The following is a 67,675-nucleotide window of genomic DNA, read 5'->3' on the forward strand; positions in this document are numbered from 1 at the left end:
CAATTTAAGACACAGATAAGTAGATTTGTAATAATCTAATTAAGAGAAGTCTCTCTCATCTCTTAAAATACTTCCCAGTTCTGTCTCTGTTACTGAGCTTTATTCCTCTATTACATGAAGGTAGTGTATCTTAACATATAGTCTTGATTTTCTTTTCCTTCCTTCTTCCCACACATTTTTTTATTAAGGAGGGAAGCAAATCCAGTTCTAGAGTGCATAGCAACATTTAGCACAGCTCTTTTTGCTACCATCCTACCTGTAGTCATCTTTCCCAGAAAACAGCAATGAGAATGATTAACATTTAGTACCATTTACATCCACATGGGAGTGCTAAGCACGTACCATAAAAATGTCAGTTTACACTGGTTTCATGTAGATGTTAATCATTCCTAGCATTGGAATTAAGCATCTGTAGCATGACCACATAGCAGCACATTTCTTTAAATGATCAAGTTAACCTTTTAAATCCAGGTTTAAATTTGTTAGGCATTTAAGAAGATTGTTTCATAAACGCAAAGCACCCAACAGCATTTACGTCATACTGATATGCCAGGTGTACAAGTGTAGTACCTTTTTTTAGTGTCTGGGAAGTTCAACATGTAAATGTTCTTCAGTAAGGAGAAGGAGAATTTTATTTATAGTCACAGTACAGGTGCAGCTCATGTGACATCTGTAATGATTATTGTAATAAAATTAAAAAGAATGTGACATACTGCAAAACACTGGGCATATAGAGCCCAAATAAGCCTACAATCAAGTGATCAGTACATTAAGTGAAATCTAATTTTCTCCTGTTCTTTCTACCCGTGGCAATCTTTTTTTTCTTCTTAAGATGAAATCATATTTTCAGCTTCATAATATTTATATACAATGATCACCAAGTTCTTAAAATTCCTGATTTCTATGTAACAGCTGTGGTTTGTATCAGATAAACTACTATTGCAGTAAGCACTAGCATATACCATTACTTACCCCTTTTCATCACCTTACATACAGGCCTAAAGAGCCTTTAAATACATCTAAACATCCAATTTTGCAAAAGCATTTAAAGCTATTGAGAGAGTAGAGAAGTGGGGTTTTTCTGCTAATTAAACACACACACTATTTTGAGGGCTTTGATACAATGGAGAAAATTTAAGCACTTAAGGGAGAGCCGAGCCAGAACAGGACTCAAATATTGTGAGCTAGGGCTGCTATATAAACTTTCCTTTTTTATTACAATAGAAGTTTCTATCAAATTCAGCAGTAGAATGAAAGCTGACGCTGCCCAACAAAAGCATAATCTTTACTTAATTCTATTTCATCACTTTCATATTCTTCCTTCTAGAAATAAGTGTAAAATCCCACAGCTCATCCTGCATGAAGAAATTTTACATTCCAGATATATTACAGAAATCCCACTGAGACATGGTGGTGGTTATACAGACAATTAGCTATCTAGGCTATCAAAGTACTTATTATTCAGCTACCACATTAAAACCACTGTTTAAGCTCCTTACTGGAATGCTTTTCATTATGTTATTTTCAAGGCATGGTCACCACTAATGAAATTCATTCATGATTTCCAGAAGATAGTATTACTACAAGCGGCTTAACATGACCAACATGGCCATATTTAAGATATCACAAAGCTTAGAATTCAGCTTTAAAAAAAAATACCAGTACTACTTCATAGAGCATAACAAGTATGTCAGTCTGTAAATCTCCTGACATCGAAGAGATTCATTTTTACGACACACAAAAAGGACTTTCATTTAAGTGTTTCGATACTGGCTTTTTTAGCTGCTCAAGGTCTGCCAGGAGCAAGTGAGTGAAAACATAGGTATGCCCATACACACAACTTCCAGGGGCATGTTATAAGAATCTAAGAAGCTTATGTTAAATAACAAAACCAAACACCGGCAGAATTTCTTTCTTCGCTAAGTTTCACCAAGGAGGTATTGTATGGAACATTGTTTATTGTATTACTTCAATAACGCACAAAAGTATTTGAAATGCACATTAATAATATTATGTACAACTCTTAGCAATTGATCCCCTTAACTGAAAAAAAATCATATTTGAATACTCTGTATTGCATTTTATAGCTTAAACTGGACTTTTTAAAAACAAGTTATTATTTAAACTGTGTTCACACTTGTCACTCAGGTCAAGACATTCTTAAAATAAGCAGCATTTCCTTTATATTAGTATCACTTCAACACTTAATGCAGTTTTATCTTTGCTATCAAGTTTTACTGAAGATTTGAAAAGAAAATTGGCTTAACTAGAAAAATTAACACAGAACAAACTGTTAAACATGGTACGCTAATTTTCTACTTTGCTTTCCCAACAATACAAAACAATGAAAACCAACAAGAACCAGGTAGCTGTTAATTTTTGGTTTTGTTACATGCTTCCCACATTCTCAGCCAACTTGCTTAAATAGCCATTTTAGTTGGACTGAAACCCCGGAAAAAAGGAACCTGCATGTGACATTTAATATGAAATGGTTTTAGGTAATAACTGAAGAAGTGCTACTGTTGTAGGTATTCACTTTGGCACATTTTTGGTTTTTTAAAGTAACTCACAGAAACATGCACCAATGGGTAAAAAAAGAAATTCAATGCAGAACCATGGCTCCCCCAAGCAAACTTGCTACATAGTTTCAGCAAGAGATAGTTACTAAAATTAAAAAAAGTAGTTTATTTTAAATATAGCCCCCATTTTGGACCTGGCCTTGCATTCCTCAAGCAGGTGAGATATGTAGGACTTTTGCCTGAATTAAGAAGAGTATGATCACTCTTTCCAGTAAGTAGCTTTAATACATGTTTAACTACACAGCAGTGTGTGGTGTATTTACATACATATACACACAAAAGCAATTAGGCACTGTATAGCTATATACACAAGGCCAAACTGAAATTAAAGATGTCAACTTTGAAACTGTGTCCTTTTTTAAAAATAAAATTTTAGGCTCCTTGAGCTCTGATGTTAGCAGCTATTCCTAATTTGCAAAGTCATCAAGTAGCACAACAGTTTAAATATAAAATTACTAATAAAAAAGTAAAAATTGATATATAGTAGAATATACGGAAGATAATGGTGGTTAAGTAGTATTTTAGGGTCATAAGATATTCATACCCACAGAGTGTAAAAGTCAAGACTCGCTTCCAGCTGTACCAGTCACACAAAGGCCTTACCTTCATTAGCAAGAATAATGCAATAAACCACTTCCCACAATTGTGTTATTTTTTTATATGCCTCAATATGCTGATATTGTGCCTTTACATTGTAGCATGTTTTTGCCCTTATGCACTCCAGAACTCTGAAGATGAGATTTTTGGGTGCTTCTGTGGATGAGTGATAGTTAGTAATGAGTGTGTTAATGTCATCTTTGGCACTTCTATCTCATTAGTAAAGCAAAGTCCTGCTCCATTTTTTCTGTAATAAAAAAATCCCATCAGTGGTGCATTCTGTTAGCACAGAAGAGCAGAATAGGTCTGTACAGCCTGATAATCAGAAAACATAGGAAAATGGCAATACGTTTCTCTACAATTGTCCTTCCAATCAATTGCACAGAAGTTTGGTCCACTTATTCAGTTACAGTGTAGTCCTCCTAAGAACTTTGGTTACAGCATTCATGTTTTGGTAAAAAAAAACAGAGCAGATGCTTTCCTTTTGTTCTTCAGGTAGATTTTTCATTGTCCTCTCCTGTCTTCTGAACCCGTGAATACTTTTTGCATGAAGATTTGAAGCAGCTGGGAGGCCAAGATATCGGCCAGGAAAAGCTGCAAGGAACAGAGCCTTGCACGTTCTTCTCAAAGAAATAAAATATTGGATACCACCACGCTCGAGAGAGAAAATTTGTCTGCGAAGAGACCTTTAAAGTCTGTACTGGCACAAGCAGGTAAAGAGGAAAAGGAAACAGACAATCAGTTTAAAGCATTATAACAAATTACATTGAGTCAAGACAACTACAAAAATGCAATAAATTTGCATGCCTTTCTGCAACGATAAGGTGCATTTAGCCTAGAAAAAACAGAGTCTTGAAATAGCATATACATCACAGTCCAAATGTACAGACTTTTTTAAAATTGAGCATCTTTAACAAAAAGGGATGCTTTGTTGCTGTACAAAGTTTAGGGAGACAAAGCACTCAAGTCTTTTTGAAGGCGAGTCCTTTCAGGCATGTCATGTTTCCCTTCATGACTAATAGTTGAAAACTAGATTAAAATGGCTTGAGAGCCATGCTCCTACTTGAAAGTGTTCTTGAAACAACTGCAGCAGATACTTTCTGAACAATGTACTTTTAGTGACATTTACAGAAGAAGTTTCACTAGAATTTTAGGATGCTCTAGGTAATTTAGGTTGGTCAGAAATGTTATTAATAAACTACTGTTTATTCATAAGCTTTGATAAGCAAGGGCTATTCTATACATCCACTACAGCAATAAAACCTTGACATTCAAAAATGTTTAAGCCCATATATCTGGAATTTTAAAAATAGCTTTCTAAAAAATAGACATAACTTGATAACAGGTGCAGATAAAAAAAGAACATCTTAATCCATTAAATATTTACTTAAATCACAGTAAAGTGAAAATCCTTGCCTGATTTGTTTAAGCTTCAATATAGAAGCTCTGTTTTTATTTCAAAATTAGGAACTAATTTTGACCTTTGAGCAGTACTAACAAATGCAGGCTATACTTTTATTCTAATTTGCCACTGACCTTTTCATTAGCCATTGAGTGGTACCACCAGAAAAGCCGTGTGGTGATATAGTAAGCAATGATGACGTCTACAGTATAGTGTTCATGAGCAACAAGGATACAAATTATGCCAGCAGCACTCATTAGCCAGCAGATTAAGTGATACCACCAGAAATGACGTGGTGAATCTGTGAAATAGGGAGAAAAACACACAAAGAAAAAAAGCCGTATACTTTATTATAGCAATCCACAAAAGGGAAAAGAAAAAGGATGATTTAATTAAGGCTACCAAATTTTGAAACATAGCTCATTTATACCACGCTGGTACAAGAACCCTGTTCTGACACACAAAACAAGATTAAAGAATTACGCAAGTTTGCTGAGGTGTTCTTACTTTGTAAAATGAACCCAAGATGAGCTTGCAGTTAGAGACAGACAGCACCATCACCCATTTTCTAGTCAAATTAAGTAAGTTTTCCAGTTAGATCACTTCTAGGGTACGGGGTGCAGGGGAAAAGACAGAATTGAGGCAAGACATGCACTTCGATTATTCTGCTTGGGTGCTTTGAATCTCTGCTCTTTTTACAGTTTATGCTCAAGTAAACTTACACACAAGTAAAGCATCTAGAATTGCTATAAACTGAGCAGAGATCACAGATTAAACAGGAAAAGACACCCTTTTTTTAATTCCTAGGTTTTAAGTGCTTGGCATAAGACCTCTTTTCTATGGAACGGAATAGACTGTACGGGGAAGTCCAGTATGTGAATTTATAACCTTTCATTAAAGATTAACAAATAGGAGTGAAGCTGTTCTTCAAAATGCATTTAAACCGTTTCAGTGGAAAAGTTCCCCTGCCCTTCTTTCCCCATTGAAAAGTGCCTTGGGTGTCACAGTGACCATTCGTAACTTCTGACAGGCTAAACAGGCTTCATTTTACTCGCAGTGGGAGGTTTTGGCACCCCTTGCCTTTCGGGGCAATGGTCAGCCTTTACTTTCACACAATAACAGCACCAGTGGAAAAGTTAGTGATCTCAACAAGTAGTTTGAGAAGCCTATGCAAAGCAGTTACTATAGGATGACTTAAATTTTGATGCAAGTGTCAAAAGGGTAAATTCTCTCAACTCTCCAAAAAACATTGCAGACAAATCTGTATCTACTGATTTAAAAAGAAAAAAAAAAAAAGGAGCCAAGTCATCTCAAGAAGCTGATGAAAATAGCCCCAAGCAAGAAAGACATACCAGGGCTAAAAATGTAAATCAACTATTCTGGGCAGAAAAGCTGGAGTGTGGGGGAACAAATGAAGAAGCAGCAGAAGATGAAAGGAAGAGAAAAGCCAAGCCAGAAATCCACTAAGCCAGAAGTAATAAAAAAATCTCAGAACACATCTTGTCCTGAAGACGTGTTATATCAAAAGAGCAGAAAAGAATACTGTAAGCCACCTCTAATTCAGAGCAATTATAGGGCTTAAGGCCTTGCTCAAGTAACATTTTGCTAATTATATGGGAGGCAGAAAAAGGACAGCTATGCACTTCTCATTTATATAGCACAACTCCACTGAAATACACATCTAACAATTCGGCAGCAGTCAGAGGCTTATTACAGGAATTTGTATGATAAAATTCCTCCAACCCCTTGTGATAGAAGTACATGAGTTACACTAGCCCCGAAAATATTGGGTTATCTGCATCCTTCCGGGTACTAAAGATACTGAAGAGAGTGTGACCAGCATTAAGCTGCAATAGCATACACAAAATAAAGCAAACAAATCTATTAGGCTATTTTCCCAATACTGTTCTAGTAATTTTGAAGGGTTACACATGCCATTCCCCCAGTAACATTCACTTTACAAGAAAGACCCAGACCTAAGAATCAGCAGACTATAATCAGCATCTTAAATCAATGTTTGAAGAATGTCTTGCATCCACAGGTTTGAAGTTTGTTATATAAGGCAGGTATTTTTATATTGTGTTTTTTGTTTAACGCAGAATTTAGCACCGCAACACTTCCTTCCCTCAACATTTTATTAAAAGGCAGGCATTCAGCTAATGCTGGCTAGTCTTATTTTTATTTCAGTGAGAATTACACATTCCCATGAGCCAAACTAGCATTTGCATAGTTTGGGGCACAACAGTAGGACAGAAGATTCCAATTCCGAACATGTAAACTGGAAAGGAAATTTCCCACTATGCATGCATGAGTGGCCAAATTCCCAGGGTAGAAGCATTGTTTACCATATATCAGATTTAGAAGTTGGTGCTCAGTTCTCCAAAACATCAGTTGATGCTGGGTACACAGCACAGATTTTTTTCCCCCCATGCCCCATAGCAATGTAAAGCACAGAGGGAAACCATAACCCCAACTATATCTTCTGTGTGCTTGCCAAATTCTTATAAACTCTAAGAGGCATAAGTAGGAGACTCTAGCAGAAGACATCCAAGGAGCAATCAATCAACTTTTCATTGTTTGTAGTAACTGATGCACAGCACAATTCAAAAAAAAATAACTTTACTTCTGGATGTAGTATAAGTGTGCAATGGTGCTGAGCTCAAGCCACAAAAATTCCTTAAAATCTAAGGTATATCAGCCAACCTGCACATAGGTAATTTGCATAATTAAATACAGTAAGTTTTATTCCAAATTTGAATAGCCTGTCAACGAATACTGAAAAGCTACCTTGCTTCAACCAACCAGTAAACATGCTACATAAAGATAGAAGTGACATGTCTAGTCACATTAAGCCAACACCATTTTTACTACACCCACATTCAATTTTTGCTCAGAGTCATGATTTGTATTTCAAACCCATACGCGTACAGTCTGCGTACAGCTGACTAGTAACTTTGAGTGCAGTAGTTTTACATGCACTTTTATCATGCGTTTTCCCAGTACAATGGATTTGAACAAAAAGAGTGCATTGAAATACCATCACTTACACTCTTTGATGAACAGGTAGATCAGCGTTAATACCACAGTGTGACCACTAAACAGAAAGTCTCCACACAGGATGTGTGATCCAGTTATGGACAGACCACCACCAGAAATCAGTCGCAGGATCCTCTGAACCTTTGCCTGAGAATCTCCATTCAACTAGAACACCAGAAAAAAGTACAAAAAAGTTTAAGACATACCATAAGTGACTTTAGTAAACTTCTTCCCCATACATATGTGGAGTCAGGGAGAAAAGAACACAAGTTATCTTCATTTTCTTTGGCTTTCTTTCACATTCTTAAGCAAATAAGCATGCATATCAAAATTGACAGATGCTAAAGATCAACTTGATAACACTAGTGTTTTGTCTATGCTTTCCCAGGCTATTTTAAAATATGTGCATTGTATGAGGAGATACAGAACACACTGGAAAGGTAAACACTAAAAATTGGAGAAGTCAGGTGTCTCATGATAGCCATTCACAAAATGGCTAAAACCCGTTCCAAATTGGTTCCAACACACTACAACATTCTGTACCTCTTCCGTCATTCTGTTGAGAGCTGAGCTATGTTTCTACAGTACAAAACCTCAAACTCACTTAATTTTAGATTTGATTACAAACTCCATCTCCATCAGGACTTACTCAGATTTAGAGGATTTATTTTTTTGAAACATGCATTAGGATCAGCTTTTGATTGCTCATAGATACTAGGCAAACACTCAGTTTCACCTAGCTGCTTAAAGATTAACTAAGGAGGAAAAAAATAAACAAGATAAAAGGATAACTGAGTTTTCCGTAATCAGAAAAATATTTGCTGGGGGCAGGGAGAAGAAATCCAGAAGAGCAATCAAGCTTTTCAGAGTTCAAGTAATTAATCGTGTTTTAATGCTAGCAAAATGCACTTTCAGCAGAGACATTTAATTTTTCTTTTGATTACCTCTTCCCACTCCGATACACAGTCTACTACAGAAAGTCATTCCCCAAGCTAGTAGAACAAAGCAGTTGAGTCTTTACAATAGTGGTACATTAATAAAGCTTTTTCAAATAGATACTGGTTCACAAGAAAAGTAAAAAAGTTCATCCACTATATTCCTAATTTGTGTGAAAGAATAAGAGTGAACAGACACGATGCTGTACCTTAAGACTGATGAGATCTTACCCAAGAAGTAACAAATTTATCCCCCAAGAAAACTAGCAACATTTCTAGGTTTCAAAATGCTTATCTTCTCAGTGCACAGCCAAACTGTTTCTTATTCAAGTGCACTGTTCTTTCAGTACAGTGAACATGATGCAGTTTGTTCCAAGACAATTATATGTCTACAACTTTTTATTAGTAATGTAAAATGGCAGTAACAGGGTTCCTTTGTGTCACCGTTTAACTATACTGACATAATTTTTTTAAACATTCCTGTAGAAATATTAGCATGTACGTGTTTCTATATGTATCTGCTCATCTAAGTAGCTGAACTTGTTTTAGTCACGTTTATATACACTTTGCAGGTTGTAAGCAGGGACAGGCACCTGACTTCAGGTATTGCAATAGTTCTTGACAAAACAGTGTAAGAAACAGGACAGAACATATGATAACATTGTGTTTTATTAAAAGGATACTGCAACAGAAGCTTGCATATCAGCCTATGAACCACAATATTGACCTTAAGTATCCCACCACGTAAGAAAATATATTGCTGCAGTATTAGAATGATTAGCTTGAGCCTCAGAAACAAGTTTACCAATTTCATAGCAGTACTATTTCAACATAGGTACTCTCCTTTAAAGCATCTTACCTGCAGCAACAACTTGAGGCTCTTTCTGTATCACACAACTTTTGGTTTATCACTGTGTCTGAAGGCATCAGCTGGAAGTAATTTCTGTTTTTTAACAACACCTGGAATGTTACCTTCTATTTGCTCTAATAAGCCATAAGGACTCAGGCAGAGACTAAGGCAAGAATTAGGAAGCAAAGGCTCTTACCTTTGGTGCACACTGAAAATGCATTCCAGGCACAGGTAAAGTGGTAACGTACATAGTAATACAGCGGTACAGATACAAAGTTCCTATTATAAAAAAGAACCTGCGTCCCACTATTGATCTGAAAGTAAGGGAAGGGGGGAAAAAAAAAGATTGAGTATGAAGATCACATGCAGGATATACATACAACAGTTACAGAGCTCTAGGTTTATTAGATAGCTAATTACACAGCAGCTCCACCCACGGCTCTTCACCACACACTTTCCTAAATCAAATACTAAAAATTCTTTCTTCATGTTTTAGTCTTGCTAGCTCACACACACAGTACATAACTACCACAAAGCTCCCACCAAAGTTAGCTAACCTATTTAACATGGCTCCAGTCTAAACTTAAGTGTGCAGTCAGGCATAGTTTTCCTCGACTCAGTGACCTCCCATATTATAGCCACGTACCTGACTTAAATACGTCTAGTTTAAGCAAGTGAAGATAAAGGAAAAACATTCTAGTCTAGCTGTAAAGGAGAGTGGGTTCCTGCTCAAATTTGGAGCAGATCATCATGATTTCCCCTGTTTAAACATCGCCGTGTCAGTAAACACTTTGAAAAGTCCAATCCTCAAATAGATTTAACCAGTACAATGTAGGTGCCAAATTCAGATTTAAAAACATTATTCAATAATCAGGAGAAACCCGTGTTTCTCTATCCAACATGGACACTGAAACATCTTCTAAAGTAGTTACCCCTTTGTCATTTTCCTGCCAGCCCTATTCTACAATATTGCTACAGATTCTACCGCAAGATTTCTTCTACCCAAAGTGAAGAAGGGAAGCCAATGTTCTGAAAACATACAGCACAGAAAAACATATAGCTACTTACTTGTATCTAAGAAACAACCACTGGAATATCCATAACCCAACTAGTATCATTCCATTTATTTCTGATACAGAAAAAGCCCATTTCACACGATCAATGTAATCAAAAAATTTGTCAGGCAAGGGAGGGCTTAGCTCCTTTGGTGGTACTCTCTCATGGACCACAGTGATCATGACAGTTGTTAGAATCAAGTTGAAGAGAGCATAGACAAAGGCGATGCCTGTTTTCCACCATTCCAGAGGAAATTTGTTCCTGGACTCAACAGGCATAGCAATCTGGATGTAATCAGGATATTTCTTTGTTGTTTTTCGCAAGCCATTAGACAAGCCCTTTGGTTTGCTAGTTCCATTTTTGTTCTCTTCTGAGACTGAGAGAGTAGGTCGCGAGTAGCTGTTAGAAGTGTCATTGTTTTGACCCTCCATATGCTGTTCAAGCTTTGCTGTCTCAATGGTATCCATTCCCAAGCTGTATAGCCAAATCAGGTTTATCGGTGACCAATTTCTGGGCTCTTTAAAGTCTTGTTATTCCTCGAAGTCCAATGTTCGTGTTCCTATTTTTTATTGCTGTAAAAATCTAAAAAGTGTCCATTGTGCTTTCACTATTCAGATACTGTAATGGAAGTTGTGAAGACAAATCTTTCTTTCCTCTAGAGCTGTATCATCTGCAAAAAAACACACCCAACACCAAAACAGAGACTGAGGACCTTCAGAACTAGTAATGTAACACTGAACAAATTTCTTAAAAATGCTTATTCTAAGTTCCATCCAAGTCTACTTACATACACAGTCAAAAGGCAAACTACAGAGAGGTGGTTACCATGAAATAATTCAAGCCAGTTCCTACTGAGTAATTTGATAAATCTCCAATCGCTTTAGGAACTAGTACAAATTTAGGCTTTTTGTTTGTTTTTTGAAAGGACAAGATCTACAGACTTCAATGATCATGACAGCACAGTTGTCAGAATTAAGACTAATCCATGTTTGCAGCAATATTGAATTTCATTGCTTAGAGGCATTCCATACAAAGTATCTCCTTTTTGACCTTAGGGTTGCTACAGGTATTAACGTTGTTTGTCCATATAGATGAGGCAATCTTGTTAGCCCAGGAGATAGGACAGAAAACAGAAGGGCACTATAGGATTTGATTTTGTAAGGTATAGAGTAATCTAGATTAATCTAGAAAAATCTACTGAATGGATAGCTCCATTAAATTTTCTTGGATCTAAATGAATATCTCAACCAAAAAAGTAAAAATGCATCTACATAGCTACTGTAGTACCCACTAAATAATGTCTGAAATTTCAGAGAACTGAGAAATGTAACTCTGGATTAGATTCTTAGTTATGGTAACCTATATGTAGAACAAACTACAAATGGATCTGTGTTTGTCCTTTAGTTCCTTAAAAGTATGTCTAAATAGATTTTTTTTAAACAGGAACAAAAAGCAATATTCATTATTGCACAGGATTTCTTTCAGGCTGCATTTGTCAATTCAGTAAAATCTCATTAGATTAAAAAGTAGATAAGTGCATATGTTTTATAACAACATTTTCTACAAAGAGACAAAGAATGCAGTTCACCTCTACAGAATTGACATTGCTCTAGTCAAAACATAGGCCATTTTTACAACTCCCCTCCCGCCTTAAAGTTCTGTGAAACCGCTTACTTATCATAGTTGCGATGTACCTATTTTTATTACTCTGCTCAGCTCATGGCAAACATAGTATTATCATATAGAAAGCATTCACTATCTACCAGCAAATTATAATTCTCTCTTTTTAATTGTTCCTCAGTGTTCAACCCTACCACCACACCTCAAGCCTCTGCATGCCAATACAGGCTGCCACAGTTGCCATGCTGTATGTACAGTTAAGTCATCATGATGGAAACCAGAGCTGCCAGCCTCCCCAACTGTACATCACAGAACTTGGTTTAAGAGAAAGCCACTTGCTTCGGAAAAGCCTGTCCAGTAACTGAGCTCTTGGTAGTAAGAACAATCTAAAAACCAAACCAGCCTGGAAAGTCAGGTGTTTGTGTTTCGGTCCCTTCCCCCTCATCCCCTCAAACAAGACAGGGAGAAGACATTAAATATGGTCAGCATGTAAATCCCACTGATATCCTAGCTGCTGCTCTTGCTGCTGAAAGAGAGAAGGGGTAAACGTTCAGATCCCAAATACGTGAGATTCATACAAACAATACTGAAATAGTCAATAGGCATTTCCAAATTAATCTCTCAGCAGTGTTTCTGAAATCCACTATCATTGGTTGACCTTTTCGAAATCCCTAATCAACAAGCGTATGAAAGCTAACACACACATACAAGACACCCAAACAACAACGTTCCACCACCCAAAAAAACCCAACACCCAAGAAAACAAGTGATTTCACATGCTTTTTCTCCCTCTTACTACCCATCCTGTAAACTCTGCTTCTGTATGAGAAGAGGATGTTTAAACCAGCAGCCAGGCAACAACCACTTTGATACTTCCTACAACTAAATATTCTTTTAGAACAGCTGCAAAAGCAACAGTCATACTTAAAACTGTAGTAGAACAACATTTCAACTTTCACAAGTCCTTTTCTTAACACACGTTCTTCTATTCCCTCTGTCCACTAAAGATAAGCATACAATAGAATGCTTAAGTATAGAAAAAATACGAAGCTGTCTAATTGTTCAAGTTCTGGAACACAAGTTTATCTACCATTCACCTACTAAGTCAAGATCCTTCTTCTCAGCATGACATTATACACAGCAGTGACTGATGTAGAGATCAGCAAAACTTATTGTATATCCTGTGCAGTTGAAACATTTTTATAACTATGCATTTACTGAAAAACAGAGGACATCACAGTAAGTAGTAACCTTAGTTATTTCCTTCTCTTCCCCACAAATACCTAACACCACTAGTAACATAAGTAAAAGGAAGATTTTATTTTCAGATATTTAATGACATCCAAGCAAGCCTTAAAGATCAAAGGACATCTGAACTACAGATGAACAGTAACCTAACAACCTAAAATTAGAGGGGCACTCAGGTTTTTATATTAACTTATTAAGTAAAGCAATTATACCTACAGCTCATAGGGAAAAAAAAAGAGCTGTGCTCCTTCCTGGTACTTTTTAAATGGATTGTAAGGCGTATTGATCTACCATTTCTGATGGTTCATCAAGATTATTTCAAGCAGAGTGCATGCTGTGGTCAAACCTTTGTTTACATGGTAGTTCAAGGAGCTACATATCATCTGATCAGTGATCTTTAAGAACATAAAGGCTTGCCTTTAGTACCTTTTCAACCTGTTTCTCCCACATTCTAAAAGAAAGCAGAAACTCTATTGATAAAAAAAAGACAAAAAACACTCTGTTTGAAGCCTTCAGTCCCTTGCTGCCAATCTGACTGGCCAGAGAAGTGACAGATACAGAGCACCAGCAGTCTAATCATGCTCTGCTACAGGCTGCAAAAGGGACTCCCCAAAAGTACAGACTTTTTTTTTCCTGCCAATTTCCTGTCCCCAGTTCACATATCCATCTGAGTCACCGTGCGGGATGTGCTCCTTTTAGCTTCCATGTTGTCCTTATGTTAATTTAGGTAAAATATCCTATTGCTCCTTTTGTCAAACCTGGAATGTCCCCATATCAAAAACAGGAGATGCCCATAAACTGACTAGTAGTAAGCCTTCATCAGTAACCAGGCAGCAGTGCTCAGACCTGGCCATCTTGCCAACATATAGGGTTTCAAAAAAATCAAACCCCATTGCTCTAAGCTATGGAACATCTACCCAGCGAGTCTCAAAGACTCACACAAAATTGGCCAAGTAACCCAAAGGGATAAATAAAATTCCTGTAAGGGATACACCCAGGTTTTGGGAACAAGTTTTCTTTTTGGAACCAGTTCAACACTGTCTAAAAACAGACACATACCCTCATCAAGGAACAGAGCTTCTTAACCAGCAATATTACAGCAGAAGTTGGGATTGCCACAAGGAACAACATATTTCAAGGAAAATCTTAAAGAGTGAAAGAGATGCACGAAAAGATGGGGTCCTAACTGTTTATCCTGAGCTTCTACTTGCTCCCATGCAAACAGCTCCTTTAGTTTCCTGCATCCCCATTTGACTGTCATTCAAAAGAAAATAGTTGACTGGGAGGTACAGCTTTGAGACAAATGTAAGAAAGCACGTCTACATTTGGTTCTTTGTGCAAAACTTAAGAATAACAAGTAGTTTTATTTAGCTTTTTAGTCATCCAATTTTCACATGAAGGTCATTTTCACAAAGTTAGCTCATAATTGGTGTTTCTCATCCAGTATCTGGAACTTCTGTAACATTTCTCAAAATATTTTAACTTCTGTAATTTATCAAGGACTAAACAGCCACAATTTGCACAGGCCTTCCAAATAAGTAGTTCTTGACCTGCTGTTCCAAATATAACAATACTATTGGAACAAGAGCATCCAAAACAGCAAAGTCGGAGTAGATCAGCCTTAAGTACAGTTACATATATCATATACAAGATGGAAAAGGTTTCTAGGCAGTAGTATTTTTAAACCTCATTAACTTTTGTTAAGCTTGGCTCAAACATTTGATACAGCTGTAATATAGTCTTGTATATGGTAGTTGCAGAAAAAGGGTCTGTAAATAAAGTACTGCAGAAAGAAATTACACAATGGGAGATAACATTAGAGAAATTTATAGTGTCATACTGTTATCTATATCACAATGAGCAGGAAACAACTGTTAGCTAGTTTGTATTTTCTTCAGTCAAATTTTTAGGACCACCTATGGGACCACAACTAGAAAAGATGCTGGACAGTCTCTGCTGCCTTGACATCAATGAATAAAAACTGGCTTTCTGGAGTTTTTATTTTTTATTTTTAAAAGCATTCTAGGTCTTGATTAGTTTTTATAGTATCCCTTCTTCCAGGCTATATGTATGCCTCACAGCATATAAGCCACTGGGGGGAAAAAAACCCAAAAAACAACACACAAGAAACCAACTGCTAAGCCAGATCTAAGCAAAGTATGTTTAGGTATGCAGAAACAGGACTGACTTTAATAGGTTTATCACTTCCATTTCCCTACAGTAAAAATATTCTCAGAGTTGTGTCCATCTTTCAGCTGTACAATGTTTATGCTTACAACATAAAAATCTATGTGCAAAGTGAATTGCACTGTATCTAAAAGTTTCAAGTTTGCCTACATTCTCTAACAGGCTGCCAACACACTTCTTGCTCATGTGATGCTAAAGTGCAAGTAAGATAAAGCTGTATTACAGGAGTTCATTCAAATGCTCTCAGAACCAAGATAATCATCATATTGTCACTTGCAATAAATTTCAACTTTTATAAAAAGCAGTAGCTACTTACCCTGTATAAAATTCTTTTCAGTAGTAGAAATAGAGCAGATACTCCCTCTACCTCTCAAGAGCAGGATTTTGCAGTTCTCCCATTTAGGATTACTAATGTAACAACAGAAGCCGTCTTTTAAGGACTAAATCGCTATACTTACCCAGATAGAGAGGAAAAGCTTCAAGGTTACTGGTTTCTATTTGTACAATCCAAATTTTACCAGTTCTACGGAATTCTGTTTTGTCACAGCTCTCAATATTAAGAAGGATATTAGTTTCCATTTTCCTGGCATTTAATATTCACTGTGTTCCACCGCCATGCCAGATTTCTGAAGTAATATGTCCCAAAAAGCACAAAAGAAATCTATAGCCACATATGTGTACAAATGTAGATTATAAATAAAATTTACATACATTTTTCCTTAAGAGCGCTCACCAGGGCCACAGTGACTACCTAAGCAACAACAACAACAAAAAAAATCTTTAAGCTCTTTTATCATTCTGAACACTGCTAAATACATTTGCCTTAACCATGTGAAGGCAAACTCTTCAACTATTTGGTCCCCAGACTCCAGAGGATCATATTTGGTGACTAAGAGTTTGATGCCCTTTAAAGGTGCTTCCTATCCTGACACCATGACAGGTTTAGATTTTCCTCCCGGTTATTTACCCTTTTCTTTTAAGAACTAAGGTCACGATATCTGTTAAACAGCAATTATTTCTTAAGTTTTAGTGCTAGAATAACTCATTCTGGCAATAATCCACATGTATATGGCACAAATGAAGACAGTTTTATTTACGTGTTAACAGTCTTTCCTAAAACAAAGGTTTTGAGCATGGTCAGTCATACCTGTAGAATCAGAAGTGCCAACAGAGTAATTCAGATTAGAGGAAGCCGCAGGTCTTTAGGCCTCTGGCCAGCATCAGCTATGGCATCAAAACAGGCTGCTCAGTGCTTCATCCAGCTGTACCTTTAACATCTCCAAAGAGGCACAACCATTCCAGACAGCCTGTTCCACTGTGAGGTTGTTCTCACAGTGAAAGTTTGGTTTTTCGTTTGGTTTTGTGTGGTGTGGTCTTTTTTTAATCTACTTTTTTTTTTATATCTACGTCTTATTACAAATTATGCCCCTTGTGTGAAGGGCCTGGCTCCGATGCTCCTGATGACCTCCTTGTAGGTACAAAGGGGCTACCATTAGGTCCCCCTGCACCTTCTTTTCTTCAGGCTGAAGCTACCCAGCTCCCCCAGCCTTCCCTCACAGGGCCCATGCTCCAGCCTCCTGACCACCCTGACGGTCCCTCTGCTGGGCTTGCTTCCAGTTTATGTTTTTCCTGGATCAAAGACCCAAAACCAGACACTATACTCTAGATGCAGCTAACAAGTACTGACCAGAGAGGAATAATCACTTCCCTATAAATACTGGCTACGCTCCTATTAAATATAGCTCAGGATAGCATTGTCTGTCTTCACTGCCAATGCACGTTGCTAAATCCCTTTTCAACAGAGCCAAAAGAAATACTGACCTTTTTTCCAAGAGGCTAAAGACTCCCTCACAACTTTTGCACTCCAGAAAAATGAGATTAAGTCTTCTTCCTACCTAAGCCACCCTCTCCAAAATGAGCCTGTTTCAGAATTTCAGATCTGGACAGAAAAGTCTAACCTGAATTGACACTTAAGCTCTGAACCAGCTGCTTTTGAATAAAGGCAGAAAAGGTGCTCTATCACTGCCTATTTTGTAACACTGCAAATAAATGTTTGGGCTTACATGCTTTTTTCCAGTGATTAAAAATGACTATTCTAAACACTCTACAAAGAGTGGAAGTCACTGTACTACTTCAGTCCTATCAGGCAAAATAATTCCAAATGAGTGCCAAAAGAAACCTCTGGATTGCCAGGCTTTCATGTAGTTTGCTGTCTGAGCGCCTCTGGCTTCTCACTGCTAATTACTTTCATTCTGCTATGGCTTTGCAGACGCTGTTGAAGAACCACTATCCAAAGCAAGATTCTTCTCAAAGAGACAGCAAAGCATAAAGATTTGCTGTCCTAGCAGCACATCTGACGCCCCATGTCCTTTCTAGCTCACGCAAAAGTTGCTGACCCCTGGCTGTGGGGTGGGGGGCCCGGCACAGAAGGCAGGGATGTTTTAGACTGTTTTGTGAAACCCTCCACCTAGTTACCGAGGGTAAGGGTTGCGCTTCATAATGGCAAGTCAGACCCAGGGATTAGTCACCACTTTCAGTACAGGGTGGTGAGGAGTCAGAGTGACTAATGTGTGCTTTACAGTGACTCTGCTACAACTTATCAGCCGTCAGACAGCTAGAAGAGGAAGTCACATACTTAAGAGTAAATTTATCAGTGATACACCCTAAAAATATTTCAGTAATTATTAAGAAGATAAAGCCCGTTGAATTGTTCCCCTGTGCTACTCCCAAAAAGCAGCAGTGCCAACTCCAAAATAAGCGGTCACATTTATGAGAATATTCTCAAATCTTTCCTGCAGCAACAAGAACCCTCTTCTTTCAACTTTTAAGTGAAAGGACAATAACTGCTTAAATCTGCAGAGTATTCTACAACATTAGCAGGCAATAAGGAATACATGCACAAGCTGCACAACCCAGACAAAAGCTATTTTAGCACTGAGGTATATGCAGAGGTTCATACCTCGTAACTGACATTTAACAAAAAGCTAATCCAGACATCAGTCCTTGCAAAGCATGTGCCGTTAAAGAGACATTAACTGTAATCCTCGTCTAGTGATAGCAGAAAGACACCACATGAATTCTTAAGACAGGGCAAATTTAAAAACGATTAGTATCATACTATAAGACAATTTCACATATCCCTCAGTTCAACTGGCACACTACAAATTATGGATCTCCACACAGGAGTAATACTTGCTGTGTTCAGAGGCTCAAGCAATGAAAACAGGCCTCTTCAGAAACACTAGTATCTCCTTCCCCCCAACCCCTTCTCTTAGGGTCTATGTATCCTGATCAATGTTTTACCCTCTGTGCCAACACTAACAATCTAGTACACTAAACACTGTGAAACAAATCAGGAAAAGTCACTGAATACCTTCTCCTCTCTCCCCTCCAGCAACACCTAGATAGCCTTCAGCTTGCTCAACTCTGACACTTTAGTTAAGAGGGATGATGCAGACACAACACATCCTCTGTCATTGCTGGTAAACACACAGGCACTGATAGTGAAACATGATCTGCTCCCTGTTTTGGTCTTCCCCTCTACCTTCTTGCCACAACTACCAGCTCCTAACCCCACCTACCACCAAGCAGCAACAACATAAGGTTCCCACATCACAACCAACACCCCCAGTAGAGATGGGAATACTCAGACCTCTTTTTCAAGCTGTTATTCACAAGCTCAGACACCCAGATCTACACCCAGTTCACACACTGAATGTTTGTTTCCCTCTCACTGTTTTTTTGCAGCTTTTCATGCCACTTTCAGAAGTAAAACCAGGTAAGTTTAATTCTGACTACTGAGCAATTTCAGTGACTACCATGATCAACCCACACAGATGTTTACATAGGGGATCAAAAGAGCAGCATAGAATCCTTTCATAATATATTATTTGAGCTTCCAGTTGGCAAAAGCCAAAACTATGTCAAGTTTCCTACATGTAACTGGGTTTTCCACTGAAATTCTACCCATCAAGTTTAAGCACTACACCGTTCAAAAACTGTTCCAAAAAAGTAATCACAACCTAAGCTTCCAATGCAGTCCCATGGTCTTCCTTAAAGTTTAAGCGTTCCATTAGCTCAAGATTTTCTATTAATAGAAGAAAATACTTTCCACATTATGCTGACAAGAAAAAAAGCATTTCCTTTTTATATTATTTAGTCAGGGAAGACAACACTGTTTAGCTTTAAATACTAAACACTAAGCACTATGTACTTCAACACTTCCTTCTTCATTTTTGTTTCTGCCAGAGATTGATGAACAGAACATACATTTCCTTAGAATTCTCTCTTCTCCTGCCTGGCATGCTATCTCCACACAACAATGAGTATAATGAAATAAGTGTCAAGTGGATGGTAACAGTGGGACAGCCGTAGAAAATAATTACAAATATCACCCAAATTCTTTCTGTAATACCTTTCCCAGACATTTTGCTATCTCTACTTGAGCCTCACCCTACAGGTCAGAAGAGGCAGAGAATACTATTGATGTATTTTTACTGCCCCTCACAGAGCTACTATTTAACTCAGTACCTAACTAAACATCTCCAAAATAATGAAAACCTCTCTTCATTATCCCCTGCCATTGGTAAGAAATATTTTCTATCCTCTAGCATTTAACAACCCTGCATTGAACATGACCGCAATAACGAAATCTTTTTATGCCAAGCCTCTCACGAGGCTCAGCACAAAGGCTTTTGCCATTCACAACAATCCTTTGATTTATTTTCCTTCCCCTTCTCACCTAATGCATTGAGAAGTTTATTGGGGGGGTTTAAGCTTTTAAAAAGGATTTAAAGAACCAAGTTAGTCAGAAAAGATTTAAAGAGAGTTGGTGATGCTCGGAAAAGAATGTGTGATCAAACAAAGATGTTTCAGAAAGGACATTTGGAAAAAAGTTACTTCCAAATATATTTCTAGTTCTTGGTCACATTTTTGTGTGAGGTCCTAGCGCTCTAAAATGTCTTCCTAAATAGAAAGCATTTTGTAAAAGTTATTCAAAAAGCATTTTAAATCCTTATCCCATGCCCAGCCAGACATCTACATATACACACTGATTTGGGAAAGGGACGACATAAAGACATGTCATGTACACTAGCTGAAATGTGGAAAGATTGAACTATAAAGTGAAAAACACATTCTATAAACTGTTCCCCCCAAACACACTGCAGCAGCCAGAACTGCAGACAAAAAACTCTTTTGAGAGAAAAAAGAATAAGGTTAGTCTCATCTCTAGACTCACCAAGATCAGTGATGTCGTGAACGTGTGCTAAGTAACCATGGTGTACAGTAAATAAATGGTGAATTAACTAATTCCATGTGATGAGTTACAAAAGTCTAAGGAAAGAACTAAGTGTTAAACTGGAAATAAAAATCCATTGTAAAAGAAAAGAACACAAACTCGGCAAAATTAGGGCACAGTAAAAACAATTATTCTGGTCTACCAACTGGTGTTTTCTCACAAAGGAGGACATCTGATTACATATTGCTATTTCTGCTGTGCTCCTGCATTCTCAAAGTGCTCCTGCATATTCCTCAAAAATACCAGTTATGCCAAAAGAAATTTGCATGTATCAGCAAGGACAGTTGACGTACTGGCTTCAGAGGTGATGTTCTAACTTTAGGGCAAATTGATGTAATCTGACAGAATTATTGTCTAGAGCAGAATTTGAAAGCTAGACACCAGAGTGGCTTGGATTTCAAGAGCTTTCATCACTACAGCAATCCAGGCCACTTTTCAGGTACCTATCTAGCCAAACACAGGCCAGCACAAGGGCTTGCAGCATCTAGCCTCTGCTAAAATCAGCTGTTCCAGGAACTGCTGCTGCATGGCCATTTGGCAGCTAGAGCCACTGCACATGCCTCTGCTCTTCACCACTGTCCTCTACCTGCCAGGAGTAGGACAGTGGCTCCAACTACCAGTGGCACCAATACTACACTAAGAACTCATACCCACTCTAGAGAGACAGCAAAGGGCTTGAAGGGAAGTTTCACCGGGACTTAATTTAGAAGGTCAACCACACCGATCTCACTGGATAGTCACTACGTTTGAGACAACTTCACGATTTCACAGCTGCATAACTCAAGCACAGAACGTAATACTTTACCTCACAACATGACAAGGACAATATTAAATATGTGAATACCAACTACCTTTCACAACAGACATTGTATAATAACATACACCTCCATAGCAGCAGTTACAGGACTGCAAAGGAGAGAGACAAAAGCCCTCCAGACTCATGCAAACCAATTAGGAAGAAAACAAAAGACTCATGTACATTAGGCTACAACCCTAACATCTGAGTCATATTGAGACATTAATGACAGCTGGGGCAGCCCCAGAAGATGGCCTGAAACATTCTACGCTAATCCCAGCTCATGTGATCTCTTAAAACTGCTTTATCAAGATAAGGTACAAACATCGGGCTGGTTCAGGACTTGCCATACAAGCTGCCACCCAGAAGGGCATCTTTTATTTAGCTGGAAGCAGAAGTCAGACTGGAATACTAGCAAATTCTACCCCATGTTAGGCCGCTCTACTCCACTCAGTGCAGCAGTAATAGTTAGTTAGTTCATGCAGTCATGCATTTTAACTCATATTACAGGTCAATGTTAATTTTATTTAACTGCATGAAGCACAGTTATCTCTATTGTATAAACAAAGATAGTGGATCACAAGTTACACATGTATTGGGTGGATTTTGGTTTTTTTTTGGGTGGGGTTTTTCAGTTTTGTTTGGTTTTTTAAAGAATGGAAGGAATTTATCTGAAGTCCCGGAGCCAATCTACTTTTCCCCTTCCTAACACTTTGACTTTTTAAAAGTCAAAGTGTCTATTCCTGTTGGATTTTTTTAAAATAACCAAAAGGTCTTTTAATAACATGCACATATGAAAAAAGTTTAAATAAAGCATCTAAAAAAAAAGTCTCTACACCACAAGGAATGCAAAAAGCTGCTCTGGCATAAGACACAGAGTTAGAATTTTGTAGTTGAAGGCCTTCAGAAAGCAGGATCTATGCCCTTCAGCAGATAAATAATCCCTTCCTGAAACATCCCAGATGAGTTCCCACCATTCAATATCTCAAGACAAAAAGCACACAAGAAACAGGTTTTCTACACAGTAGTACTAGTGTTCCAGCAAAGACTGGGAAAGAATTCAGCCCAAAAATCACGTCCAGCCTCTGAGCAAGTCTGATTTTCTTTTATTTAAGATAATGCACATTGTGAGCTGCCTTAAGTATTGAATATTTATATGTGTGGGTCATAAGCAGAAAAGGAGTGTTGCATCTTTTGAGTAAAGACAACTTCCACAGCCAAAAATGTTTCTTCCTACACTCCCAGGATAGCCATACTAAAGTATACAGTCAAAAAAGTTGTATCCTCTTCAACTCTGAAATAGTTCAATTCCAACAGAGTAATTAACTATCCTAGTCTAAAAAGGACTATTCCGAGAAAGCTCTCAGCTTCACAAAGTTTCCTCATGTCTGACAGTAAGATTTATGAAACAAATTTGAGACCTATTCAACTCTGCTTCTATGAGGCAACAGCACAAGCCCTGTAACAGCACAAGCTGGGATCTCTTACTCTGCAAGGATTCAGTAAGGGCAGTCGCTTTGAGTGTCAGGGATCAGACTTCACAGTGAAGTTTCTTAAGCATGTTCAGACACCAGAACACTGAATATTGATACACATGTACTAAGACACTTTCCAGCAAGAACGTGAGTTTCTACTAACCCTCAACATTTGAGCTGAAGTGCAGACTTCACAGCAGGCAATTAACAAAAAACACACCACAAACCAACACCCCCCCCCAAAAAAAAAACTAGGGAACAAGTTACTGTTCAGTTTAACTACACAAACCATTTTCATCACACATACAGGAGGCAGAATAATGCAAGACAAGAGGGTGCTCACACACCTACATACACTTTCTCTGAAGTAGTATGAGAACTCCATTCTGAACTGTTAGGTAAGAGGCTGAATGTTGTTTGACACGTACCAGCGTGAAGATCTATTTGAAATATGGCTTGATTATCTGCAAACATACCTCATGGGCAATAACTCTATAGGTGCTGCCTGGCTAAGAGGTAAACACAGACAAAAAGGTTCCCTCAGTCAAGGCTAGACTTAAAAATCAGGCTGTACATTAAACATTAGGCCAAGACTGATTAATCAGTTTTGAGGCCTTGATCTCCTCAGGAAGAAGGTCCTGTTGAGCTAAGGTACAGATCAATTCATGAGTACATCTGGCCTACATGCCTTCAACTCCCCAGACAGACTTGCTTTGGGTGAAGCATTTCAATCTATTCCCTCAGACTAAGTCTGACATTTTGCTTGTAATGAGTTTGTGTCAAAGATGGTGAGATTTAGCAGAGAAACAAGCAGCAGCAGCCACTTCATAGTTCAGACAATGCCCAAGAAATTCTAAACTAAGAAAGTTGGAGAGGTTTTCTAGATGTACATTATTTCCAATTCACATACCTGGACTTATGAAGTAACACAGCACTGGCAAAAAAAACCAAACAGTAACAAATGGAAGCAGAGGCTGCCTTTGCTCTTTAACTCAATCCACAAACTGTGGTAGACCTACAGGACTCATGAAAAGAGGACATGAGAACTGTGGAAACAGAGTGTTTTGAAACAGTCATAATAGCAACAAAAGAAAAAAGTCATCCTGAATAGCAATACATTTTCTATCCATTAAGACTGTCTTTTACTCCATTGAATCATACCATTACAAATACACAACAAAAACAGTGTCCTGCAGTTTATAAGCCTTTTGATGAAAGAAAAAAAGGCTTGTAACCTGATTCTAATTGAACACACTACAGAATATAGCTATAAAAGTAGATTTTTCATGTTCCATTCTCAGTAATGCATGACCAAATCATAAACTATGTAGCATCAGTCTAACACTTGCCAAGTAATACAAACCACTAAAACCAGAGTAAGTATTTTCATACTAAGTGTTATGGAAGATTAATCAAGATAGTAATTCTTTGAGCAAATTATGTGAGGCTTAAGTACAATATTCCTCTTCTAAGCTGTCCTTATAATTGCAATATAGACTTTGATAACCAACAGCCTCTTTTGCATATTACATGCATCACAGTCAAATTTTGACTGAACTGTGTTGCCTTAAACACATGTTCTAGAAAGGCTTGCAGTGCTAAAAGCTTTGTGTCTGATTTCACTATAACAGGATGCAGGGGGAGAATAGGAAGAAAGCGCACATGCATGCACACACACAAAAAACTTATGGGTAGGGTAAAAGAACATAGTTCTAGTGTTTGCCGTTAATACAGCACAATAGAACAGAGAGCTCCCGCTTTCCTGCGACTCCTCTGCACTCCAGGCCTTTGAGAGGGAATAGTGCCCCATTTTAACTTCAGTCATACAGTACTGAGCTCCCCATATATGAGAGCTAAAGACTTTAGTCCAAACTCTATGATGTTTAAGAGTTGATTTTAAACTTTCTCGAAGTCCAAATTAAGGAAAAAGAACAACCACCGAAACACACAGAAGCTGTTTATGAGAATATTTGTCCTGCAGAGTAAAATTAAGCTAGGCAACCACTTATCTTGTTGAGATTGTCCAAGGACTAGAACGCAATGTACACAGGAAAGCATAAACTGCCTGTAATCTGTGAATTATGCTTTTAAAGAAAAAAACACATATCAATGAAAAATACTTTTAGAGCAAGAAGTACAATTATTTAGATTTTTGTTAGAGCTGAAAATTTCTTCAGACCAACTACTTAGCTTTGATATTTGACAGGTACTGCACCTTGTCCCATAGTTGGTCAGCTGAGGTGTATTTCATCCATCCTTCTGCTCAGGCTTTTACCAGTCAGACTTTTACTGTCAGACACATTAATCCACCCTACTTTACATAGGCTAGTTGTTCTACACAGAAGAAATTACTACTTCTAATACTTACACCTGTTTGTACCTATGAAAATAGCTTAGCCAGTTTTTAAAGAACTGCATAGAGGAAGCTAATGACTATGGTTACCACACAAAAAAACTATCCTCAGTGGAGAGAGCTTGCCATTCAACTATATAGCATGTGTATTATTCCATTTAATGGTGGTAAATACTGCTAAGATGATGAATTTTAAATACTGTCTGCAAATTCAGGATACAATCACTGCAGCAGACAGAAGTTTAAACCCGTTAACACTCAACTCTTCAGTAAGTTGTCTTCATATTAACTTCCCAGCTAACTATGGCACCTTAGAAGGAGCAATGCCTTTAATGCCTCTTGCTTCACAGCCAAACAGGATGCCACAGCCTTTCCTCTCAAGATTCAAGTCCATCATGGAAGTTAACATATTTCTAGGAAAACAAAAACACTGAAAAGAGTTGTTCTTCTATTTTAGTGCATGATCACTTTTAACAGTCAACAGAGAATTCAGACCATTTCAGGCAATCCTCTTTCTCACAGGATGGAAAGAAACATAACTTCACTTTGGAGGACCACCTTTAGCTTCCTGGCATATCTTCCAAATCAAGTACATTTGGTTTTTTGGTTTTGTTTTGGTTTGGGGTTTTTTTTTTTTTATAAATTCAAAATCACTCCCTATAGTTGCATGCGAGTTACACATATGCAGTGAAACAAAATAATTCTGTGAAAACACAGCAAACTCAGCATCTGCGCTTCTTCAGTAACTGCAGCCGAGCAAGTGCCTTAAGCTGACCTTGTTACTTATTAAGTAGAGGCAAATTTTGTGCTCATAATGAGTCTCTGCAATACCAAGGTGGTATGCCAGAAGACAGGAATGAGCTCTTGTCAAGTGACACTCAACGTGGTATATAAAATCAGAGTGAAATCAAATGCAGACCAGTTCAGGCTTCTGGGAATGGCACTGTGAAGAACTCTTACAGATAGCATCCTTACAGATTAGTACAATATTATGAAAATAGGAAAACACACAAGCTTTGGTAGAAACATTGTCAGGCTCCTAATATACAGGAACTAAAAGCAACACAAGTTCACTTTTTAAGCTACAATATATTGATAGTTTCTATACACTCCTGAAATTGGTAAGTTATCAGAAAAACCAGTACGTACGAACTAACCCAAAGTAGACACATAACAATTACTTAATAACAAAAATAATAAATAAATAATCTTTCAAAATGTCAGCTTAAATGCTTCTGGTTTTATATTAAAATTGTAATATATAAATTTGAACCAGAATAACTGGCAGAGGATGAAATGACAGAATTCTACATTAAACATGTTTTTAGTACTGTTAGGACAGTAACACAGTATTCCTGTTTTTAAAATGTCCTTTTGAGGCAGCAGCAGTGATGGGAACAGTTTGCTTCAATACAGCCTGTGTTCAGTCTCAAACCAAGACACGGGTAGTGGTATTTGGCACCCTTATAAAGCCTTTACAAACAGCAGGTGCTATTTCCCCATTTGTGTGGGGGAATTAAAAAAAAAAAAATCAGATGAGCTGTCATTGCTGTAGGAAATGTATCAGAACTGTCAGCGAGCTACAGGATTAAATTGTGCCCTCCATATGAAAGACAGAATTAACGATGAAGGCATGACCTTCTCTGCTGCTGTTTCTCTTTAGAAAATTATGGTCTGCTCCACTAACCAACTGTCCAGCAGTAGAGTGAACATAAGCAGGAACTTGGGTGTGTAAGTAAACATTTTGTCACTGTTATGTACATTTCACAGAACTGAAACTAATTGTGAGGAGTCATCCAGCACTCATCACACAACAGTGTACGATCGTGGGAGACTAAGCGGAGTTCTTCTCTTTTTAGAGCTTTTACTAAGAAATGCAAACATATTTTAACAGGAAAAAAAAGAGATATCAGTGAGAGCAGGAGACGTCTTAATAAAGGACTTATACAGACACAAGTGTTCTGTTAAAGATACATGGGGAGGGTAACATATGCCAGAAAACTTGTAAAAGTGCTAAGCAAAAGGTAATGATTTTCCTTAAGCTAGGTCTTACAAGACCCAGGTTCTAGACAGGCTCTGCCAGAGGCTTGTTCTTTGAGGCTGCAGAGATTCCTGCACTGATAAGGTTACAAGTTCCCACTTACTTTGCAGTTAACCAAGACTTTAAAAATAAAACCAACCAACCAGATTTAACTTCTAGTATTAAGAGGCATGAACATCAGAGATCTGCGATTAAACACAAAAAACCCCACCCTCCTGTAAATTGCACTCTACAAATGCAAACTCCAGTCAGTTTTGCTAGTTCACAGTGACACTTTACCACCAGAACTTCCATAAAGGTGTAAACTGAATAAACATACCAGTATGAATCTACCCATATTAGTACTTACGACTTTACTCCTGGAACATTTGAGTTTACAATAATGACAAGACTGACCCGAGGCTTAAAATACCAACAGAGATACTAGGCAAGTAGATCTTCTCTCCCAAATGAATAAAAGTTACATAACTTTACATGGGACATACTGATTTATGACAAGTAACAGGTAAACCTGCCTCTGAAACAACATATTTCTCCAAGAACATTACCAACTGCCTGAGGAGTTTCTAAAAACCAGTGATTACAAACTGCTGTAGGCAGTCTGTAAATTCTCAGATGGGGGATTAGAATGAACAGCTTAAATATATTTAGCTTCCAATACTTCGAAAGTATTTAGCTTCCTGGTTTTGTTTTGCTCACTTTGATTTCCTTCATGATGTCCATCTCTTTCACCATCAAAGAAACACTACTGTAATTGAAGATACACATTTAATCATTTTTTTGTACTCCAGACTTTTCTATTTAGTTTCAGCCATGATATGCTTACATCTTATCTAAGAGACCAAATTCAACTCTACATGTTCCATTTAAGATTCCAGATTACTGCCAAACCAAAAATAATCCTGAATGACCTTATTTTAGATTTAGCCATTCTTAAGCAAAAATGTCCATAAATCCTCTGCATCAGTTCAGCTTAAATCACCCAAGTTAAGCTGATGCAACTTTCCAAAACGCTCAGTGCTGCACCCAAGAGGCTCAGCTTCTTTTCCTCAAGGAAGTACAGGTGTACAACCCTAGTCTGCTTTGCATCAGTAACCACAGACACATAGAAACACTGCAAAACTTAGTGCAAAGCTTGCTGCATTGCACAGGATTCTAGGAAGACTCAGCCTAAGGAAATCTGAACATATAAAGAAGATTAAATAGAAGACTACAGTAGGGAGGACCAAGAAATTAACTCTAAAAGCCAGGAACAGTAAGACATTGCTTTGTGCGGCAGCGGCACTCACCCTTTGAAATCCTCACAGTTCCACTGATAGCAGCAGCTTACTCTTTATAAACTTCATAAGCAAAACGTTAAGTGGGGCATCTTTGAAACTTAAACATAGCAGTTGCAAGTTAAAGGATGTTCTCCTTTTCTAGGGTTACACATTTAAGAAAAAGTATTTTATCTTGAGAATTAAATAGATATTGAATAGGTGCTTTTTTACTGTAACACTATCTTGTCAGAGTGAATATAATGAAGTTTTCCTGAGTAATCATGCTCAAGAATTATTTTCTTTAAGGATTTAGACCTGAACACTGTTTTATTAAGAACCGTTCTATTTGCAATGACTAACTCAGCTTCAGAGACTCTGACAAACTATTTTAAATTTTTCATCCACACAATAGACTAAACTTCAATATTTTTAATGCCATCAGACTGCAAACAAGAGGACCCACACGTGACATTGCATATTTTGAAATGGGCTTAACACACAGTAAAGCAGGAAGTTTTACTCAGCAATCACAAACATGACCTCAAGGCACAGTAGTCCCCTTGTATTACAGATACCATATATATGTTAGCTAGAGGGTAAGTAACAGGTTTTCCTGAAGCTGATTTAGTTTTAGTATACAATTTAGTCCTGTTAAAATTCATATCAACAGCGATAAAGTAGACTTCCAAAACCAACTATACCAGTAAGAAGTACGTTATTCTTTTTATTCCACGTACCTCCACACAAGAGCTATTCTGGGGAAGAGAAGCAGTGAGAACACAGGCAAATGTCCTCATACAGGAGACACGTGTGGTTATTAAAGTTCTGGAGCCTCACTAAAACAGTTGGATTCCGTATAGTTAAAAAATAACTTTCAAACAGGTGCAGAACGGACAAGACAGAGCTATCTGTGTGACATAAAACTTTCCCATCAGCAACTCTTAAGGTCTTCAGCATCTGCTGGGACAGTGGTGCCTGGATGCCTGACATTCTTAGTGTCCGCAGCATCTTTGGGGACAGTGGTGTCCATGGTACAAACAATTCTCCCAGCAGACTGAGATGTCTGAAGACAGTGGATCTAGTGTTACATTAATCTTCCCAACATCTGTTTGGACTACTGCAATACCATATCCATACTAAAGAAAATATCACAGCATCTGTATTGTCCACTCTCCACAAATAGTATCAAAGAACTTTGTAGGCCAACAGCCCACCAAAATCGGAAAAAAAAATCCAAACAGAAGATGTATGCAATTTTCTTACAAAGATCTGCATCTTCAGAGTCCATTTCTATACTAGGAGACTTAACTGTAATGAGCCATTTCTTCAAAAGCCTTATTTATATTGCCTGGTCCTTAAGAAAAGCTACTCTTTTTTTTTTTTAAATCCAGCATTCGTTTCAATTTTTCTTTTTAATTTTGTTAATCTTTAAAAATCAATACACTAGTTTCCAGTCTTCGTATTTTATTTGGTATACTAAAGCACTGTAAATAAAGGATTCTGTGTTTTTTAGAATGAAAAATACTTGAGATGAAGTCTCTTATTCAGTTCTCCCAGAGACAGGGAGGTATGTATGGGGGGGTTGTTTTGGTTTGTTGGGGTTTTTTTAATTGATAAGGAAATACAAAGTTTTTCACAATCCTGCATCCATGATATAACACTTCTGGTATCTATTTAGAACAGTAAGTTTTGAATTCAGAAAAAAATATTTTATGAAAACAGGATTGCTAAGCCCTATTGTTTTTGTGTCTTACAATATTACAATCACAAGATGCTTTTAAGATCTGGAAAAATAGATGCTTATCAACATGCCAACCATGGCTCAATATTTAAAATTTAGGGGGGGGGAAATAATTTTTTCTTTCTTCAAGTTCTCATTTCTCCATTGTATAAGTCCACTTCAAGGACAGTACAGAAATCAGTCTCGTTAGAGGCCTTTATCTACCTACTATTGTCATCACCTTACAATTTCACCTAAAGCTCCCCCCCCACACCACTTTGATTTGTCCAAATATCCCTTGTGACTGCAAGTACTACACAGGGTACACTTGAGGAACATTTTTCTGAAAGACAGAGAAACAAGTATATGTTTCTCTAAAATCAGAGAGGCATTGTAAATTCTTATTGAAAAGCAATGTAAAACATATCCAAAGCAGGGGGGGGGAAGCAAGCACATTGACCCTTCTAGTAAATTAAGCTGTAGATCATTTATGTTGGGTTAAAATAAAGAATAAGTTATTGGTTTCATAGAGAAAAAGTATCTAAGGCTATACAGTCTCCAAAAACCTGCCCTGTCAAATAGTAATACACATAAGCAACTACATGAAATGTAATTTAAAAAGTAGTTAGTTTAAGGCAAACCATTTAATAAAAGCAACTTAATGTGAAGCTTGACAAAACTTCTGTAAGGCCCGTGCACCTGGCTCAGTTTATGCTAATACCTTTATGGAACCATCCACACATATAATTAACTGTATAAATTAATAGCTGTTAAGTGGTTTGAGGACAGAGAGATATTTGATTTTCTAAGGTCTTTTAAAAAATCAAATAAAAACATTAGAAATGGATTAAAGTGTACAACAGCTATTCTATGTTGTATTCTAGGAGTTCTATTAACTTGCCATAAAATTAAGCATTAACTGCTTTTCACAAGGATTTTGAGCAAACTTTAACCCAGAAGCCATGCAATGTTAATACAAATGTACTCAGTCACTAAGTCAAGAAGTTTAGTTTAGCTGCACTTCAGGAAGTTTAAGACTGGCTTCAAGAGAGCAGATACACAGCAACAAAACCCCAAACAAAGCCTACAGCAACGCACCTTTATGATCCTTACAACAGTCCTTTATGTTCCTGAGCTGGAATCGGGCATTTTGAAGTCCCGTCCTGTTCAACTAGGTAGGTGGTACTGCTCTAAGTGTGCATACCACATCAAGAACACACAATTTTAGTAGCAAATTAAGTATGTTCCAAGCATTACATATTCGCAAGAGAAATCAAAACAGCAGGTGCCCTCCCTAATTAGAGAGGCCTCTTCGAGAGTAAAATTAAGACTACTCTACAGGTAAAACACACACACTCTAGCAATGGAAGAGTCCGCAAGTGTAGGACTGCTCCTCCCAGCCTCTGTCCAGTTCACACGCAGAGGTCTTCTGCGAAAGAGGTTCTCCGAGCGCGTATCCGTGGTATATGCCACGCTTTAAATCCACCTGTTCCCAACTTACCTACTCAGCTGCAAGTGCACAAGCTCGCAGTTCCTTCTCTAAAGGCAGCTGGGAGTCTTTCGTGGAGCCTCAGGGCTCTCTGGTTGGGGCTTTGCAGTTCCTTACGGCCAGACACTCCCACCACTGAGGCAGCGGCCGGCAGAAGCCGCTAGAAAGTTTGCCACAATCTCTACCTTCCCCCGCGAGCTGCTCCTCTCGCAGCCTCAAGGCTCTTCTCCTCCCCGGCGAAAGGCATTGGCTCTACGGGCGGCAGCGCGGCGACACTCCTCAGAGCGGCTCCCCGCCCGCAGCGCCGCCTCAGCGCCGCCGCAGCTGGAGGCGGCTCCGGGGCGGGGGGCGCCGGGGGCAGCGCTCGCTCGGGGCTGCCGCCGTGTTTACCGCGAGTCTCATGCTCGCTGCGAGAGCCAGAGTCCTCCCTGACATCATTCATTCCCTTGCACGCACACACGCCCGCCCACTCCATTTCCAAACAGTGACTCACCCCGGCGCTGCTGCTATTCAGGGGCAGGGCTAGAAAAACCGGCAGGACCTCTGCCGAGGCCCCGCCCGCCGATAAAGGTGGCGGCGCGGCCCCCCCCGCGCCGCTGCGCGCGCGCTGCCCGCCGCCCCGCGCGCGCTGCCCGCCGCCCCGCGCGGGGGGGAGCCTCCTCCCGGCCCTGCCACGCCGCCGTAACCGCGCCTCCTCCGGGGCACGCCGGGCCGCGGCTGAGGCGGAGGTGCCGGTGCCCTTCCGCGGCTCCCCCCGGCCTCCCCTGCCTGCCGCCTTTGCCCGGATCCCAGCTGCCATGCCCGCAGCCGCCTCCTCGCCAAACCACATACGTCTCTCCCGGGTGAGGGGGGGGCGCGGCTCAGCCCCCCTGCAGAGGGTAAGGGTTATATTAGCTCGCAGAACGGGACACCGACATCTCTCCTGCACCCAAAAAACCCACTTAAGAGATAAGCATTGTCCTCCCCGGCAGCCAGCTCAGTGGCAGCGGCCGGTGGGCCCGGCGCCGCGGCCCCACAGCCAGGCCGGAGCCGGGCGCCATGGCCTCGAGCAGGGAAAAGCCTCCCGGTGTTGCCGGGGGATTTAATTTCCCGAACTCTGTTCTCAAATGAAGGATGACTGTCGCTGAAACCCGCTGCTTCTCATGGGTTCCACCCCTGTCTTCAGGCCTGGGTTTGCTGGGGGGTGGAAGGGAAGGGGTGTGGGTTTTTTTTTTCCCTCCCTCTTGTTTTTAAGAGAGTTGCCCATCACCATGGAGCAGCCAGATTTTGTCGGGACTCTTCCAGTGTAACAAACAAGGGACTGGCAGGAGAGAGAGAAGGTGTCAAACGGGCTTTGGCTGATACGCACCTGTCTCACCTCAAAGTCCCAGGGCTGCAGCGTTGAGCGCAGTCCCATGAAAAGCAGGGAATCCTGGTTCACAGCCCTGGTTTCAAGGAAGGTACCTGACCCTGTATTTGTTACATCCCTGGAAAGCCCCTTCACCCAGCTATTGGCTATTCTGCTGGGGTTGCTCACACTTTGTTTTTTTTCCACAAAAGCTTGGGGGAAGGGAAGGGGCAATCTGCTTTATTCCAGCACAGTGTGGAAACATTTTCTGCACTCTCAGAGTTCTGTGGGACACAAAACTCCACCCCGACCTACCAGTTGACATGCAGATCGCTGGTACAGAAAGAATGCCAGGATTTTAAGTTTTCCCTCCTGCAGGCTTAGCACAAATAGTATAGTGCAACCGGATGAAACAATTCAGCCAAACTACTGCTGTTCCCGTTGCTAGGTGACAGCACATACACACCTGTAGTGCTGAATCAAAGAAACCCATTGGAACCTCACAGCATTCTTCACTGCCTGCTCTGATTCCCCCCCTCCTCCCCCAGTTCTCCAACTGCCCCCATCCCTCCCCAATACCTGTAACTGGGTAATGCATCCCTTAACAGGAATCTGAAAAGCCAATAGAGGTACCATGGGAGGGACAGGGCATTTACTTTTAACAGGTTACAAACACATATACATATGTTTAATTGCACATGCTTAATTATATGCAAGTCTTTGCCGAATTGGGTTTTACTTGAAGTTGTCATACAAAGAGGATAATGACTGACAGAGTAACAGTTCAAGAATAGAAATAGTAATGAGAGTAAAGAAGTGTTTCTAGAGGTGAACATATATAGATATAGCAAATGCTAGACAGAGGGCCCCCCTCTTTTCAATTAAAGCCATTTAAGGAAGGAAGATTAAAAGGAAAGAAGGGAAAAGTTACTGGCATTTTTCTATATTATTTAGCTACAGTCATCTGAAACAGTCCTTTCTTTAGTTTTAAATATTATTCTTTGAAGCACTGCATTTGAGAGAGAAAAAAAGACAACAGTACATTAGCTCACTGTTCAAGGCTACACTTCACATCCAACCCTACAAGCCCATCCTCGCAGGTGACCTGTTCAAGAAGTGTAGAACTTTGTCATGGAGCTCCCATTGAGCTGAGAGGTGCCTCTATGAAGAGCTGTTTGCGGGAGATGGTCTGTAACTAATTTGGTAACTACTGTTTGCAAGTCTTGCATAGCAACAAACTTTTGAGAGCAAGTGGCATGTTTGTGAAGTCACAAAACTTGGCAAAGGAATTGGCAGCACATCTCTTGATCATTATTTTAAAGTAGATTAACTTCACAAGGTCCTTTTCAGACAAGAATTATGAGGGAGAGAACTTAAGAACTTGCAGAATGACGACTTATTTTGTGAGGAAAAAGAAACCTCTCACACACATACAACATTCCATGGGAAGACCAACACACAAGTTACATTCCCTCTCACCTCCCAGGGAAGCAGATGGGAGGGAGGGAGGAGAGAAGAGTTTTGAGGAAAAAAAATTGCTGTTTCTTTCAGCTGGAACAAACACAGCATCTTTTTCATTACTGTTTTTTTTTCCCCCCGCCCCTTTCATGAGATCAGCAGGGATATTATTGGAAACAGCAATTCTATAAACGAACACAGCCAGCCTGTGCATTAAAATTCTATTTCCAAAGAGACACCCAGGCAGTTTTCAAAGGCAGCTACCACCAGAATCCTGCTTAGTTCTGCCATGGGACAGAACTAAAGTTGCAAGATGGGGTTTGTGTGTGGGGGAAGCAAGAACCATATAGGAATTTCTAGTTCAAGCTGACTTCACAGTTTATAGACAGAGTAAACAGTAGTACAAAAAAAATAGCCTACTTGTATAGCCAAGCCATAACAGACATTTATGCAGAAATTTTATAGGGAAGAACTAATAATAATGTGTTCTAATGAGTTCACACATATTTGCAGCCTTTATTACAGCTATGTTAAGAGCAGATGAAACAATATATAGGTATCTTACACTGAAGTGCCCTGTATCCCCCCACATAGGTATAGTCCCTCATAATTCTTCCTTGCTTTTTCTTAAAGTAGCATATAAATCAGGGTAATCCTGCAAACTATTTCTACACAGGCCTAACATTACATTCTACACCCTGGTTCTCACTATTGTATCTATGAAGGGGCTAGTTAATACTCCTACCTTGAAACAGATGAATTAACTCCAGAATGATTATTCCCATCCAACTATGAAAGCATAAAATACAGTAAAGCCAAATGTATGTAGACTATCCACCCGTGAAGAGACTCTTCGTCAGCATACACTCACTAAATACTTAACACCACCTAACAAAAATAAGTTTCATAATTTTGGTGTTAGATGCATTTCAGTGATAACACAAATTCAATGTCTCCAGCTAACTATTCTGATCAAGTCACTAGTTCTTTTTCATCATCAAGGGCTTTAGAACAAGGAAAAAAGCTTACCTTATTAGGTTCACCATTAACATCACTATTTTTTGGCAACTGAACAAGTAGATGGAAAGAAAATCCACAAAAGAAATTGTAAGACAAGTGCTTCCATTACTACCTCATTAGCATCACAGTTCAAAAGCGCCCTACTGTTGTAGGAGTTAGGACCTTAAGAAACACATTTATAAATACCATCACAGCCAGCAAAAACACACGCTCAGCTGCTTAGATAGCAAGCCTATCTTAACAGGTCAGTAGAAGCCAAACCCAAATAAACACGCAAAGAAAAAAAATACTACCTACTATAAAGCACTAAGCTATCAAGACGAGTGCTGCCGTGATAAGCGTACCAACTTAGAAGACTTGCATTAACGCTACCGCTTTGTAAGAAGACCAGCGAGCAAAGAAACCCCAGCGAAGTTCACTAAAGCCCATCGGACCCGCCCGCCAGGCCTCACGAGGGAAAACACCGCGTGAAGAAAGCCGCCCCCGCACTGCCCGGGGATTACCTGCGGCCTCCCGCTCTGGCCCGGCGCTCCCGTCCCTGCCCCACCGCCTGACTGCTGAGGCACCACCACCGCCCGCCCGGCTCAAGCTTTCAAAGGAGGCGGGAAGCGGCGGCAGGCCAATGGCGGGCGGCCCGAGGGAGCCAAGGGAGCCCGCCTTCCCGCCGCCGCGCCCCGCAGGTGCCCGGCGGTGGTGGCAGGCCTGCCTGCCGGCCTGCCGGCCTGCCTGCCTGCCGGCCGCCGGGCGGGAACGGGCCTTCGCCGCGTCCCGCTGCCGTCGTTAGCGAGGCTGGTCTTCAGGAATAGCTTGTCCAGCTTGGGACCGCCTGAAGCACCTTTGAAGGGTTGGGGCTTCCTCCAGCGACCCTCTTTTGATTTCTGAGATTTACAAAACCTCTCATTATTGTTTCCCATTTGTCTAATCTGAGTACTTTATCCAGTTTACATTCCTCAAAAATTGCTATGCTGGCTGTTTTCATAACCAAAAGCTGAGGAGAGATACTAAGTTTTCCAAACTATTTTCCCAAAGGCTTACATGTTACTGAGAACATCCTCAGACAATTTCAGTAAAAAAAAAGCTGAAGCTTTGTGGAATTTATACTCCCTGCTAAAGCTCATGGGAAAGTAAAAAACTGATTTAGACTATACTGGATTTTTTTCTTTTTTAAACAAAGCAATAACTGAAAAGAAACTTTGCACTTTCTCCTCAATATTTCACTTACATAAGCAGAAAAAGCTGTATCATAAACTTACCCTATATTTTCCTTTGGATACTGCTGTGAGGTGGGATTTGGGGAGGGACAACTGTTTGCTTGTTCGGTTTTGGTAATGCTTTCAGTACTCAAACTATCTGAAATCAGACATTGCTTTAGAAGCTGTGAAATAAGAGAACTGGTTCCGTTTCTTTAAACCAGTTTCCCTTATGACTGAAGCCAAAAATTGATTCTCTATATAAAAATATACGCATCCAAAATCACAGACTCCAGCTTCAGAGCCCTTTCTATACACAACAGCAGCACTTGAAGAAATGCTTGTGTTGTATGAAATAAGGCTTCAGAAGAAGTAGTAAGAATGCAGGTACTTACTTGACAGAGGGTGTAGGAGGGAAATGGGAGATCAGGGAAGAATAAGAATAAATTCTAGTTTATTGCCTCTCTCTGCAAGTTTGAAAATCAAGGTGATTCTAGGAAACGGCATCAAGCAGAAGTATGGGAAATATTCTCAACCTCTTTAGGAAAAGAGGTAATGTTTTTGGAAACAAATAGTAGATCAGAAGAAAGATGACAGGCAGCTGAAAAGGCTTTTCTGTAACGTCATAAGAATTTCTGGATATGACATTAAATGCATGAAAATTAAGACTGCTTAGCTGTAGCAATTACCACAAAGTCAACTGTCAGCTGAATTAGTCCATTTTCTTTGCTACTCAGCCTTATCTACTTTATCTTCTCTTCATGCTCCCGAGTTATATTCCTCTCTAATTTCTCTGATCCTATTTTTCCCATGTACCTTCCTTTTAATTTCTCAGCCTTAGGATTTTTTGCAGCAGGCCCATCTGGAGCAGAATAGTTAGGCTAAAACGTTTGACTGTTAGCAACCATCCTCTTCAACAAAAAGTTTATAGGGCTTTTCCACGCTAATGCAAAACAAAAAGCCCCTACAGCCTAATGGTAGCTGAACAGCAGTTGCTAGACGATCTCTTTTTGTCTCTGTATGTGTACTTTTTCTATGAAGGAGAAGTTTATTTTATTCAGCTGGGAAAGGAGAAAAAAATAGAGGGAAAAGGAAGTAAGACTGGAACGTGAATGAGCAATTCCAAACTAAGATTTACCCCTCCTCATTGAAGACTATGAGCAATATAATTTTTATCTCATTATCTTACATTTTAGGATTCTATTAGTATGAAGATTTTTTTTTAGCAAAAATTATTTTTAAACCTAAGCAGCTGACACAATTGCATGAGGGACAGGTGGCCTACTTAAAAAAAAAAAGTGACTGCTGTTACCATCTGAATGTAAATGCAATATGAAACATATGGAGAGATCTATCACACTAGGGTAACCTCCTATCTCATCTGCTGTCCTGGCTCTGGTAGCACGCAATGTAAGAAGCTTCAGAAAAGGCACAATGGCAATACTGATAAAAGCTGGGAAAAGGACAGAAAGGAGTAAAGGATCCTTCTATTCTAGCTGCTTGTCTACTTACCCTTCCAAAGTACTTGCTTTTTGTTTTCTTTCTGGCTAGCATAACAGGAGATGCTTTTTCTCCTTTTAAATAAAAGGACCAGCAACCAACAAGTAGGGCTTAATGAAGTTATGCACTGAACACCAAAAGACTGCTGCTTTTGGTGCATTTTTTTTGTGTGTAAGGTGTGATGCTCCTCAAATATGTAAGATCTTAATACAATCCCATGCCTATTTCTCCAAGAGTTTAAAAAGGTTTGAGAAAAAATGCTGGAAGGTATACAAAATAGTCCCAAGTGAAATCTATTGCTTTGTGCAAGACTAGAATAAAGTCTGACTGTGAAATAATGGCTAAAGACATTCTGACAGATACGCTTCAAGTAAGTGAATGAGTCATGAACCTCAGAGATAGGAAGAAGCAAAAGACAGAGCTGACTCATGTATCAGTTCTGAATTTCAAACATGCTGCTTCTGATAATTCTGTGTATTAGCAGGGCTTTAACATGTCATCTTTTTCAGAGGACTCCAAAGATAAATGGGTTTGGTGAAAAGATGCATGTAGACCTTTGTTCCACTGTATTTGAAATGTATGCAAAAGTAATTTGGGGCTTATTCTTGCACAGGAGCAAAATGCCCTGGTTCTGCTTATGGCAAGTCATGGCCAAGAGATTTGGTACAAAAGCCCCAGGTGAGAAAATGTTGATTAATGGATGATTTTTTTAGACTGAAAAGCACTTCCCAATGAGTCTTTATGTCAGTTTGTATGTATCATCACACAGATGTGACTAGATGGCTTCTGATGGCATGAAGCCAAAGTAAAGGGATCTGGGTAGTATGTCCTGCCAAATGCACATTTACTGTCCTAAAAATGTATTCTAGAGTGTCTTTTCCTTCGATTAATTTTTTTAAATTGATTTGGGGGAGGATGCAGAAAAGATGAGTCATAATACAGGGAGAAGGGTTCTTCCTATAGTCTGATGAGAAAAAAAGATGAAGAGTCTTCGCAAGTCTCTAGCTTGAGAAGGGGGACAGATCTGAGAGGAGATCTGAGAAGAGAGGAGGAGGCTGACAGTTTTCCATGAAATGTCTCAGTGGAAAACACCATACCATAATCTTGACTTTAGGTACTACAAACTTATATGTAGGCAGACCTTTGAGATGTCTTCATTGTTAAGAGTGGACATTCTTGTTCTGCTCTTATAAATAAATCACAAGGAGTTGTAAATATAGATGTCTTCAAGGTTGCAGATACTAGGAAAGGCAATAGAAAGTAAGATGGCAATGGAAGAGTATTCTGCAATATGAAGCTGATGGGAGTCTTGTGTCTACTATGAATATAATCGATACTGATTAATTATGCGCTAAGCTGAATTGGCATTGTGCCAGTTCAGGGATAGGCATAAAAAATATGAAAGTATGAACGATCTACAGGGTGGTAGGCTTTGAAGAAAGAACTACTGCAACCAGAAATATGAGGATCCTTAGCTTCCTTCAGAGTATGAAGAAAGGCAAAGCATATTATGCTCTGACTGGAGAGTAGTGCTCCTTTCTGGGTTGGGAATAACTGAGTGACTTGTGGAAACACTGCTGATCATATCACTGTTATGAGAAAGTGTTGGCATCCACAGCCCTGACAATAATATCCCTAGTGAGTTACTGATCAAACGTGATTAATGAAAAGAAGAAGCTTTTTAACATGTTCTCCTGAACCAAAAGCAGCCTTTGTCAACCACCTCATAGAAATAACTCCTGGCAAGCATTTTTCTAGTCTATGTGGAAAAACCTGCAGTACCTGTGGTCTTTTCTAAGGAAAAAAAACCCCAACTACTGTAAATATCTAGTATGCACTCTCATTCAAATCTCTTATTCCTACTCTGCTCAATATTTGTGTATTCTAAACATTGTTTTATAACTTTTTTAATTTCTTCACAAAAATGTTGAGGAAAAGGCTACTGGGAATAACAGAAGAATATTGCAACAACAGAGAACTATGCCATAGTAGGCAGTCGTGGCTAAACTGGATATTGTGGCAACTGGGAGTTAGTTAATTAGGACCTCCTTCTTCTAAGCCTTTCTGCTGAGGCCTGGGACAGATGGAGGCTGGGGGTGGCACAATCCATAATATAGTGGAAAAGTATTTTCACATCACCCAAGAGCTGTAAGTGGAGTCTACGTAATGATTCCTGAAGACTTCATGCTGCAGTGATTATGTAAGTCAGGTAAACATTGTATTTGGAGGTACTGAGGCTTTTTAATACTGAGGCTAATTTCTTTTTAAAATCTATTGTTACTTAATTCAAAATGCCTTTATTTACATCTTAAGGAATTGTTATTTTGCTGCCATATGGAGACAAGGAGGACAAAGTAGAGACAGTCCCTAGTACACGTCCTTGTTTGTGCTTCTGACTCCTGTTACAGACAGAAAGAGGGGAAAACCAGATTTTTAGAGTAGGCACCAGCATACCTCCTACAGCAAAAAATATCCAAAATATAAAATCTGGGAAGTAGGGTGGAATACAAGTGTCTTATACTCCTTACATCTCTGTAATCATTTGGGGATTAACTGCCTTTGAACCAGAGACCGCTTACCTAAGAGATCATAATTTTGTTTACACTGGGCATCCCAAGAACAGAAGAAGAACTGGAACCCACTAGTGGCCAGTGTTAATCACTTCCATTTGACTCTTTTCCTATACAACCCAACAGTCCACATGCTGATGAACATGTTTATGATCATGCAGTCCTTTTATGCAGACATCAACTCCTGAGATAATTTTTGCTTCCTGTATATTTCTTGTAAACAGTTGCAATACTTAAAGGTCACTAGTAGAATTACATTTTGGTCCTTATAATGGATTTGTGGAAATTATTTTCTTACAGAATGAAGTTTTTATGCCACTACTTTTTCAAAAATACCAGGCAGACTAATGCATAAATGGGATGCATCCAAATACTGCTGACTGTGACTGCCCAAGGAGGCCTGAAGTAAAACTGTAGCATATTCATTGGTTTTCACTTCAGTTACTAGGAGCAAAGTGGACTGCAATTTCCCTATATTTGTTCTACTTGAGAGTATCAGAGTTACATCTTGCTTTCTGTCCTAAACTCCTAAGCAGTAGTGCATTGCTGCCTGTTAAACAGTTGTCACATTCAGTGCCAGGGTTAGCTGCAAATCGAATCAGAGACATAATCAGGCAGTAATAGACCTCTGGGGGTCACCTAGTGCAACCCCTCCTCAAAGCCACGTCAACACTGAATTCAGGCCAGGCTGCCCAGAGCTATATCCAGTTGGGTCTTGAAAACCTCTGAGACCTCATAGTCTCTCTGGGAAACCTGCTCCAGTGCTTAAATATCATCATACAGAAATACGTTTTCTTTATATCTAGCTGGAACTCCCTTTCTCAATTTCTGAGTGCTGTCTCTCATTCTGTTTTCCTGCCCCTCTGGAGGGAGCCTGGCATCAGACTCTTGGTAAACTTCTCTTAGCATTGGAAGGCTGCTGCTAGGTCTTCACTAAGGCTTCTCTTCTGACAAACTTATTCTCTGCTTTAGCTGACAATCTACTAAATCTGTAAAGTGTTTAGGGAAGTACTGGATTAAAAGTTTTGGTGTTCATGTAAATCCATGAAGTTCTGCCAATTACTGATAAAATCCAAGAAATTCCACTAAATTTCTATATGGTAAAATAATCAGAAATATTTTTGTGGACTTTACGCTTTTAAGAGAAATTCAGAATCACATTTTATTTCAGTCCTTAGGACCCAAATAGGTGACGGGTCATAATCTCCAGCTCTTTCTTTATATTGATCTAGCAGGGAGTTTCCAAAATAAAATGGAAGAAAGCCCTACATCCCTTTTTCTGTAATTTGGGATAACGTGAAAAAGGTTGAGAACAACAACAATTTATGTTCTGCAAGATTTAAAAGTACTACTTAAATTTTCTTTATCAAGAGTCGAAGCTGTAGTATGAGAATAATATATTTGTCAAGATTAGGTATAGTTATAAATATTTCATTCTCACAGTGACTATTCAGTTGTAAAAAACTTTAATTCTTACTGATGGTAGCATCCAAGCCAGTCATGAATTACCAAACTTAAAGTCTTGAGGCATATACACTATGACTGCTTCTCTTCTGCCTAAATTTACGGTAACTTTCCCTGTTCATTATTATTTTCATCATCCTTCTCTGCTACTCTTTCCCTGTGCTCTGCAGATTTTCTGATGGCTGCAGTGCTTTCTATGTGTTCTCACTCTCATTCAAGGTTTGTATGATCTGCTTTCTTTTCTTTATGATTCTCAAGGTGTCAAGAAGTTAAGAGTTTGTTGAAGAATAGTAACTTAAACACTTAAGTCAGTAAGAAAATTAAGATAGGGTTATTTTTTACATACTGTAAGAGTGTTTTCTGTAAGTGTTAACAGAAGTTTTACATAATTTTAATGTTTTCAATCCTCCTTGAAAGATTGATATGTAATGGATATTAAGTTGATTTTTCTAAGCATTTATTATTAGTAATATAATATTCAGTATTTTTAATCCATATGCCTCCAGGCTTTTTTAGAAAGGAAGGCATGTACGATATTCTCAGTTATCAGATAAAAATAAGATTGTACAGTGGTGGCTTTCTCCAAGTTTCAGCTGCACATCAGAAACAGAATCACGGAATCACAGAATCACAGAATGGTAGGGGTTGGAAGGGACCTCTGAAGATCATCTGGTCCAACTCCCCTGCCAAGGCAGGATCACCCAGGGCAGGCTGCACAGGAACACGTCCAGTCGGGTTTTGAAGGTCTTCAGAGAAGGAGACTCCACAACCTCTCTGGGCAGCCTGTGCCAGTGCTCTGCCACCCTCACAGTAAAGAAGTTTTTCCTCATGTTGAGGTGGAACTTCCTGTGCTGCAGTTTGTGCCCATTGCCCCTCGTCCTGTCACTGGGCACCACTGAAAAGAGACTGGCTCCATCCTCCTGACAGCCACCCTTCAGGTATTTATAGACATTGATAAGGCCCCCTCTCAGCCTTCTCTTCTCCAGGCTAAACAGCCCCAGGTCTCTCAGCCTTTCCTCATACGAGAGATGTTCCAGTCCCTTAATCATCTTTGTAGCCCTCTGTTGGATTGGTCTCCAAAAGTTCCCTGTCTCTCTTGAACTGGGGAACCCAGGATGAGGATTCCGGACTTCGGCTCACTGATCTATATATACGCTGTGAGCCAACGTCACACCATTTTTTATCAGTGGGAAATCTAGTGTGTCTATAATAAATACATCTTGGAAATTTGAAATAATCCCAGAATTCAAACATATTAGTAACAGGGGGAGTGGCTGTATGTGTGCTTGCACAGATGCAACACAGTTCAGGCTTCTGGTACGCAAAATATGAGAAGGAGCTTCAGAATCAGAAAGTGGTGGAAAAATCCTTTTAACATGACCCTATTATAACTTTGTTCCAAGGGGGAAAGAAGGCCACATAAGCCCACAGTGTTATGCTAAATTTTGTTAGCCTACCAAAAAAAAAACCCCATCCTGAACGGTATAGAAGATAGAGAACACTGCAAATCTATTTCCAGCTCTGCATTGTGATGTTGGACAAGTTGCTTCTAATTATATTTTATGAGTGTTTACTGGTTTTTGACAGCCTAATTACAAGGGACCTGTGACCAGCCTCCTCTATCAAAGATTTTGATGGCTTGGGACTGTATTTTGAAACCATCAAATAAGTGTATATTTTTTTGAAAAAAAAACCGACTAATTTTTCTATTTTTTTAAATACTTTTGAGATCCTCACCTAAAAGTGAAACCTGGAAAACTGACTGTATGTCTGCACTTGTATTACCAAGTATGGTGAAAAGTTAAGTTTGTCTGTATTAGATATTTATTGACTTCCCAGGCTTTTGCATGATTATGTACTAAATAGTTTTTTTTATACAGGTATATTTCTTGTATTGTTTAAGTACTGATAATGTTAGCTCAATTAAGATATGGGCCATAGTATCCTAAGCCCTAATGGATGTACACTTGTATTAGTTGCAAACATTTCAGCTCTTAGAAAACCCCTTCTTAATCTACAGAAATGAACTATGTAAGAGAAACTGCAGGGACCTCTTTATGTTTCAACAATATATCCCATACAGTTTCTCAAAAAAAAAAAAAATCTTTACATCCCTCATAGCAAATACAGAAATAACATCAATAACAGTAATGGGAAAAATGTGGACTAAAATACTGTTTCTTTAACTATTTGAAAATTTCCTAGGTTTCCATCTGAAAACTTGTATTGTACAGCAATAATTGTCTGTCTTTCCTAAAATTATATTGACAGAAGCACTGAAAAAACAGAGATTCACCTTGCTAATGACCTCTGGTTTTGGCAAGATAATAAGTATGAGGAAAAGAGAAGATCTGTTCTTACCATAAACAGGAAAAGAGGCTTTATAGCAGCAGCATTTGCTAGCACCTCTAAAATTAACTCTGGGTCAAGCTTTCCATGATAAATGCCTTTTTTAGAGTTAATACAGAGCAGCTCAGCCTATAAACACATTAAAAAATACATTTCAAACAAGTCAGTCTGGAAACTAATTTCTAAAATAGCACAAGTGGAAACAAAAACATAAATTTATACTGAGGACTCATTTTCTATTATAAATTGTCTGGCCTACAGTATTTCCATCTTTTCCCATGATTGAAATATAAGGTAATTGAGGGCACAGACAGTTGACTGTAAATCATAGCAGAGGCTAGGTTAGAAGGCACATCTAGAGGTCATGCAGTCCAACCCTTTATCAAAGTAGGGCTAAATGTAAAGCTCTATCAGGTTTCTTAGGACTGTCCAGTCAAATTTTGAATATCTCCAAGGATGTAGATGCCATAGGGTTTTGCTCAAGAAATTCCAGTGCTTAACCTCTTCACTGGGGCATTTTTCTCCCTCTATTTATTTGGCATTTCCCTCTTCTACTTCTAACAATCCCCATTTGTAATCATCACCAGAAAATTACAGTGTGAAGGGAAAAATATTTTACAACACCTTCCACAGTATTTTACGCAAACACATTTTACTAAACATTGCAGCAAGCCAGGAATGCATGTTTGCTGAGTAAGTGGTAACCCATCAGACCACATTAACCAATATTAAGTCTCTAGTAACTGATCAAAATGTTAATCACTTTAGATTATAAATTTATTGTGTTTGATGATATAAAATATTGTCAGGTAGTTAAAGCTGAGAAAAGAACTCTGATAGACAGTTTTGACATTTAATAACTGATATGCTTTCTTATTAAAATTGAAAATACTTGTTTGTATTCTAAGTTTTCCTGAAGTAGGCATACGCCAAACACCAGGAGAAAATGTTGATGCATGGGAAAAAAGAAATGCAAAGCACAGCTAACTGTGTGCACTTTGTGTATGCTTTGCATAACACATCAAGTGCAGATAACAGATAGTACAGGTAGGAAAGGTGACTTAACTTTTTAAGTTGTGCAGTTTTAACAGTAATTATTACCTTATATATGTGACCAATAAGGAGGTTTGCTGGGCTTTGTCAGGTTTTCTGAAGTTTTGTCAATTGCTGAAGACATTCTCATCTCTAAAAACTGGATGCAAGGTAAGGGTAAAAATGCTTTGGTTCTGAAGAACTAGCATTTTATACCATCAACTAAATTTGACATTACAGTTTTTTGAATGGCAAAGCCAATTAAAGAGGTTCTTGCTACCGTCTGCCCCCAAATCCCTCCTCCTGTGGTACTCCTTCCTACCTAAGTGCTACAATTTAATTCTTCCTTTGCTATGAGAAAAAAAAAAAAACTATTTGTGTCTGTACTTTAAATAAGCTCAGTGAAGTGATCCCAGTTAAAAAACCCGTTTAAACTGGATTAAACCCTTTTAAACTGCATCAAACTCTTAAGAAAAACCCTAAGAGTAGGGTGTAAGAAGAACATTATACTGATGTTGTGTTCTCCTTGTGTGACCTTGAGTGATGACAATGGGTAAAAATGAGGCAAGAAAGAAGCTCTTTTCTTTCATAAATTGAGACTGCATTTTGTGCTAGCCAAGCTAAGTTCACATTTGCAGAGAACAAGCAACATTACTAGTGCTGATGTGTGTTTCCACATTTTTTTTCCTAAATTATCAACTTTTTCAGTCTTTAATGCAAGAGTATGGGTGGCTGAATCAACTCCAATTTGTCACAGAGTGTGAAAACTCTCTTTCCACCCATTGCTTTTAGCCAGTGTATGACGAATGACATGTTGACCTCTTCTGTCCACCTGACCCTCACAAGTAGTGATCAGGTGCTTTTGTGCTGACAGAAACACTGCCACAAATGTACGTCCATCACAGGTTAGGATGCTATAGCCCACTTCTGAAGCTGAGCTACCACTAGCACTGCATTTTGGAGTATGTGGAAGTTAGCTATGTATTAGAGACATATTGTGCCACAGTGCCTAAAAAAGGCGATTCCTGAGATGCAAACTTGTGTATATTGATATAGAAACAGAAAGCAAAATATGCTAGAAAAAAATGAGGCAATAATTTATAAATATGGACACGCATGGAAAGGAAACCAACTACAAAAAGATGGAAATATCACAACAGAACAGACATAGTGGAATCCAACTTCAAGACAACTAAAAGACATATTAGTAGTCTGTACAAGAATTGTCCATTTGCCTAATAATGATTAAAACATTTCCATATATTTCTTTCGTGTACCACTGCAATTAAAAAATGTAGGAAATTGTTTATCCCTGATACCAAGAAACAATACTCAACAATTTATATGCATCATATTTAACTATCCTAGTAGAAGCTGGTTCAGCACATTGCAGCAGTAGAGATATTTAATACATTTTATCATAGCTCAGGTGAAATGTAATGAACTTCTTGAAGGTCTTCCAGACTATGGCAGTGTAAACTGAAGACTTTTCTAGCCTTATCATATCTAGTATTTAAAAATATTTACAGTCTTTTTAGTAGAAAAAAATGTAGCATTCTTTATTTTGGTGTGGCACATCAAAAGGCATACTTTCTGCTCTGTCCTTAGAATGGGAGTTTCCAGTGGGGATTTCTGTGGTATGTGCACTGCTCTTGGTCAGTGAGTGATTTCAAAATGATGCAGAATCTAACATAGGGCCAAGAGCTGCCACTGCCAGTGGTGGCCTGCTATCACTGCAGCTGTTGGTACAGCTGCTGGTGTCTCTGAACCTCTAACATTGAAAAGGAAGTTAACTAATACCTTCCAAAGCTATGCACTTCTCTGCTGACATTGCAAATGAAACTAAACTATTCCAAGTGAAGAGAAGTGAGATTGGGCTTTTAAAATTTTTCCTCCTCTATAGATAACAGGAATGGGGAGAAATAAAATTGACAAATTTTATTGACAAAGAAGAATACCCCCCCATAAGGGAGGTAGTTACCCAGTAGGGTAACTAATGTTACCAGCTGGCTAACATTAGTTTTAATCCAGAATATAAAATTCACTGGAGAATCTCTCAGGAGCAGAGGCAGTAGAGGAATGTGGTTTAAAACACTGACAGCAGCCAAGGTCAAATGAAAGTGTAGGTGTGTATTACTTTGTTATTTAAATTTTAACAATAATGGCCAGACCTAGGGAAGGATAAGTTTGTATAATACTCCACATAGTCACATATTTGACATTATACAAACTGTTTACTCCAGGGGTAAATCCTGTGTTGGTTCATCACTGAAACTCGAAGACAAGAACTAGTAAAATCTGTCAGATTTGGGAGTTTGGCGAAATTTAGTTTTCTTTATAAACTAAATGTAACTTCTAAATATTTATTTTCTCCAAACTTAAAGGAATTTAAAAAAATCATATTTTATGCTATTTTTGGAACCAAGCAAATCTTGACTATGATGTTATCTTGCATGGCTTGGTGGTAAACTCTGCATATATATATTCTAGAAAAAAAATTTGAGGTTTCACAGTAAAAACCATGAATGCTGGGTGTGTGGTGAATATAATCTATCTTAAGATGTTGCTCTTTACAGCAACTAACAACTTACCCTGGATTCTGTCCACTTTTTGAGATTAACCAACTAGATTTCAGTTAGCTATTATGCCAGTTCATTCTTTAGGTTACATATTAGGGCATCACTGTAATCTAGATTCTTCTGAATCTACTGTTTATGTAAATTGCTTCAGTTACAAAACTTATGTCTCAAATGTAGAATTTTCAAATCAGATCCAAATAATTCCAGAGACAGCTATCATCATTCATATCAATATTAATTTTTGAAGTCTAATTTTAACAGTATAAAAACTGATCTATGTACTTTGCAGAACTTAGATGTTCATAGACAAAGGCATTTCTATGCATTTTTCTGCCTATTTGTAACCATAGAGCTAATTAAGTAGAGGCCATCTAAATAACCTCACTTCCTGATGTCCAATTTTCTTTTGTGCATAAGTACATAAAAGCATAAATACGACAAAATATGTATCAAACACCTTGCTACCCCCATTATGGAAACACAGGTTCTAACTATTAGCATATGTACACAGATTTAAAACAGAAATAAACCCTGAGAAATTAATAGCCATTATTGTTCCCTAAGCTAAGCACTGAAAAGCAACTTTTTTTGTTGTTGCTATCTGACTTTGTCATTAGAAGAAAGAAAAAAGAACTAAAAAATCACTATTAGCTACTGAATTAATGGATAGCTTGTATGATTTAAAGAAAATAATCTGTATTGAATTGGTGCATATGTTTGCAATTTGTTCTGCGAAAAGAACAGCATGGCATTTTGCAATAGCTGGCATATACAGTAGTGGGTATGTTTTATATCTGTATTGATCCTTTGCGGTGTCTCGTAAAAGAAGTCTGTAAATTATTCATGTCTAAACCAAATAAGATTCTAGAAAAAAACCTTTACTGAAATCCATTTTAAGGGCAGCAGAATTGTAAAGTCAGCTAGCTTAGCTATAGTGATTTCTAACAATCATTCAGTTGCTAATAATACCTCAATCACCATGTAAAAACCACCCTCAGACACTGAATATAAAAGCAGTGGTGCAAAGTAAGTTTAGATAACAGGCCTCAGAAGGCACCTTAATGGGATATCTCTTTGCCCCAGAAGTGCTAGCCTGCTTATGTCATTTCAGGGCAGGAAGCAAAACCCTGTGGATTTTAAAAGTCCAGAGGCTTAAGGCTAACACTCTTCAACACATTGAACAGTGTCTTACCATGTGTATATTCCCCTGAATAGGGGCTGCACTATAAAGCAACTTAAATAAATGACCCAGGTTTGCAATTTTCAAGAGGAATGGAATCGGACATTCAGTGGGCACCCTGAAACAGTACTGAAAGTCACTAGTCTTGGACTCCTCAGTTTAACAGTGCAGAAACAAAAGTAAGTTTTCAAAGCGATCATCTGAATGATTAGATGAATGTGTAAACACATTGTTTTATATACATACTGGTAATATTAATTGGATACACTGGCAATTACTATCATTTCCTCTATAATGTGGGATACTTGAGTACTAGGAAGGGAAAAGGTACTGACAACTCAAGACTAGGAATAAGCATCTGTTACAGTCTCATTTTTGACTAAGATATTACTACACAGATACTCGTAAAGAACTGGTATAGTTTTTCATTTCTTTTTCATTTCATGAGCGCTTTAAAGCCTGTTGTGCAAAGCATTGAGCAGCCAACAGGTACAGCTATGCAGTCTTCTTAGGCTGAGGTCATCCTGAGCAGCAGATAAAATAGCAAAGTAGTGTAACTGTTGTAGCACAAGAACTCTGTGCCAGCAAGTTGTCCAAATATTTACTTACCTTTACAGGCAGATTTTACAGTTGACACTGAACTGCTTGCTGCCATGGCTATGCTGCTTCCAGTAGCTGAGCTAGTTCATTTCAATCTAGCTTGAGTTTCTCTTCAGAATGCTGCAGACATAACTCTATAGCTCTACAACATATATGACTTCAGTTACCAATATACAAATTTTTCTGTTCACTTTCCATTGCATATAAGACGTTGGAGGATTACGTTAAGCATATAAATGAGAAAAAAATCTTACATATTATTAATGAGATTACATATAAATAAATGAGAAAAAACCACAATTACTCCATGACGACTGTAAAGGGATTACATGCCAAAGCATGTAAAACCAGCTGGATTTAAAGGTGTTTCTTGAGATGCCTTAACACCATTAACTTCTCAGGAAACACCCAAGGCATTCCAGGGTTTTAATATGTAATATGGAGAGTCTTTTGGAGTTTCGAGTCTGCAAGTAAAACCTGCATTGTTCCTTTTTTTTTTTTTATAACTTTCTTGTTATGTATTGCTCCAGATCTAGCACAGCCTTTCCTACTGCTTTAACGTATTACAAATCATGTTGCTATAATTAAAGCTGTACTGTCAAATTGGTAAATGGATTAGATGCTGGAAAATGGAGTTCAGCTTAGACTGCTTGATTTCATTTTACTACTCTGTACCAAATCCAGATGTATTTACTCACCCTCCATTTTAGTGAGGCATGTCTGGAAAGACCTGTGAAGAGGGAGGAGACCAATAAAATTTATGTTAATAATTACAATACAAAGCCCACTATTTTTCAGTTGCCCCATAAACTCCCATGTAACTTGCCTTTCGATCACGTTTATAAGGATAAAAATAGATCTTACTCAAATAGTTATGGCTTATCATTTGACTTAAATGTCCTATTGAAATCTTCCCTTGGATTGTCTGATTACACATATTCTTCATTATAAACTCCTAAATATTTACATTTTAAATATTATTATTATTAAATATTTATAAACACACACACATTCATGCAGCTAACTCTTGAAGGATTAAAGCTGTGCTCCAAAATTGTTAATCTTTATATGAGAGATGCAGCCAAGTTGTAGTATGAAATTCATCTTGTCTGGTTTTGCTTTCTAAAACTTTGGTATTTACTGTAAGTCATGTAGACTTTCTTTAGCCAATCTAAAAAGAAAGAAATTAACACACTCCATTCAAAAGCAGCTTGGATAAATCATTTCTCTTGCTTATAACTATAGAAGAAAACCAGGCAACTAGCTTATTTCTGGTACATACGTAGCTGAAGTTAAATGAGATGAATCTTACCCTATCAGACAGACCTGGGTTCTCCGAAGAACATGTTAAATGTAGTTTATTTTCTGTGTCCTGAAAGGGGCAATGAGGTACAGCTTCAAATTAAAATAATCTGACACTGAAATTAGTGAACAGTAACAAACAATCTCTCATTTCAGATTTAGTCTTTTTTTTTTTCCTCACAGTCTGTAGCACTCAGTTTTTGGTATTGGGAAGAAGCTCTTATGATCTGGATTGCTGTCAGTGGTGTTTTTTGAACCGACACAAAACATTTCTCTTGACTGTTATTAAAGTGGTGCAGCCTGCACATACACACCACATAATGTTTTGGCTGCACTGATGATCAAGTCAAGAAGCTTTTAGGCAGGATCAGTACCTGGGGGAGTATTACATCTCAAAAAAACTATATCTAATAAGGAACATTGAAAGACATAAGAACAATATTGTTCCTGAAGCCTTTCTTTCCACTTCATGGAGGGTCGTCTTCATTTAATCTTCATTGCTACAGTTATAAAAGTTCAAACATTCCCAATAATTTTAGGCAGTGAACTGATACGCAGTATTAGTAGCATGCCATAATTCCATTAAGCCAGTGTTGAGCCTAATACATACATGGTATAGGGAAAGCAATACTACTGGAAAATTCTACTCTGCTCCTTGGAAGCTGAGAGCTGAGGTGAGAACTCCTTATTTATGGGTGTGATAAATCCTATGGCACATTCACAAATACCCACACTTATGCTCTTGAGTAATCTTAGTAAATTACTTGAGTAATTGCAGTTGGCTTAGTGGCTTTAACTGGTTTAGTATTACTCCCTTCTTGTCTAAAATTACAGAAGAGAGAAACTGTATGCTCTTTGCTAGCTGCAATTTTCCATTGCAGAAACATTAAATTTCAGGTTAGCTTGCCTATAAATACCCCCTTTTAAAAAAGGTTGTATCACGTTCACAAAACTTCCACTTTACAGCTTCAGTTATGTCATGGTGTACAGGGATGCCTGGAGCACATAGCTATCAATACTGCTACACACCTATGCACATAGCACTAAGATTTTAATAATATTTAGATGCATAGCACAGATTTTAGATGCATAGGCAATTGAGTAATTGTCAGAAGTGTTTAAAATGAGGTATCACAGCTTCTATTAATATTAGGAAGAACTTATTATATAGTACTGTAGAATTATTTGTACTAAGAATCCCATCCAATGCATAGTAGCCATCTGACGTAAATGAAATTTACTGTTAATGCATTTCGGTAGACACAAGGGAAACAAACAGGCATGGCAGTGGTTTCTCCTGTAATTAAAAACATTTTCATTTAATTGTAAAATATTTTTGTTCTTGTTCCAAGAACACACCACTACAGTCCAGTGTTTAAACCAAATGTTTTCTTTTAGCTTTCCTCAAACCCTTAGCAGCCAAACTACACATGACTTCAGTGGATTCTGCTCAAGCTTTCCCATATAAACCGAATGGCTTTCTTGTAAACGTAGCAAAGAGAGAAGCTGCGTTACATGGTAAATATCAAGTCCACTCCTCCTGGAAAAGTTTACCATTTGTTTCTGAGAAATAAGCATCCTGATCCTTCAGCCAGCAGCTGGCTGAGATAATTCAGGCCCATTTAAGTGTTTCCATAAACTTCAGTAGACCAAGCTGTACGAGAAGAGATTGGAGATTTAACTCATACTAAATACACTGATAATGCTTTGAAGTGAAATCACAGTGTAGGATATCTATCTGAAGCAAGAGTGCAATTTTGCTTAGTCTGGGAACATCACAGAGAACTGCAAATGAGAGACACTTTGGAAAAAACAGATTAAAACATGAAGTAGGCAGTGCAACCTCACAAATTCCTAAAGCAAAAAAAAAGTAATCTGGTCTTCAGATATAATTCCATCAGCTGCAATAATAAAATCTGGTTTTGGAAGGCATGAGGCACTATAATCCAGGTGATAGGGAATTTAAATAGGGAAAGGAAATATTCCTAATCCTCAATATTGCTTTATTATATCATTTGGTTAAATTAGATCATCTGTATCAACTGCTGCCTTCAATGTGCTCCCAAATGAGCACAAATACTACTACTAATCTGTCTTTTTGTCTTTTGTTTTGTTTATTTAATGGGATCCAAGGTCAAAATTATTTTTTAAAAAATGTTTCTTGTTAGAATCATAGGAAAAACATTCAGTGGGAGGAAAGTGATTAAGGAGAAAATAGGTGTATCAGATCAAAGTCTTCCTCACTCAAATACATTAAAAGCAGATCTTGATTTTATCATGCAAGTACAAGTCAAAGATACATTGTTAGCATGAATTTGCTTTCATAAAATGTTTTTGTAATACAAATAACCTGAAAATACAACTCCCCTTAATATTATGTTTTTCTATCCATGAACAAATGGATTCAAAAACTTGGTGAGGGAGTGGTAGGTGGCTAAATAAATACATAGAAACCCCAGTGTTTTGTCATATAACAAACTATAATAGCACTTGAAAGTTTTGGACAGATTTCCATATGTTATTGGTTTAGGGTGTAGCTGTGTGGAAAATTATAAATGTTGTCTTTTTGGTATTTACTTTACAACCCTTTGTAATCTTCAGTTGTATTTATAGCTTAAAGTGGGAAGAAATCAAAATTAGAGAGGCCTGTTTGAGCATCCTTTGTAATCAAATGTTTTTCCCATTTCTCCTTAAAATAAAAGCACAGCCTGCATGTTTGGCTGCTTGAGGAGACCACCCGAAGAGTTTACAAGTCATGACCTTACAGTGAAATATCTTTGTGGAAAGGCCTAAGCTGCAGGAACGCACAGAGAGGAGTCATGGATAAACTAGCTGATTTCTGTGGGGAGAAGGGGGCTACTTTGTTTTGAATTGGAGGGTTTAACTAGAAATAAGGGGGGGAGGGTGAGGTTTTCTTGCCTGGGGACAACAGAGGAGTGATGAGAGTTGTTTTCAAGGCGCTGCCATTGCCACTCACTCTAGTTCACCGGCGCACCAAAGCAGTCCATCTGCACGGCCCACTCCCGCCATGCTCGGGCAGAGGTTCCAGGTCCCCGGCAAGGCCGTGGCAGCTGCAGGCCCCTCTCCCCCCACTCCTGCTCTCCGCCCAGGCTGCCCCTGCTGAGAGACTCAGCAGTGCCGGCTGCCCCCCTCGGCTCCTGCCCTCGACTCCTGCCCCAACGGCCAAGGCCAACGGCTGCCAGAGAGGCTGGGGCCTACAGTGCCCTCTGCCTTCCCCGGCGTGCCGGCCAGGGGCTGCTGGGCCCTTCGCTTGTGGCAGCCCACAATTCCTGCTCGCCGAAGAGCAACCTTGACGCCATTAGCCAAAAGTCAGGACTACCTCTGAGGCCTTCCGCACTTGCCCGGGCGCAGGGGCCTGTGACAAGTGGCATCCGGCCTGGAGCGGGGCCGAGGCCTGACTGACAGGCACCCGGCAAGGTGTGCCGGGAGGCCGCAGAGCCCCGAAGGTGAGAGCTGCTCCCTCAGAGCCGCTGCAGAAGGCTCTGGGCAGAGGCAAATACTGGCCCAAGTGAGTTCTGCGTACCCTGGGCTCACCCGTGCTGGGGAGATGGGAGAAGAGACCGTCGAGGGGAGGTTGCTCCAGTGAGGGCATGGCTATTGAAAGGGAATGAATCCAGTTACTGGATGGAGGCAGCACAACTGTGGCAGTCGTTATAACCAGAGACGAGCGTCCAGCCAAACGAGGGCACCAAAATGCAGAACTCAACACTGGGGGTGAAAAATTGTCTGTGAGTTACTTTATTTAGACTTTTGAAAATAATTTCCATTGTAAATGAGGTGGCCAAAGAGTTGCTTTTAGATTTTTACTTTCCCCTGTTGTTTACAAGATGCTCAAGGCAAGGTTTATAAAGAGAATTGCTTTTTATTGGGCTAACTGATCTTTTTGGCAAAAACAGCTAAGCTTTAGGGCAAACAAAACCTTCAGGTTTGTGCAGCTGTAGAAAGGTGTCATAGGTACATAAATCACAGGAACTCCTTTCCATTCTGCCAAACACTGTCAAACTAAGACTTGAAAGCTGTTGCTATATAAGGAATATCCCTGGGGAGCGAAATGGATTTTTTGGGGGTATACAGGAGCCTTACCAAAAGAGGTTCTGGCTCTGAACTATCAGTATAGTGAAAACAGGCCCTCGTGTGCTACAACTAAAAAGTAGAACTGCTCAGAGAGGACACAAATCTATCTCCCATAACAGCTTTGGAAACGCCCCAGAACTGTAGTTGTAAGAGCAGCTGGGTATGCTGTAAAAGAAACAGAATAGTAATATTTTCCAAAATTTCAAGTACAACTGTTTGCCTTATTGCCAGCTAACCTAAGTCCAGGTGATCAGACCACAGCTGCATTTCATTTAAATTTTGTTCCTTTATATTTGGACTGAAATCTTCTTGTTGCCTTTTGCTTCCTTCATTGCTTAAGCCTTCTCATCTGCTTTTTTCTAAATAGAACATAGGATCAGAAAAGATTTCATGGACTACGGAGTCTAGTTCCTTCCTACAGCAGTTAAACAGGTCATATAATCCCATTTCTAAATTTATCAAGCTTTCATCTTTAAAACAGATTTGGGTTTTCTGTCTCCATACTCCTATTGGGAAGCTGTTGCAGTACTTTATGTCCCTGACAGTTGGAAACTTTTCTAATCTCCATGATAAATTTTCACAGCAATTTACTCAGGTGATCTTATGGTGATACTGAGTTCTACTTTAATTACTGTTTCTCTCATCCTCCATTATCCCCCATATATTTGGAGTGCAATAATAAACCCTTTCTCAGATTTTCTTTGAATAAGGAAATAAGGTAACAAACTAAATAAGGTGAATCCTTTTAATCTCCTCTATCAAGATTGTCACCCATTTTACATTATTTCAGAAAAGGTCATAACAAATTCTTACATAATAAGTTGTACACTTGCCTGTCTGTAGGAAGCTGTGGGGAAGGTTTCATAGCTTCATCTCCCTGGTAGTACACAGTTCTGCCGCAACAGATGAATATACTATTTTTTTTACCTAAGTGTCTTTTCTAAACTATGAACTATTAGCTGGTAATAGAAAATTCCTGTTTTTAATTACAAAGTGTACAACCTTGCACTTTGTACATTTTAACCTCATCCCCTTTCAGTAACCGAAGTTCAATGACCTTTATGATATTCCAAGCCTTTTCCAGTTTGACATTGCCTCCAGACTTTGTCATCAGAAAATGTCATAAGCACACACTTATGCTGTGCCAAAATTAGCTATGATACTGTGCGCTATTTTTAGTCTCCAAACTAATGCTAGAGAGTTCTGCTGGTAACTTTCCTCCAAACATACACTTCTCCTTTCAATGCAACAGGTTGAATCTTTGTATTTTTGCCCTGGTAGTGAAGATAGTACAATTTGTCCAACATGAGGGAATCTGTATTTTTCTCTGTAAATTTGATCTGATTCCAGTTCATTTCCTATCTCCAAATTCTTATTTTCTCTTGCAGCAAAGCCTTTTTCCCATTCTCGGCTAATTTTTCATGGCTAATGTATAAATTATTTAATAAGGTACATCATATTAGTCTTACTTGGCTTATTTTAACTAGAAAAATTAGTTTTTATCTGAAAAAAGGCAACTAGGTAGTTCTCATATAGTCTGATTCACATAAAATGATTTTTTACTCTTCACTGTTTTTCAAATATCCATTTACCTTGATGTGTTAATTGTTCTTTCCTATGCTGTGTTTTAAAACCTTGCATACCATTAAAGTCAGTTTAGTAGGGTTGTAGTTTACTTGGTTACTTCCACTTCTCTCCCCATACTCCATTTGCTAATCTTTAGTAATCTGATACAATACTTGCTTCATTCACTTAATTAACTAACCCTTTGCTTTTCAGTTCACTATTTCAGGCAAAGTAACAGATTTGTAAAAAGTTTGTCATTCCAACATAGGGTTGGTAAGGAGTACTCTGCTATTAGGAGCAGAACTGAGGTGCCTAAAGCAACAACTATACAGGACTCATTTGGCTCTCTGCCTAATGGTCAACAAATCCCCATGGGTTGTATCTAAACTAGGGATAAGAGGAGGAGCCTTGCTGTAGCTGTACCTCATTTAAGTTAATCACTGAAATGATTAATCAGTTTGGTCTGAATCATTCTTCTCTGTCATATGGTATGTTCTTAAAAACTGATACTGATACTTTTTTCAGTTGCTTATATTATCTTGACCTTCTCAGATAATTTCCTAATTAACACGTGATGTTTTTTCCTGTATCTATACGAAAACAGGAAAGATGCATCAACTGCACAGTATTCTGACTGACCAGCATTCTGGAGAACGTTGTCAGAATTTGCAAAGGGCACAAGCAAACACAAAGATCAGAGTATTTCCATAAGGAACGGTAGCAATCCTACTGTGTAACAGATACTTAGGTCTCCAAGGAGACCTTATTGCAGCCTTCCAGTACTTAAAGGGCTCTTAAAAGAAAAATGGAGACAGACTTTTTAGCAGGGCCTGTTGTTACAGGACAAGGGGTAATGGTTTTAAAATAAAAGAGAGTAGACTTAGACTAGATATAAGGAAGAAACTTTTTACAACGAGAGTGGTGAAACACTGGCACAGGTTGCCCAGAGAGGTGGTAGATGCCCGATCCCAGGAACCATTCAAGGCCAGGTTGAATGGGGCTCTGAGCAACCTGATCTAGTTGAAGATGTCCCAGCTCATTGCAGGGGGTTGGACTAGATGATCTTTGAAGGTCCTTTCCAACCCAAACTGTTCTATGATTCTATGATATTTGAAATTGAATTTTTCTACGTTGGCCGAGCACTGCAGACCTGAAATCTCTAAGGCATCTGAAACTGATGTCCTTATGTCCTTTATTTTAATGTGAAAAATAAAACATATGGTTTAGATCCTTACAACATCCATCTGAAACTTATTTAAAAATAACCATTCCAGAATGAAACAATAATTTAATTGTTTGCCCTATTCTATAGAAAGGGATCATAAAAGAGAATTACAAAAATTTCAAGAAGGAATCTGAACTCCTGCTCCTTGCATAGGGAACTGGATTTTTCTTTGCAATATCCACTGTAAATGAAGCCATTTAGCATACCCAGTAATGACTCCAGACAAATCTGATTTTTGTGTAGTAAAGAAAGCACTTCAACTCAGAATTTATGTAAAGCGTGGGTTTAAAGTTTGACCATTTATCTGGAAGTATGGAAGGCCTTAATATTTCCCACTAGGTTCTGACTCTCCCATGTTTGTCTCACTTACTTAGCACTCACAGTATAAAGCCTTGGCCACAGATACTTTGGAGTTGTTTCTCCTGAAGCCACAGCATCCGAAAAGAAAGCTCTCCTAGTCTGATGCCTTCCTTTTTAACAGTGGTGTTCAAGGAGACGGAGCAGCTTCCTTTGAAAACAATGTCTCCTGGTTCCTGGGTTTTTTTGATTAATGTCCTGAGATGTAAATAGGTGATCAATGTGTTCCATGTCTACTATTTCAGGGACATGCCTATTAAGATGGAGGAAGGCCTCTGCTTTCCTAGGTATCAGATAGATTGATCAAAAGGGCCAGAAGCCTGTGGGTTTCCTTATTGCCAAAGAGTGCATTTTGCTTCAAAGGTTTTTTTAAACCACAATGAATCAAGGGCTTCAAATATGAGCTCTGAAGTAAGAGACTACAGATTCTGAAGAGAGGCCAGTCTTGACTAGAGATATCACAAGGGTTGCTATAAATGTTAGGTCTACAACAGAGCCTTTCAAGCCAGTGGCCTGAAAATTGTAGTCTTGGAAAGGGTGAGGCTGAAGTGAGGAGCAAAGGAAATCATCCAAACCTGCCAAATTGTATAGATTCTGACAGCATAGAGTTTGGAGGAGTGTGCTTGAGTTACTTCGTATGGGAACTGTTAATCCCATGTTTTCCTTCAGTTGGAAGATATATCACTGTGTCATCTCAGAACAAGAGATGGTTGCTCTTTTTTTGCTTTTGAGCTGCAAATCTTATGCAGTGTGAAACCATGGAAAACCACCTGCTGGATCTCAATTACCTTTTTCTAGGTAAATAACAGGAAAAGTTTGCATTGTTTAAAGTGCAGGGGAAAGTCTGTGAGAAGTTTGTTTGTGTTCTACATGTCGAACAAATTGTTCTTCTGTATGAAAGACTTGGCAGCCAATATTGTGCCTTGAGCCTTCTCATGACATAGTATCTGTAGAGAAGAAATGACTGGTTTTATAGTTTGGTTTAATACAAAGGTTCAGGTTCTACACTTCCCTGATGTATGCAGACAGACACAGAGATTGTTTAAAAGGCAAGTTATGTAAGTTCCTTATCTTGGTTTTCTCTTTTTTCTCTTCTTCTGTTTTTGACAGGTTAGTCCATCCTTCCTTAGTTGTATCTCTTGGAAATTTCCCAGGAAACCTACGAAATTCTCTGAGAAGAATGTGTTCTCTGAGCTAAAAAAGATACATTAAACTGTACTTCTACAGTTTGAAATTACACAGGAAGATTATGAAGGGCATGCTCATATATGTCAGATCAGAATAAAACTTTATAGGCTGCTGTGTAAATATACACAGAGTGATTCTTGATGTGGTTTCCCACAAGAGTTGCTCTAGGCTTTTCATCTGGTGTAATTTTCACTGAGTGCCATAATGACAGGTTCTACAAAGCTTCTCTCATTCATTTTTAGCTCTACCAAACCAAAACAGAAAAAATCAGAAGAGAACAGCCATTAGCTAAAACCAGACTCAGAAACAAGAACTTCTGCTGGTAAATCCTGTCTCCACACACTGGGGACTGGTCACTGTAACTCTGCTGAAAAACCATATGTATAGACAAATACTTAGGATCCAAGTAGGTGGAGATGGTTCCAGGCATATGACACAAGGTGAATGTGAGTGGCAGCAAGAAATGAAGTAAGTTTATGGTACAGGTCAGTTTAACCAGGTCAAAGGGACTAAGCACAAAGGCTCAGGATCACATGGAGCTACCCCCCAGCAGGTAGCCAGCTGTTCATGTGCAGCTTTGAAACCATGTTATGGATGAAGTCAAGTAACAACTTTATCAAGCTAAGGGACTAAAATCAAAGTGACCTGAAGCAAAGTCTATGAAGTTTGCTGTGAAGATACTATCCCTAATTCAAAGATTTTTAATGAAGCAGTAAAGATGTTCAAAAGGATAAAGAAAAACTTAATAAGGAAAATTAAAATGATTCAGTTAGAAGGAACTTTGTTTCCATCTATCTGAGCTGTATTTTTGGTTAATTGGAGGAGTCTGAAATCATAAATAGTAACATAAACAACAAGTAACTGTATTTTCTGTCATGATCTTTCCCCTGCTCATTGCAGATTACCTTTCTATGACAAAATACTACACAACAACCTTCCCCCACTCCCCCTCTCCCCCCCCCAAAAAGAGTTTGTTGAAATATGGATAAAACAGTCCTTTGGCAATATTCCATCTCGTTCTAGTAACAAGACCATGCGTTTCATTCTGTTCCACTGCTTACCTCCTACAGAGAGGCAGTTTAAAGCTACCTTACCTCAAGGTAGTCAATGTAATTATTTAGCTAAATTATTGAAGTCAGATCTCTATGTAGAAGTACTCTGGCTTAGAACCTAACCAACTAAATCCTCATGCTTTTTCCCCTCTGTACTTTAGGTGGACTTTAGGTAGCACTCTGTTGATTGACTGCCGATTGAGATATATAGATTGTGTTTACATGTAGTAAGATAAACCTAGATGTGACCATTTCTTCTAGTCAAAACAACCATGGTGTTTATTACCCTAAATCATCAGTGAATATGTAAATATTGGAAGCATTGCAATGATGTTTATGAAGCACTGACATTTGTCTCTAAAATTTACTCAGGAAGAACAATTTTCTTGATGACTCTGTATATGAATGCCTGCATTTCAAGTAATTTCTTCTTGATCATCTGCTTTGATTTCCAGACTAACAGAAGATTGAAATGGGAGGCTTTGTATAAAGGAAAATTTGGATATGAATATGGTGATGATTCTGCCAGAGGTACACCTCGCTTTACAAATTCAAAGCTTGCTTTGTTTTCTACCTCATTTAACTTCTTCCGTTCTGCTTCTTTGTCCTTCCTATTCAGATGTTCTCTTTTTTCAAACTACTGTGAGATATATTTTTCATTCTCTCATAACATCTTGAAAGATGATTCTGCAGCACAATTTTCTAGACAACAAAAGCACACTGTTGAAACATTCTTTTTCCTGTATGGCTGCATTTTATATAATTACAATCCAACTCTGAGTAATACTGTTAATATGAAAAATTATTCATCGCAATAATAAATACCGTAAGATTTCTCTAATTACTATTAGGCATTCTTGTGAACATGTCTTGAGTCCTTTGTGTAAATTAACATGTTAAGTGGATACATACTAAACCATGGATTTTAAAGGCCATACACAGACATAACCTTTATAAGGATTTAGAAATGCCAGACAAACTGCAGCCACATCTGTCATGACCACATGAAACACAATGTAGTAGATGAGTTAATGCTGCCACAAGCCAGGTCAGTCTGCCCCTTGGACACTTACCAGATTGTGCTGTTTGCTCCCAGTCCACTGGACCTGGTACGTGTTAAGCTTCTGGAGTCTGAAGAGACTCCAGTTGTTTCATTTGCGTTTGTATTGTGAGGTACAAACTTTAATGCACCCTTCTGAAACCGAACATACAGTTCAGCAGGCTCCTGTGCCTGTTGTTGACTCTTCAGCCTCCTTTGTAGTTTAAGCACACTTCCAAGAAGAATTCAATTTGCATGGCCATTTTGGGCTATGTTTTAGTTCTTTGGGCGTACATAGATGTGAAGGCAAAGACTTGGTGAGTGGAAAAAGAATTAAAATATGATCTGTCTTTGCTTAAAAGGTAGCATATTTACGGGTTAGAAAACAGTATCTAAATGCAATGCGCTTTTTTCTTTCAAATCAGTAGAAGTCTATCTGTTCAATGTGACAGGACTCCTTCCTGCAATTGGTCTACCTGCTTTGGGTGAAAATGCTCAGGCAGGTTAGTTCTTACTATTTTTTAAGTTCTCAACCCCTCTTCCCAGCCTTATCCCTTCCAAAGATAAAGATTTCTTTATCTTTGTCATCACATTCTGGAACCAGGTGATACGTAGCTTAAATGCCCATCCTTTTATCCTGCTGCAGACTAGAAAGGGTGTGTTGTAATACAAGCATCTCCTTGTCCAAAAGATGATAGCCAAAATGTTATGATCTTATGCCAACTTCTCTTGGAATTCTGCTTCAAAATGCAGGTAAAGAAATGACATATGGGCTTACAATCAACATTTTAAGTCCAAGGTAAATGCAGTTCATAAGCAGCCAGATTAGTTAAATAATGGGTAGATGAGTACAAATGCGTTCCACATAGACACAGTATATTCATAACAATGTTTAGCAGTCATCCCATTTATCTGACTGGATTCTATATTAAATGAACCATTTGATGTTGGGGAGAAAGCCTGATATGGTTAGAAATGTTAATGGCAGAAAGATATTACAACAAAGAAAGCTTCATGATAAGGAGATATGCTCATAGTGCTCATGAAGTAATGATTCATTCTTACTGAGACATTTTACAGGCTGACATTTCAGAAAAACTGTCCCAGCAGATATATAGCTGCTCTCCTAGCTTCTTTGCCTCTTTTTCTCTCCATTCTTCACACTATGATGAAAGGAGATCTTTTTACTCCCACCTGAGTATGTCCTGTTCTGAAGGCTTCCAAGGCATCATTCTTGGGACTATGTTTTTGAGGATTTCTTTCCTCAATTCAAAATTGAAGCTTTGCTGAACAGACAGGTACCAGCCTGGAAACATGATCTGTTGTCACTGAATGGAATGTCAGATTCTGGATGCAATCCCATCTGGTCTGCTCACTGAAGAGTTTATGCAGTCTTTTTCAGACAGTAACAACAATTCCAGACCTTTTTTCACGGGGTGACCCTTGTGGTCACGTTTAGCTCTATGGTTAGGGCTGTCTAGTCACTCAAAGGATTCCTCCAGTGAGATTGCAAAGTTGAAAAGATTTGAAAGGTCTATGTTTCAGAAACCTTTATAAAACCTCCTCTCTCATTTTTTACATTGTTTATAATCATAAGAGAGAACTTTTGAGGAGACAGAGAGGAGCTGAGGTGACTAGGTAAATGGGTCTCACCAAACTGACAGTGTCCACAGGAAAGACCAATTAAACTGACAGCATTTTAATGTTATTTTTCTCCTATTTCAATATTGCTGGTGTGTTTGTCATCATAGCAAAGAGTATTGTTCTCAGACATCAAAAGAAATGAAAGGAAATAAACGATTACCATTTAGAGATTGATTCTGTTAGCTACTGGGCTGAAAGCCTCTTAAAAAGGGCTAACCCTTCAGCCCCTTTTGATTTGATTAAGTGCACTAATCACCTGTTCTAACTTAAGTCAGTGAGAGATCTGGGTACAAACACTTCACAGGCTGTGAAGTATCACTCTGACCAAAGCCACAGTGAAGTCAAACAGATGAGACAAACATCTGTCCAAGGCACTGAAGTGAGATATTGCTACTTAGGAACCAAGTTAGCTGTTAGTTAACCAACTAACCGACCAACTAACCAACTGTTGCTGCTGCCACTATTATCCAGAAGGGAGGCCACAGGAAGTGCCCAACTCTGGCTGTGAAGTATCACCAAGACAGGTTGCAACAACAGCTCTGCTCATAACTCTCGTTGGTAATGCATCTCATTGCGGATTAGAGCAGTTGTTCTGGGAAAGTATGAATTCCAAGTTCCTTAGAGATGTTTTTAAGAAAGTCATTTAAAGCAGCTTCAGACTTGCACATCTGACAAATAATTCCATATTTTTAACCTTTAGGAAAATTACTGTAGTTCGATTAAATATTTTAGATTACAGTTTTCCCTGTTCTTGAGTGGCTGGATTTAAGCACTTTGTGAACTGAACCAGAAATGTGTTTTGAGTCTCTGTTAGCTTTGGCTCTTGGGTGTTCTCCACCAAAATACATTTTTATAATTCTGTACTAGTAAATGCCACTATGGTAGAATAACTTTATTTAATGACATAGTAATATTTAGGGTGTACAAAAAGTCTTCTGTTTCAAAGCTGGTTTCCTCAAATTAAGTAGCTACAGTAAAAAGAATGATTATTCATGTGTTACAGAATGGGAAATTGAAACACAGAATGACAAGCAAAAAATCTTTAGACTCAACTAGTAATTTTGCAGACTTATTTAAAGTACTCGTTTTCCAAGGATGGTTAGCATCTACGTGGCTTTAGTAGTTTTTGATATTCCTCCAAAACATATGTCAAAAGGCCTGACACTGAACAACAACTAATGGAGGCATAATGTATAAATCATTTTTTCCTTTCCAGTATGCATTTCATGATCCTTGTCCTGTTTTCTAACAGGCAGATCATACTCTTCTGGAAGCCTTTAATATACTTGTTCAGTGATGATTCCTTATGAAGCTACCTTACAAAGTTTAGTGATTCTGTGGTAACTCACCAGTCTATCTTTTAGTATCCATGTGTACAACACTTGTATCTTGTAACACTTTCGTACAGAATGTTTTTTTCCATCTTTTAAAGTTGTGGGCAACATTCTATTTATGAATTATCTTGGAACTTGCTATTTCCATTAGGAAAAAATAGAGCTTGAAATTCTGTGTATTTGCGAAAACTGCTAAGGACAACTAAAAAAACTTTTCTTAAAATTTCTTTAGAGGAAATAATTCCTGGGTTAGCAGATTATAAAAATACAACATAGTAACATTCTCAACATGTGCCATGGTTTTATTAGACTAGACTAGACTGGACTAGACTAGAATAGAATAGACTATATGAGTTGGAAGGGACCTACAACAATCATCTAGTCCGACTGCCTGACTGCTTCAGGGCTGACCAAAAGTTAAAGCATGCTATTAAGGGCATTGTCTAAATGCCTCTTAAACACTGACAGGCTTGGAGCATCGACCACCTCTCTAGGAAATCTGTTCCAGTGTCTGACCACCCTCTCAGTAAAGAAATGCTTCCTAATGTCCAGTCTAAACCTCCCCTGGCACAGCTTTGAATCATTCCCACATGTCCTATCACTGGATACCAGGGAGAAGAGACCAGCACCTCCCTCTCCACTTCTCCTCCTCAGGAAGCTGTAGAGAGCAGTGAGGTCACCCCTCAGCCTCCTTTTGTCCAAACTAGACAAAACCAAAGTCCTCAGCCGCTCCTTGCAGGACATGCCTTCCAGCCCTTTCACCAGCTTTGTCTCCTTCCTCTGAATGCATTTCACATCCTTCTTAAACTGTGGGGCCCAGAACTGCACACAGTGCTCAAGGTGAGACTGCACCAACGCTGAACACAGTGGGATAATCCCCTCTTTTGACCGGCTGGTTGTGCTGTGTTTGACGCACCCAGGATGTGTTTGCCCCCTTGGCTGCCACGGCACACTGCTGACTCATACTGAGCCTGCTGTCAACCAGCACCCCCAGATCCCTTTCTGCAGAGCTGTTTTCCAGGCGCTCCTCTCCCAATTTATACTTGTGCCTGGCGTTACTCCATCCTACGTGCCGAATCCAGCATTTGGTCTTGTTAAATTTCATCCCATTAATCATAGCAAACATATAGTCAGGCTGCTACAGTTGTTTCCAACAGGAAACAGGGTGTGCTTGTGATACAGCCCTCTATGTAGCTGTCCAAAAATCTTTTCAAGATCAGATAGATACTTTTCTCCTAAATATGTTATTCCTAGGAGGTGGATTTGCATGTTGAGAGCAATAAATTATTGAAAAGCACTCTAATAGCTCACTTTCCATTTGCAACAAATCAAATGACTCCAGAAGAAACTCTATTACAAATATTTCTGAGAAAGGGCTTTCCTCATTAAAGAAAATTTGTTTGTGTTCTAATGAAAAAAACTTATTATTGAGCTAAATGATGTATGTAGTGAGTAGCAAACAGAAAGTAGTAGAATGCTTGTAGTCAGTGAGAAGGCAACTCAATAGCATGGTGACATTAGAAATTACTTTGCAAATCTTTATATACAGTATATTTAGTTTAACTGAAAACCATTTACTCTCTTGGAAGGAACTTCCCTTTCAACAGTTGTGATTTGGCAAAAACAGTCCTAGGGACGTTATGTCCTGGGATTGTTGACAAGTGTGAAAGTCCTCTGTATGTCATCATCCCTAAGAAAACAAAGTGTTAGTTCCCATTCACTTTCTTTTTCAGCTTGTCTCTCCTACTAGGATCATAGCTAAGAAGAGCTGGTCCTTCTTTGGTTTTAGGGTAAGAATTGTTGCATCTCTTCCTTCATCTTTTGCTCACATGACAGGAGTTATAACTGTTCATCCTTGTCTCAGTTTTCTTTTCCATCTTCCTGCCTGATAACCTTATTCTGTTCCATTCCTAATCCCAGAGACCTCACCAGGTTTAGTTTATTTACAGGCTTGCCACAAGATTTCTTTTTCCACATAATGTCACCTCCAGACATGTGGAAAAAGAAAGAAAAAAAAGTAATTTTCTTAAAATGTTGAACAAAGACTTTAATAGGAATGGAGAAATCACCGTTAAAGTTATCCTGCCTTTAGTTTTGCTTCACTAAAGATGCCTCTGTCTAGAGTTTCTCTGTCTTGCTGTCCTTGTGTCTGTCAAAGACTGATACAATGTGAAATTATATTGTACCTAAATTTAAAATAAACAAAGTTATATGGAAAATAGACATTTGTCATATAGATAAATATTTTTGAAGTTTTCAACATTGAAATTAGGACCAGATTTTTTTAAAGGATGTTAATTACCTAAAGACACAGAGAAGTATGCAGCAAAGTATTCAGGTTTCTAGGTGTATGTCTAGTTCCCAGTCAAATCAACTAGCACTCCTGAAAATGTCAGCAGTCACCTCGGTATACCTACAGTCATTGTGTGCCTATAGAGTACATGGATAATCAGTTATCTTCAGAAATCCAGTACTTAGCTGTCTTGTAAAGTTAACTTTTTATGTTGTTAATGACAAAGAACAAAATAAAACAAACCCCAAACCAGATAATCACCAAACTGCAGGACAAGAGCCTGAATTATTTCTTATTCATGGAATGACCTCTAGTGGTAATCACAGCTTTTACAGCAGTTGAAATGCCAGCGCTCAGAACATTCGAGAG

General features: G+C 38.7%; 1 protein-coding gene across 1 annotated transcript; it reads right to left on the reverse strand.

The window, feature by feature from the left end:
• Positions 1–3,667: 3,667 nt before the first annotated feature.
• Positions 3,668–10,922, reverse strand: SGMS2 (sphingomyelin synthase 2; the record flags this gene model as incomplete). The annotated part of the gene is made up of 5 exons (XM_081999114.1): positions 3,668–3,871; positions 4,713–4,879; positions 7,626–7,779; positions 9,596–9,713; positions 10,468–10,922. The coding sequence occupies 5 exons, from the start codon at positions 10,920–10,922 to the stop codon at positions 3,668–3,670; spliced, it is 1,098 nt and encodes a 365-aa protein (XP_081855240.1).
• Positions 10,923–67,675: the final 56,753 nt, after the last annotated feature.

This window comes from Phaethon aethereus, assembly GCF_964289735.1.
Source record: "Phaethon aethereus genome assembly, chromosome: 4".
NCBI classification, from domain to species: Eukaryota; Metazoa; Chordata; class Aves; order Phaethontiformes; family Phaethontidae; genus Phaethon; species Phaethon aethereus.